Below are 62,309 nucleotides of genomic sequence, written 5' to 3'. Positions count from 1 at the left end.
CAAGATTCAGATTTAAAACCAATACCCAGGAGGCTCTTATCCAACACCTTGTCTTTGCTGATGACTCAGCAGTGATAACCCACACAGAAGTTCATTTTTAAAGCCTAATGGACAGTTTTTCCAAAGCCTGTCAAGACTTCAGGCTTACTACAATCCTAAAATGTTTATCATAATATGCCAAGGAGTTGAGGAAGCACCCTCCATCAAGATCAGCAATTATGAACTTGAAATGGTGAATGAGTTCTCATACGTTGGATCCACTATCACAGTCAACCTTTCACTTGAAACAGAACTCAACATCCACATTGGAAAAGCCACCACAACAATGTCTAGACTGAACAAGTGGGTATGGCAAAATAACAAACTGACAGAACACACAAATATCTGTGTGTATCATGTGTATGTTATCAGCACACTTTTGTATGGGAGTGAGATATGGATCTTATATTCTCAACAGGAAAAAGAGGCTCAACAGCTTTGATATGCATTACCTTCATTGAATCTTTGGAATCTCCTGGAGGAACAGAGTCACCAACACTGAAGTGCTCAATGGCCCAGCATACCCATCATGCAAACACTCCTCAAACAGCGATGCCTCCACTGGCTTGGGTATGTGTGCCAAATGAATGATGGGCACATCCCAAAGGACATGCTCTACAGTGAACTGGGATCTGGAAAAAGACTTAAAGGATGCCCAAAATTGCATTTCAAGAATGTGTGCAAGCGAGACCTCAAAGAAATAGACATGGATGTGGACAAATGGGAAGATCACTCTCAAGACCGCAGCCTTTGGAAACAAGAGCTAAACAAAGGTCTCTGGAGTTACAAGAGGAAGCAGTCCAGCTTAGCAGAGGAGAAAAGAGCTTGCAGAAGGCAGAACCTGAAGGGTCGAAACATCACCTTTAAATGTGATAGATGCAGCAGAGATTGTCTCTCTCGAGTGGGTCTTTTCAGCCACATTCGTGGCTGCCATAAAACCAACTGAGTAAATTCTTTACTCTCAGAAGTGCATACCCATGGTGTCTCAAGACTGAAGGATGCCTTCTACTACTAATCTTATAAATGATAGGTGAAATAAAGTCACATCTGTTTTTGTGCCATTACTATATAGATGATCTTCAACTCAGTAGTTCAACCTGAGAGTGTCTTGATTTATCGCAAACTGTTTATACACCCTTGAGATCTCTATGTATCACAGTTATATGATCCTGAATATAGTTAAGTTTGAAGGTTTATTCATGGGCTTCGATATACAGATAAAGGTTTGATTTCATCTATGGTGTTAGACACAAGATTCTCCATTGGGGTAATCCAGCAAGTGCCACTAATTTGCATCATCTGAAGACCTAACTGAGTCTAGGGAACAGTCCTTCTGTGCTAATAAAATATATATGAACCATATATATATAACCAAAAGTTAGCTATATAGTAGGGTGAAAGGTGGGCTAGATGGTATATATGAGTACTCTATTGAGAGCCTTATGTGAATAATGCATTGCTAATGTATATTGACCTGGGTTGTGTGCATTGAATGTATTTCCTCATCCTTTTACCAATAAAGAAAAAGCCATCAGAGTTCCTATATCAAGGGGGTCAGGTGTAGGGACGAGGAAAATAAAAGCACTTCATTTTCCTCCATTTGTCACAGACTTTAGGAGGAGGTAGAAAGACAACAACAGAGCTGTTTCAACAGATGCAATCAGGTATTGTAGCTGGCCAAAAATATTCACTAGTTCAAGTTCAAATTCTGGAACAGCCACATATGTGCCGTTTGTCATACCATCTGGCAATGAACTTTCTGCTGTACTTATAACATGAAAAAATGTCTTGTTATGTTTCCTTTGAATTTTTGTATTTTCCTAATTTTCTCTTTCTATATCTGTGCTACCAGTTTTTTGTCTATGATATGATGTATTTTTCCTTCCATTTTTTCCCCAGTTCATATTTCCCCATAGGTGAACACTTTGTTTTCAGAGGGGTTTCAGCTAATTTTTTTTCCTCAAGATAATTTTTCTCCCATTGTGCCTATGTCTTCCATTTGTTTCCACCATCACCTCTAGATTTGTCTTTCTAAGTAGCAACCTTTTTTTCCTCACTCTTCACTTTGGTTAAATCTCTTTCCTCCGCATCTTATTTTGCTTTCTCCTCCTCATCTTACCCTTTCCCCCTCCCTGAACCATTCCCTCCCTCCACTATTGTCTTCTTCCTCCATTTTCTTTACTCTGGCCTCTCCCCTGAATTTCCCCTCATTTTGGTCTTAGTTACCATTTACTTCAAGGTTTCTAGATCAGGTCCACTGTCTCTATATCCTCTAGATATTTATTTTACCTGTCCTCTATGATCTCTTTGCTTTGCTCTGCCATTGAAACATTAAAGGGCAGTAATGTGATGAAATATCTGCCAATACCTCTCTGGTCACTGGTAAGCTTCAACTCCTCTTTGCCTGCCTATTTAACCTAGAGAGAAGATGACTGAGTCAGACCTAATTGGAGTACTCAAATTATCTAGCTATTTAAAAAAATGAGCTTGAATTTCTGTTATAAAATGTTTGAGAGTCCAAAACTAGAGGGTATAAGTAAGTTTGATTATATATATATAACTATATTTCTTGTATATATTCAATGCTCCATTCAAAGTGTTCTACTCAGCATAAGAGTATTAAACCTTGCTATGAAAAGTCCTGTCTATCTTGCTATCAAGTAGAATCAGACCATCATGCTAAAGTAGTGACAGAAGAAGTTCCTGTAAGGATGTAAACTCACACTTTGTTCTTGTGAGTGCACAGGGATCTATGCCTGTCTCTCTTGTTATTGTTGAAGGAAATTGTGAGTATTTGACCCCAATTGTCAACATCACAAAGTAGCCTTAATTTATTTGCATATGTGCATCCCAGGGAAAAATTGGCACTAAAGAATATGCACATTTAACAACATTGGATGTGTTAAATATAGTTACAAATTTAAATTAATTCCTCAGGGATGTTGGAAGGAAAATATACTTTACCATATACGCCAAAATAGCCATGCTATCTAGAAATCATAGGAGTTTGCTGTCAAAACATATATAAACAGGCATTCATACTTCTATTGCGTTTATCCACCATGGGTATAATGTCAATTGCCATTCCTTTAAGGAGTTTGTTACATTTAAACAGATTTTCTTACAACACTGAACCATGAAAAAAAAACAGAACAAAACACTTAAACTGCTTTGAAAAGACTTTTTGCCCTTCTATGGCAATATTTTGCTGATATATTAATCAGCATATGTTGAAAGGGGAAATGCATAGCTCTGTTTAAATATTTAGATGTTGACCTTTAAGTTGACAGTGTATTCAAAGCATTCTTTGCCTCTGTAAGATAATACACAAAACCAAAAAATAGGATCCTTGAATTTTGTGTTAGTCAATATTTCTGAAATCATGGTATATTTTTGTTTTGTATTTGCTTTTTACTAGTGTCTATCAGCACTGCACAATGAAGTGGATTTAACTCTGTCAAGACTTCATTTAGACCAGTAATGTGAGTGTTTTCATGTTCATTAAATACAAAGGATCTAATTGTGATGGTACTTGCTAGGCAATGCAAGAATTCTCTCCCACTTACACAACTGAGCATGTTCCTCCTACAAGAGCAGTCCCTGTGCTCTGGACACTCCTCACTCCTGCTCTTTTCCTGGGGAGCAGTTTTCTTCAAAAGATAGGCAGGAAAAGGGTCGTAGCCTGTTTCTGTTACCTTGCTACTGTCCACAGCAGCCCCCAGAGCAGGGCCAGCGTGCTGAGTGAGGCAAATTGCACCAGCCCAGTGGCTTGTATAGAGTTCACACGCATGCACATGCACTGAGCAGCCCCAGAAGATACTGTGTCCTTATGAGGGGAAATCTCCTTTGTGCTTCTTCTAAGGCAGTGCATCACTGTACCATCCCTTATGCAGCAGCATAAATGTCATGATGAAGCCTAAATCATAAAATGGCACAGATCTCAGGTATTAAAGAGACAAGGTGGGTGAGGTAATATCTTTTATTGGACCAACTTCTGTTGATGAGAGAAACAAATATTTGAGCTTACATAGAACTGAAAAAAAGTTTCAGTACAAGATATTACCTCACCCACCTTGTCTTTCTAATATCCTGGGACCGACATGGCTATAAGAACACTGCATATATATCTGAGAATAAGCTGAGCAAATTCAATGCACACTCATGAAAAAAAATCACAGCGAATCAACAAAAAAATGCAGTGTAATCGGTTGCGCCGGGGCTCGACCCTCCTGTCGGCAGGAGGGGAGCCACACCGACTCGCTCCTTGTCTCCTCTAGCTGGCTGAGTGACAGGAAACAGTATTAGAACACTCAGGCCCTTCGGTACAGGGGCTGAGTGGCAGTGCAGAACAATAAGCTCAAGCCCTCTGAAGCAGGGGTGAGCAGCAAATAGTCAATGAGCTCCAGCCCTTTGAAGCAGGGGTGAGCAGCAATTAGTCAATGAGCTCCAGCCCTGTGAAGCAGGGGTGAGCAGCAAATAGTTACTAAGCTCAGGCCCTCTGAAGCAGGGGTGAGCAGCAATTAGTCAAGGGGCTCAGGCCCTGTGAAGCAGGGGTGAGCAGCAAATAGTCAATGAGCTCAGGCCCTGTGAAGTAGGGGTGAGCAGCAAATAGTCCAGTAGGCGTATAAGCCCAGGCCCTTACCTGGGTGAGGGGGAAAACTGCCTCCCGTGAGTGGGGTGGCAGGGGGGACACAGGCCTGCCCACTCCACTGTGTCCCAGCCCGGGGCCCTAGCAGCGGCTATCACTGCCGCTGGTCAGTGGGGTCCTGACCGCAACACACTGACATCGGGACCTCTGCTTCTGTAGCCTGACAGGGGTCGGCTACCCCCGGGCTACTGTCCATATCCCCCTCAGGGCCTACCTCGTCGGTCGCACCAGATCGAGGCCAGTCTAACTGCATAGGCTCCTCAGGACCAGGGCTTGGTGGCAGGTCCGGCAGCTCCTCCGGGAAGTCCGACCCGGCGCGGTCAGGTGGCTCCTCCGGGTAGCAGCAGGGACGGGGAAGCTTCGGCGGCTCCTCTTCGTACCGGTCACGGGGAAGCTCCGGGGGTTCCTCGTCGTACCGGGCGCGAGGGAGCTCCGGCCAGTCAGGGCAGCTGCCTCGGGCCCTGGAGGGTTCCCAGTCAGGAGCTCCCACCAGCACGTTTGCCCTCGGCGGTGGCTGGGCTCTGACTGAGCTCTGGCTGCCGGCTTTTCTACTTCCTGTCCCGCCCCTTAACTTCCGGGGGGCGGGGACAGGTGGTGGTAGCTCCGCCCACTTGGGTGTCTGGGAGGGAGCTCCCTCTGCTGGGCAGGAGGGGAGCCACACCGACTCACTACAGGCAGGGAGTGATCTTAACTTGAACTTAAATATCCAGTACAATTCTATTTCTCAAAAGGATTTCCACAATTACCTGAAATATTTGGAAAATTAGAATTTGGTATGAATTGGGGATCAATCCTGCCAGGTAGGGTAAGCACACTTCAGATAACTAGGGATTTCAGTTCTAAACAAATGTGCTTTTTTAATCTCTCCTTCAAAGAAATAAAAAACAAACAACAACTAAAATTGGGAGAACAGATAAATCCCTGTACAACACTGAAATCAGTGAAGTTATCCCACAAATACTTTTGAGTCATTATATCTGTTTGGGTCATGATAACCTGTAAATTTAATGGCAAGTGTGGATGTGCCTATATTATTCCCAGTAAAATTAATGGCATTTACTAAACCACTTCAACAATAGTCAGGGAATAGTCAAACCTCTAGGTGACTAGCATTACTGCTAGAACTGGATTTTTCTAATAATATCCAACAATCTTAGATAGTGTATCTCAGAATTTTTCTTATCTTCCTAACCTTACTGCTGATAGATACTAGAGACAGGCAAATTGGCATAGAAGAAAATAAGAACAAGCCGGATTGTCCACTCTTTCCCAGAATGTTTTCATGAGTTTCTTCATACCATCCATAAACTAATAGATGATAAAGCCATAAGAGACCATTGTAATCATCTACTCTAATACCCTGCATAACATAGGACTTCCCTGAGTTTTTGTTTGAACTAGAGCAAATATTCAATCTGGATTTTTAAAAAATGGGAATCCTCTAGGCTAAATTTTCTAGAAAGCTCTGAAACAGATTGTTAAGAGCTCAGCAACCAAAACAAGGACCAGATTTTCAAAAGTGCTCATCATTCAGCAGCTCCCACTGTAACACACAGACTCTTATTTTGGTGTCTAAATGGAAGTTGAGCTATTTTGAAATTCTATCCCCAGTTTTGGGTGTTGAGGACTTTTGAAAAATTTGTTCCTTACTGTGTATCTGTTCAACATCTGCCCACTTCCTCTCCATGCCCAGAGATGCAGTTCATCCCCTAATCCACTGGCAGTAGAGTTGCTGGGGAGTATTAGAAGGAAGCCGTGTCTCTCCTAGTGTTCTTTTATCGGAAACTAGGGCACAGATCCTCAAAGATATTTAAGTGCCCAAATTTGCCTAAATCAATGGGAATTAGGCACCTAAATCCCTTTGAGGGTCTGGGGTTAGTTCTCCAGCTATGGAGATAATGAGAGAGCCAAGCACTCACCTTCCATAGCACTGGAGACACTTCAGTTCCAGACCTAGCTGTGAGCCAGCAACAGGGATCCTTGACTCAGTAATACGCGCATTCCACAATTTCTTTATGGACAGTGCTCAACTACACTCAATCTCAACCCTCCAAAATAGCACTTTGTTTTGGAGTCACTGACTGAGCTCAACATTGCCTGACCCTTTACCCCCTCTGTGCAGGTTCTTCAATATATTTTATTACAGTCTCAGGATTGCAGCAGCCTCCTTGGTCCCTGTCCAGGGAGCATATAAAGGCTCTAAGGAAGGAGCAAGGAGCTCAGGCAAAGGAGCTTCTGGTGGGGCACTGCAGGGCTCTGCATGCCCTGCCTCAAATCACCATCCTTATTATCCTTGGAATCAGTCAGTCAGACATGGAGCGTTCTTGTGTGAGACCCAGGAATTGCCGTTGCTATGAAAGTAAAATGTTCTGAGGTGTATTGGTATGCCTGGAAAGGGACAAATTAGACTTAGTGCTTCAATACTATTGATGGTATCTGAAGTACACACAGACTTCTTGAAAGCTGCACTCTAACCTACACATCAGGTGATAGAGAGTGACTGTAAATTAGAATTGATACTGCAATTTAAACCACCTCTTAATTTTAAATTCTTTATACAAATGGGTTGGATTATCTGAAATACTTCAAACACCACATTATTTGCTCTTTTTCGTCCACACCATTGACATTGTAGTTATTTATTATTCACATCCATGTTTATAGTGATGCAAATTTGTAATGGGCATCTAATGCAAATGTAAGAACTCTTCTCTTGAATTTTTACCACTACTTTATTACATACTTTGCAATATGCACATATCAAAATATTAATTCATATGCAGTAACAGTTTAAACTCTTATACTTTCAAAGCCATATATCAACTAAATAACATTCATGACCTTCCTCCTGCAATTAATATAAACTAGTAGACAAATTATATAAATAACAGAAGCGTAGAGAAAAAAATGTAGGAGGTAGTGGTTACAATATTTATAAATCTTAAAGCTAGAGCTTATACTCACTGACAGGGTATTTTCCCCAATTCTCCACTAGTTTTTCAGAATGTATACCTATGTAATTCAGAACTGAAAAGGATGTTTGGACAGGAGAATGTGTGTATATTAAGAGAAAGCAAACAGCAACACACGCAAGGATCCATACTCGGTCAGTGCCTGATCCTGTAGGGTGATTGAGCCCTACTACCAGGAATTGGATATCCACAAGCAGACTTGGTTTTTGCTAGGTGAAGTATATTTGCTAAATCCTCAGATAGTGTAAATTGGCATTGCAACAGAGATGACACAGATTTACACCAGCTGAGCATCTGTTCCTAAAAGACTTTGGCTCTGCTGAGATCAATGGCAAAATTCCCACAGACTTCAGTCAGGCCAGGATTTCACCCTTTATTTTTAAAGGGTTTAAAGCTGAGTCCAAACTGAAAGCCCATATCTGAATACCCTAGAACACTGTGCAAATTGGGATTCAGATCTGAAATTACAGATCTGAAATTACAAAGAATTACAACTGGCTCATGTTATGAGTCAGGTGACCTGAATGGATTAGAAGCACAAGTAAAGACTTCAAGATTTGACCCAGTAGTAATATCAGCAAAGGGATGTGTGCATATCAGAATGGGCACAGGTGGATGAGTATCCAGTGCCAGGGAGGAAAAGGAAGTTTTAACTTTTGGGAGCAGGGACTATCATTTATTATTTGTTTGTACAGTGCCTAGCAGAATGGGGGCCCTAATGTGGTTGAGGCCTGTCAGCTCTACTGCAATACCAATGATAACTGTTAATAAGAATGTAAATGATGGGTGGCAGAGGATATGGTGTAACAAGGACAGCTTGAGATGTTACCCACACATTTTGAAATTTAAACTTTAGCATTTGATTGAGTTTGGGAAAGGACTGACACTCAGCTGATTCATATTTTTTCTGAAGCAGTCTGCAATGTAGTAGCCCAGAAGGAAGTATTTTATATTTTTTGAACTCTCTGAACTCAATTCTTGGGTTTTATATGTATTAGAAAGGACAAGTATGGATGCAGTATTACAGAGAAAATAAATAAATAAATGAAGCAGAACATCGTTCAGTTGACTCATCTCTTGAGAACTTATGTAACAATGATGAGAATTTCTGATCTCATAAAGACAATACATGATTCTTCAGCGCTGTGCTTTTGAATCTCAGTTCTGCTCCAGTGCTTTAAAATCTACAGCAGAGAAGAACTGGAGCAGACTGTAATTCAAATACTGAAATACATTAACTGTTCCTTTCAGTTTAATCAGGATGATTGTTCTGTTGACTTCAGTCCAGTGGTAGGAATTATCTTTAACAAATAAAATATTATGAAATAATAAACTGTTCTGTGTTTGTGACAGGAAGCCTGATAAATGCTGAAGGCTAGACTGTGCCCTTGTTTTAACCAGCTGAGCAAGGGAGTAAGAAAGCATAATTCCCCTTTCCCTCACACTGTACAGATCTTGGGTACAAACCTGCTGCAGAGTGCAGGCACTGGGTATTTCCCTTTGCAAACAAATGGGGCTGGATGAGTTGAAGAGGTGGCAGAGTTTGGGCAGTGCCCCCTATACTAACCCACTAGTGTAGCAGGCCATGCTCAAAGAGGGAAAGCAAACTGCACCCTTTCAAGAGTTTGAGTAATTTAGGGAGTGAACTATGGAAGTATTTAGGTGCCTAAGTCCTGTTTTTAGGCTCTAATGAGGTCCATAAAACTCCCACTTGGCTGCTACACAACCCTGTTTTGCATAAACTCACTCATTGCCTTTGTTTTTGCCTCTGGACAGGAACACTGCATCCTCACACTAGAAGACTGGGTGCCTATCTCCCCCCTGAGCATGCAAACTGCAGCCTCCTGATAGAAGTCCAGGTGCCTAAGTCCCAGTCTGATTCAAGAACTGGGAAAGATAGAGTTGGCCACATGTGGGGGCCCAAGCCAGTAGACATGCTCAGAGGCTGCCTACTGGATCTGGCCCCTCAGGCAAGTTCATAGAAAACAGCTGGGAAATGGGGCACAGGAGGACCTCCGTTATAACCTTTAGCCTAGTGGTTAGGGTACTCATCCAGGATGTGAGAGACCCCCCACTTCAAGTCCCTCCCTTCTTCAGGGAGAGAAGTGATTTGAACAAGAAGCTGCTACCTCTCAGATGAGTGCCCTAATCACTAGGCTGTGGAATAATCTGAAGTGGGTTTTGCTTAATTTCTCCTGTTCAAGGTGTTCCACTTTAAATAAATACTTAAATATTAATAGGGGCAGTGAAAAGGTTAGAATGACTATAGCCTAGTGCTTACCCTGGTGATCTGCGTGCCAGAGGTTGCCGACCCCTGGTCTAGTGGTTAGTATACTCATCTGAGAGGTAGCAGTTTCCTGTTCAAATGTCTTCTCTCCCTCAGGAGGAGCGAGACATAAGGTGGGGGCCTCCCACATCCTGAGTGAATACTCTAACCACTGGGCTAAAGGTTATAAGGTGTGGCAAGCTGCTTTCTTCCCCCTTGGACTGTTTTATTTTGGTCTCCGTACCGGAGTTAGATGGCCGAGCACCTATCTTCCCCAAGTTCATGGATTGCAAGCAGAGATAGATCCTGTGGCCTGAATTTAGGTACCTATCTCCAATAGAAGTAGGGATTAGCACATACCCTTCTGGTCAACATCTCCCCATAGCTATCTTAGATGGCCCTCCACCCTGCATGTTGGCTTTGTGAATTGCAGTCTAAGATGGCTTTCTCTCCTCATTCATTGTAGAGGGCCTAGGTGCCTAACGCAGGCTTTGAAGATCACAGTGTTGTCCCCATGGCTTTGGTAGGCATCTAAAATGTTGATGCTGCAATGTTCACCATCGTACGACCTAAGGCCCTTCATGGACCTGGGCACTTAGAATCTTCCTTTTCCTCTCCCGAGAGCAACAGTGTCAGAGGCCACTCCTGGGACAGTGCAGCCTATATCACTCTTTACATTTACCTTTAGTGACAGTGCTATCTAGTCTGTGATTATATCATTAAAGACTGTATCATAATGCATGTACACAAGGAGACAGAGTATAGATTGCAAGTGCAACAACAGTGCTATTTCCTGACTTCTGTGTGTTTATATAAAGACAATGTTAAGGTTGCATTGTCTAGCTTTTAATTGCATTTAGTACCATGTTGAATGCCAGCTTCTCTGGCACTGAAATAATATCTTTCAGTAAATATGGCATTTCATCCATTATATGGAGACACATTTTACTTTGTTTCAAAACTAAAGGTACAAACTATAAAAAGCAAAAAAATCAAACATCTCCACACTTCAACAAAGCTTTGTGCAGCAATGGTCTTCATGAATGCATCTGCATTGCTTTTGACATGATGAAACATTTGCTCCAAAAGCAGAAATGCATAATTCAGTAACATATGGCTGATGTCTGTACAAACAGATGTAGCAGGAGGAGGTAGACCCAGGCTGAGGTCTTTGTCCAACTAGAAGACTCATTCCCTAAAGGCCACCCACTAACTAAAGACATCAGACAAGTCATGGGAGATAAATGTGCCCCATTTACAGCATAACAGAACCTAGTGGCCACAGTCTTTACAGCTGTATGGCATCACAGATAAAAGCTTTAGCTTTCTCTTCTAATTTTCAAACTTTTAACATAGGCACAACTTACCTTGTCTCCCCATTATAAACTTTTACTCTTGATTACACTTATTTAATATTTTAAGATGTGCTACTGCAGTGGAAAACTCAAAGAAAAAATGTGCACTTTGAAAAAGTACTGTTCAAGGAATGTAACAGATTGACTCAAAAAAGTGCATTGCATGCTATAACTATGCCACAACAGTAAAGGCTAAAACTGGATTTACATGGACATACTTCTGGCAGACAGGGTTTTATTTCCTATTTGAAAACATTTGGCAATGTCATGTTTCCATTTTTATTACCTTTATGTGGAATAGACAGGCCTCTTCCCACACTGGGTATTATATTTTATGCATTTCACAAGCTATAGCTGTTGTGTTTATAATACATTTATTTTCCAATTTGTGTTTGTGTTGCTTTTTGTTGACAGATCTCCTGAAGCCTCACAGGCAGGCACAGCAACTGATTTTACAAGGCGCAGTATGTGGTGATGCATGCAGCATATCTGCAAGCAAAACAGAGTTTCTGTTGTGGTTTTTGCTCATGTTTTCGTGGGTTTGCCTCATGCCTCTCACAGAATTGTAGAAATCAGAGATAGGAAAGGCTAATTTGGCTATTTAGTCTGTCCTGCCTATGCATAATTGTTTTCTGTATGTGTTCTAGTGATATCCCAACATTTTCTTCTCTTCCAGCCTTACAGTAGGTACTTTCAGGCATCTTTTATTCCAGCCTTGAGATATGAGATTCATTCGCCTGTGCGATTAATAGATTTTTTATACAAGCTAAACTCTAAAAACAGTACAGGAAGAATTATCCTAATGTGACAAAGTTCACTGCCTCCCATGATGTCCCCGGGCTCTCTCCATTCTAGTGAAGAGGAGCAATGTCTTCTAAAAACAGCTCTCCCATACAGAAAGCAAAGTATTATCTCCATCCACTTCATTATGGGTTGATAGCAAGTGCTCTATGCCTGGAACCAAGGGTATGTCTACACTACAGGATTATTCCGATTTTACATAAACCGGTTTTGTAAAACAGATTGTATAAAGTCGAGTGCACGCGGCCTCACTAAGCACATTAATTCGGCGGTGTGCGTCCATGGTCCGAGGCTAGCGTCGATTTCTGGAGTGTTGCACTATGGGTAGCTATTCTGTAGCTATCCCATGGTTCCCGCAGTCCCCCCTCCTTGGAATTCTGGGTTGAGATCCCAGTGCCTGATGGGGCAAAAATCATTGTCGCAGGTGGTTCTGGGTAAATGTCATCAGTCATTCCTTCCTCCGGGAAAGCAACGGCAGACAATCATTTCGTGCCCTTTTCCCCTGGATTGCCCTGGCAGACGCCATAGCATGGCAACCATGGAGCCTGTTTTGCCTTTGTCACTGTCACCGTATGTGTACTGGATGTCGCTGACAGAGGCGATACAGCAGCGCTACACAGCAGCATTCATTTGCTTTTGCATGATAGCAGAGATGGTTATCAGTCATTCTGTACCGTCTGCTGCCATTGTAAATTGGCAATGAGATGACGATTATCTGTCATTCTGTACTGTCTGCTGCTGTCATGGGTGCCCCTGGCTGAGGTCAGCCGGGGTCGCAAAGACAAAAATGGGAATGACTCCCCAAGTCAATCCCTCCTTTATGGTATCTAAAAATAGAATCAGTCCTGCCTAGAATATGGGGCAAGTGTACTAGAGAACCAGTGTATCAGAGAACCAGAGAGCACAGCTGCTCCGTGTCAGACCCCGCAGAAATGATGAGCTGCATGCCATTCATGGGGGGTGCCCCTGCAACAACCCCATCCATTGCTTCCCTCCTCCCCCAGCCTTCCTGGCTACCGTGGCAGTGTCCCCCCATTTGTGTTATGAAGTAATAAAGAATGCAGGAATAAGAAACAGTGACTTGTTAGTGAGATAAAATGAGAGGAAGGCAGCCTCCAGCTGCTATGATAGTCCAGGCAGGACATTAAGCAGTGTGGGAGAGAGGATCCCAGCATCCCGCTGCTATGATAGTCCAGGCAGTACAGAAGCTTTTCTTTACACATGAAAGGGAGGGGGCTGATGAAGCTCAGCCCCCAGTTGCTATGATGAGGACGGTTATCAGCCGTTCTGTACCATCTACTGGGAATGACCAGGAATCATTCCTATTTTTACCCAGGTGCCCCTGGCCAGCCTCACCTGAGGCCGGCCAGGAGCACTCACAGGCTGATGATGAGACCTAAAGATGACCAACAGAACAAGCAGCTAAGTACTCATGTTAATGGGTCATTTTCAGTGCTGCATATAGTTACAGTATTTCATTAAGTTTGTTAGACATTGTTTATACTATAATGATGTGCACATTGCATATAAGCTTGGGAAAATAACAAAAGTCATGTTTAAAAGAAAAGGTTCTTGATAAATAGTCTTGTTTGTTCTAGGTTGTGATAATAGCTGACGTAAAGAATAGCACAGAGGGAACAATTTGGAGTACATAATTAGAAAGTGTTTTTGAGCCACCAAAGCCAGGAATTATACTACATGTTCTTAAAGACCATCTAATTGGCACATGTTCTATTATCAGCATATATCATCTCTCATAATTGTTACAGTAATACATGGACACCAATATGGCAGAAAGCTGCATGTGGGGGGCTGATCCCTCCTGGAGCCCCACTGAATTTTGTGTCTTACATATCTCATATTCATAGTACAAAGTATGTGTCCCTAGTAACATGGATTCCCTAGTAACATGGATACAGACATAAACTAGTTAATTTAAAGAATAACTCAATAGTTCACCAACAGTGCATCCTGGAGTAATATCCCTCATGATATGTTCTAGTCATTGGCATTGACAACCTTATTCTGTATGTATCAGAAAATATTATTTCCCATCCCTGACCCCTGTAGACTGTAACTCCAAACTCATTTCAGTTAGAGCTGTACGAATAGCTGGTTTTTGGGTCACTGGCATTTCTGAAAAATCTGAAAGTTGGGGAAAAGATGTTTCTGGTTGAATTAAACTCTTTGATAGAAAATGAAGAACTTCATTTTCAGATATTTTTAACCCCTCTTTTAATAGAAGCAAAGGAAATTTGGAAACAAAGGGCTAGCATCACAAGGGGACTTAGGTTCACATTCACAAAATTGAGAAGGTGGTGGTGACTCCTTAATAGCTAATAGCTCAATCGTGAGGGTGCTCACCTAGGATATGGGAGACTCAGATTTGCATTTCTTCTTTGGAGCAGGGACTGAAACCCACATCTCACCTTTTTAAGGTACATGCCCCTAGTCACTCGGCTATTGGTATTCTGGGATGGGGCTCTCTCAATTTCTCCTGCTGAAGCTGTTCCACTTTGTATAAATAAAGCCAGAATATGAGAAAGATTCTGTAGCCTTGTGGTTGGGGCACTCACGCAGGCAGGGGGACACTTGGGTGTCAGTCCCTATGCTAATAATTATTACCTATACAAAGGGGAACAGCTTCAAACAAGAAAGACAAAGAGATCTACACCAGTGGTTCTCAAAGCCGGTCCGCCACTTATTCAGGGAAAGTCCCTGGCGGGCCAGGACGGTTTGTTTACCTGCCGCGTCTGCAGATTCAGACGATCGCGGCTCCCACTGGCCGCGGTTCGCAGCTCCAGGTCAATGAGGGCTGTGGGAAGGGTGGCCAGCACATCCCTTGGCCCGCGCCGCTTCTCGCAGCTCCCACTGGCCTGGATTGGTACATGGGCAGGTGGGAGATAGGGGGAGGGGGATACTCTGACATCAGCTCTCCTCTCCATCCCTCCAGTCTTCACAGAAAGCAGGAGGGTCCTGGAAGCAGCTGGCCAGGGGCTTCATGGCAGAGGGCAGGAGCAAGGTGGCTGCAGAGCAGTGGGGGGAGGGGCTCTGCTAGTCAAGTGCATAGCAGTCGATTGACTCTTGGGTGGCCGCACAGCTTAGAGGGAAGACAGATGAGAACACAGATACACAGAGATGCTGACGTACAGATGCCTCACCTCCAATCACCATACAGCATGGGTTCAGTTGCCCAGAAACTGTCTCACTGTGTTCAGACCTTTAGTCAGTTTTTTTTCCAGTTGTATATGTCACACTATATCAGTAAGGAACTGAAGTATGGACAGATAGCTAATGACATGTAATGTTAAGAAGAACACACAAGGTATCACTGATGAGAAGAGGTGAGGTATGTGGGCAGCTGGTAGACCTCGAAGGGGACACACAATATGAAAAGCTTGGGAACCTTTGCCCGAGTCTATGGGGAGACCTGTGTTCAAGACACTTCTCCAGAGATTCAAACCTCGGTTTCCCACATCCCTAGAACCTTCCCTAACCAGTGGGTATAACGGGGGGAACACCAGCACATCTTCTTCCATTTTGTGACACTAGCACAAAAAGAAATTGAAATGGCTGGTTTCAGAAATGTCCACTGAAACAACTTTGACATTTCAAAAACATTTTTCCTTTCATCCAGAAGAGTTTACTGAAATCAGCATGAATTCCCCAAATGTTTTAGTCTACCTGAATGTCAATTTTTCTGGGAGGCGGTGGGAGGGAGACCAAAAAATTTCACTCCTCTCTGATTACAGTATTCATTACTCTTCAGTATACAAATGCTCAGAATAGTTCACTTGTATGTATCCCAAATCTTGTTAGTATCTGTAGCTTATTTCTCTTTTTATTGATAGATTTTTTTTCTTTGCAACTCACAGTATGTAGAGTTTCCTTGTTGTTTCCAGTTATCTTTACTGAGTAATGAATGATCTGTAGTCTTCCAGTTATACTAAATCTGGGACTTAATTTCATTGGTATTAATATGATACTTCTGTCAGATAACTACTTGTGGGATTATGGTAGATGTTGGGGGTTTGTTTGTTTGTTTGTTTGTTTTGGGGGGAGCTGGATAGCTTGTATCGGAAACAGCTGAGTCTGCTAATAAAATATGATCCTATACAGCAAGAGTTGCTCATTCTCCATTTAACTACTGCAACCTTGTGTTTACATTGACTATTTGTAAACCCTGTAACCTGAAGCTATGGAGGATAGGGAGCCCTGTGCTCCCAACTACTTGTGCACCGAGATTCAAATGGCCTTTTAGCTGCTTCATCTGCATAATCCCAGAACTCCAGGTGGACAGAAGCTCCTCAGGAGAAGAAGCTCTCTGACACATTCATTGGTGAACAGGGGAAGTATGGCTTCAGAGAAAGATTCATCTGCATAACCTTTCAGCCCTGAATTCCTCTTGTGATAATTTAGGAGTCACCAGAACTGTACACAAATCCAAAATTGCTTTCACAGTCAAACTGAGAGATAGGGAATTGATTCCTACCTTTTAGCAAGGTATGTGTCCCTAATAACATGGATTCTGTTTAATGGCCCTATGTATTACTGGTTCTCCACTACTGAGGGCCTGATAAGAAGTGGCTTCTTGACATATAATGCAGAAAAGGGTCTTTGTTGATTCTGGTCTGGCCTCTCCTATGTAGCTCCTTTATAAAGCTGAAATCATAGTGTTGGAGCCTCAGTTGAGGAGTAGGCAGCACTTTCCAGGAAGTGGAGACAGTTATCTGAATGCACCTCAGTGGGTTGATACTATCCATTGACACCAAACCATGAACGGGATTTAGCTAACGAGGAAGGGAGAAGTGGTATTTATGTATTAGATGCTCATACTGGAAGGTGGGGTAACAGATTTAATAAACTACTTCCAAAGTCATGAGCGAGAAGTATTTTATTTATCATTCATATAGATATACTGTTCCTGTGTTTTTCAAAGTTGATGTGTATTCCTTTTCCCCCATACACTTTTTTTTATTTCATACACAATCTCGTTGCTTGTGGTAGGGGAAGTACTGCTTATTAAAGACCTCCAGGAAAAGCATTTAGTGTTCCCAGAAATTCTGGGTAGGGGATCAAGCTGGTGCTGTTTGCTAGTTATAAGAGGGACTCTTAGCTATTTGAATGCAGCCCGTGTTGCTGCCAATATCACCTGGTAGAAGCATTATGCATGTATGATAACCAGAGATGTCATTAACATTAGCAAAACTATAGTCATTTCAATTGAGTGTAAAGGAGTGCAGGATTAAATGCCAAGTCTTGAACATTTTAGCAAACCAATTACTTGCTGTAATTCCTCCTTGCAATTTTTCAGCAACTTTATCTTCTCCATTTCCATTCATAGGAACTTATGCTCTTTTCACTTCTACTTAAAACTGATGCTGTGTTAATAGGAATACAATAACTAGTTGCGGCCTTTTCATTGTTTATTTGATGTGGATTTCTTAAAGAGGCTCAGAATACATTTCAAGCATCTCAAAGGAATTCAGCACAACATGTTTTATGCCTTTGTATTGTTGAAAATGCACTAGCTTTCTAATACCCTTGATGCTACAGTGTCTCATCTGACTGTATGCTATAAGTGTCATGGCAGAAGCTTGGAAGAAAAAAATCATTATTAAAAAAGTGGTCAAAGCATGAATGGAAAATAACAAAAGCCATAAGTGTTGTTGATGATAGAGGGCTCAGTTCTGCTACTCTTGTTCATGTTGAATCATACCGTACTTTGAATAGCTCCACTGATTTCAATAGGATTGCTGTCAGATACAGCTCAATGTGAGGAAGGGCAGCAGACTCAGACCTAGGATGAATAATACCATCATTGCCAGTTTTAGAAGCAATTAACGTTCAGAGAGCAGGTTCAGAGAAGAATCTTGTTGCCAAAAATATTCCATTATCAAATCATAGAGAATCTGTGATATAAATAAAGTATTGAACTTCCAAAAGCTGGTATTTGATTGGTCTCTGAGAACTGCTGACTGATCTTGACCACCCAAGAGAGTAAAACATCTCCAGAGTGAATCTCGGCAAATCTAGTATAGCAAAGCTTGTCAGGCAATTGAGGTATTTATCAAAGACATATAACGTTTTTTCCCATCCATTAATTTGCATTCTATTAGCCACAATTCTTCACATGTAGTTACTGACTGAAAAACACTTTATGATGATAATAATGACTGAAAAACGCTTTATGATGATAATAATCTGACTGCATCATTGCTCTTTTGGCTAGTGGCCATTACTTCCTTTGACTAAAATAGTTTTGTTATTTTCTTGATGAGTCTTTTTTATTTTTATCTCGAGATCAGGGGACCAGATTCTGTCCTGGCACCAGTTTTAGCCCAGTGTAATTCCTCATTGATTCCAGCGTAACTGAGAGCAGAAGCAGATCCTTATCAGGAATTGGTGGCCCACTGTACTAGGCACTTTACACAGAAATAACAGAAAGACAGCCCTGTCCTAAAGATCTTATAATCTAAATAGTAAGAACGTATCTCTATGAGTTTGATCCCACACATCACATAGTTAGATGCTGGGAAAATAAACACAATGTAAGAATTATGGAAGGGGGCCCAGAGTAACCAAATGCTGCACTAAAATGGGCTTGTCTATACTAGAGTATTTTACTGCTAGTTAGTTAATGGACAAGTGATTAACTCTATTTAGAGTCTAGTGTAGACAAACTCTTGTTAAGCAGGGTTCAGCCGAGGGTAAACCTCAAACATTTGTTGAATGTCCAGACTAGCATGTAAAAACATGTTAGCTAACCAGAGGTTAAACTGAAATTAGAATCTCTAGGGTAGATATACCCTAAGAGTGCTATTACACAAGTGCCAAGTTATAGTGCTCTTGCTTAGCTATGCTCCTGCTTCTAGAAGAAACATGTAGGCAAACACCTTTTGCTTTGCTGAGCATCACATCACACCTACGCACCTGGGTCACAAATCACATTAATTCTATGTGAATAGCCATCCCTTTTCATAACCTGCACTCCTATGAAGTAAAAAGAGAGTGGCTTTGCTTAGGACTTGAGAGTACACCTAGTTTTTAACCTCACTTGCATTCTCCACTCAGGCTTGATCTTGAGTTCAACAACTTTACATCCCCTTTTGTACATCAGATAAAGACTTATAGGATCAGGGTAGACATTGTTCTCCCCACTTGCATCAATTTAAGTCTTAAGCCTGTATGAACCTATTCCAGGATGTAAATGGGATGGGGTCTTTGCTGATAATGAACATGGTTAAATCAAACTGATTTAAGTGTGATCCTCATCATGCTAATGAAGCCCTTAGTTATGAACTCCTCTCTTTGGATTTAATTCTGCTAGTAGGCAGGCATAAGTTAGTTGCCTTTCTCTGAACCTTTTCTAATGCCAGTTTTCATTTTTATTTCTTATCTAAACATCAGTATATCCTGTAACACAGTCTCATAACTAGGTAGATTAGATATTAAATCAAAGGTTTGACTGCTGCCTTCTGGGTCATGAAAGGCTTTCTCCACCAGGTAGATTATCTGCAGCTAAAAACTGTTTGGCCCAATGCTGAGCAAATCCTGTGAAGTGCTGCAAACTCTCTGTTCGCATTGACTCAGCATCTCACAGGTTCATTGCCTTCTGGAGGGACATTCTGAACAAGATGACTTCTTAGCATGAACTTTTCAAACCTCCTACACTTGCTTTTTCAATTCCCTGGCCCTATAAGCATTGGTCCAGGTTTGGTCATGATAATAGCAGTGTGTCTTTCTTTCCTTTGGCTCTATTTCTAGATCATCTAAATTACAGGAAGTCTGATGTAATTTAGTTGTAGTCATTTCCCTCCCAGGATATTAGAGAGAAAAGGTGGGGTGAGGTAATAATTTTATTTGACCAATTTCTGTTGGTGAAAGAGACAAGCTTTTGAGCCACACAGGTCTTCTTCAGGTCAGGGGTAGGTACTATGAGCATCACCGCTAAATGTAAGGTGGAACAGATTGTTTAGCATAAGTTGTTAGCACATATTCTAAGGGACCATTCAAGATTATATGGTTTATTAAAACAATCTGTAACCCACTAAGCCATATGACCTTGAATGGTCCCTTAGATAATGGGATAACAACTTATGCTAAACAAGCTGTTCCACCTTACATTTAACTGTGACACTCGAAGTAACTTTGCCAGGCCTGAAAAAGACCTCTGTGTGGCTTGAAGGCTTGTCTCTCTTACCAAAAGTAGTTGGTCCAATAAAAGATATTACCTCATGTGCCTTGTCTTTCTAGGAAGCATGATGTTAGAGGTAGTGGGGTTAAGCCACTGGAAGGGCCAGAATTACTCTTTTCTTAATTACTTCTCGGTTTTTTTTCTTCTCCTTCATTGAGAAGGATTTTTAACTTTATGACAAATCACAAGAACTCAATCAGGATTATTTAACTCCAGTTCTTCAGTTGAACTACACAAAGCTGGAATCCACTGCTAAATGTAGTTCTTACCATAACTGTACATTATAATTTAAGCATATAATTTAAGGGATGAGCATCTTTGCAGGCAGGCTTGCTAACCTAGTGAGGAGGGCTTTAAACTAGGTTCACTGGGGGATGGTGACCTAAGCCCAGAGGTAAGTGGGGAGTGGGATACTGGGAGGAAACACAAGGAGGAGGGTACAAGACAGGAAGACTCCTAATTCATACTAAGAAAGTAGGGCAATTGGCTAGTTATCTTAGGCGCATGTACATGAATGCAAGAAGCCTGGGAAACAAGCAGGAGAATTGGAAGTCCTGGCACAATCAAAGAACTATGATGTGACTGGAATAACTGAAACTTGATGGGGCAGTTTACATGACTGGAGCGCTGTCATGGATGGGTATAAACTGTTCAGGAAGGACAGGTATGGGAGGAAAGCTGGACAAGTTGCATTGTATGTAAGAGAGCAGTATGATTGCTCAGAGCTCCAATTTCAAACTGAAGAAAAGCCTCTTGAGAGTCTTTGCATTAAGTTTAGAGGCAAGAGCAACAATGGTGATGTTCTGGTTCGCGTGTGCTATAGACCACCGGATCTGAAGAATGAGGCAGACGAGACTTTCTTTGGACAACTAACTGAAGTTTCCAGATCACAGGCCCTGGTTCTAATGGGGGACTTCAATCACTGTGGCATTTGCTGGGAGAGCAATAGAGCAATGCAGAGACAATCCAGGAAGTTTTTGGAGAGTGTTGGGGACAATTTCCTGGTACAAGTGCTGGAGGAACCGACTAGGGGGCCGTGCTCCTCTTGACCTGCTGCTTACAAACAGGGAAGAATTGGTAGGGGAAGTAGAAGTGGGTAGCAACCTAGGCAGCAGTGACCATGAGATGGTTGAGTTTAGGATCCTGACAAAAGGAAGAAAGAGTAGTAAAATATGGACCCTGGACTTCAGAAAAGCAGACTTTGACTCCCTTGGTGAACTCATGGGCAGGATCCCCTGGGAAGCTAATATGAGGGGGCAAGGGGTCCAGGAGAGCTGGCCGTATTTTAAAGAAGCCTTATTGAGGGTGTATAGTGAGGTGGTGGGATACCCCACAGTCCCACTGAGGGATGAGCCTCCCCTAGCACCAATGTGGGCAGAGCCAGTGGATCCTGCGCCTGCCCCCAGAGGTCACGGCGCAGGACAGGAAGTAGAAAAGCCCCGCTGCAAAGCTGAGTGGAGAGCCAGCCACTGGAGAGGCCAGATGCCTGTGGCCTAGCTCTGGGTTGGGGGATGCCGGCAGGCCGCGGCCGACCTGACGACTGGCCAGGCCAGCCGAGCCTACCCCTCCCAGCTATCCCGAGGAGGAGCTGAGCCTACCCCTCGCCAGCTGCCCTGAGGAACCGAGGACGCAGGCCAAACCCAGGTACCTTACGAGGGGGAGTCCGGAAGTAGCCCGGGGGCAGCCGACCCTGGTCTGCCCGCAGAAGGGCCAGAACCAATGTCCGTGTGTTGTGGTCAGGATCTCCACTGATGCAGCAGCAAGTCTTCTGCCGCTGCTGGAGCCCTGGGCTGGGACGCAGTGGAGTGGGTGGGCCTGCATCCCCCACTGCCACCCCTCTCACGGGTGGCAGTCTCCCCATCGCACCAGACACTCAGAGGCCTGAGCTCCTGACTGTGTGTTTGTTGCCCCGCCCTGACCTAGGGCCTGGGCTTGTACTGAACTCTTGGCTCAGCCCTGATTACGGGCCTGAGCTCCTGACTGTGTGTTTGCTGCTCCGCCCTGACCTAGGGCCAGGGATCCTATTGGACTATTGGCTCAGCCCCCACCTAAGGGCCCTGAGCCTCTGACTGTTTGTTTACCAGCCAGCCCTGACCCAGGCTTTTTTTGTGTTGGTCTTCACAGAGAAGGTCAATTCATAGACTGCTGCACTGGACAACACAGTATGGGGAGGAGGTGAGAAGCTCTCAGAGGAGAAAGAACAGGTTAACGACTATTTAGAAAAGCTGGATGTGAACGAGTCTGTGGGTCCAGACCTAACACATCCAAGGGTGCTGAGGAAATTGGCTGATGTGATTGCAGAGTCATTGGCCATTATCTTTGAAAATTTGTGGAGATCCAGGGAGGTCCCGGATGATTGGAAAAAGGAGTGCCCATATTTAAAAAAGGAAAGAAAGAGAACCCAGGGAAGTACAGACCGGTCAGCTTCACTTCAGTCTCCAGCAAAATAATGGAGCAGGTCCTCAAGGAATCCATTCTGAAGCACCTGAAGGAGAGGAAGGTGATCAGGAACAGTCAACATGGATTCACCAAGGGCAAATCATTCCTTACCAACCTGACTGCCTTCTATGATGAGATAACTGGCTCTGTGGATACGGGGAAAGTGGTGGATGTGATATATCTTGACTTTAGCAAAGCTTTTGATATGGTCTCCCACAGTATTCTTGCCAGGAAATTAAAAAAGTGTGGATTGGATGAAGGGACTATAAAATGGATAGAAAGCTGTCTAGATTGTTGGGCTCAATGGGTAGTGATCAATGGCTTGATGTCTAGTTGGCAGACCGTATTAAGTGGAGTGCCCCAAGGGTTGGTCCTGGGCCTGGCTTTGTTAAACATCTTTATTAATTATCTGGATGATGGGATTAATTGCACTCTAAGCAAGTTCACAGATGACTCTTAACTGCGGGGAGAGGTAGTTATGCTGAAGGGTAGGGATAGGGTCCAGAGTGACCTAGACAAATTGGAGGATTGAGCCAAAAGAAATCTGATGGAGTTCAACAAGGACAAGTGCAGAATCATGCACTTAGGAAGGAAGAATCCCATGCACTGTACAGGCTGGGGACTGACTGGCTAAGCAGCAGTTCTGCAGAAAAGGACCTGTGGATTACAGTGGACGAGAAGCTGGATCTGAGTCAGCAGTGTGCCCTTGTTGCCAAGAAGGCCAATGGCATATTGGGCTGTATTAGAAGGAGCATTGCCAGCAGATTGAGGGAAGTGATTATTCCCCTCTATTCGGCACTGGTGAGGCCACACCTGGAGTACTGCATTCAGTTTTGGTTCCTCCACTACAGAAGGGATGTGGAGAAATTGGAGAGATTCCAGCCAAGGGCAACAAAAATGATTAGGGGGCTGGGGCACATAACTTATGAGGAGAGGCTGAGGGAACTGGGGTTATTTAGTCTGCAGAAGAGAAGAGTGATGTGGGATTTGATAGCAGCCTTCAACTACCTGAAGAGGGGTTCCAAAGAGGATGGAGCTCGGCTGTTCTCAGTGGCAGCAGATGACAGAACAAGGAGTAATGGTCTCAAGTTGCAGTGGGGGAGGTCTAGGTTGGATATTAGGAAACACTATTTCACTAGGAGGGTGGTGAAGCACTGGAGTAGGTTACCCAGGGAGGTGGTGGAATCTCCATCCTTAGAGGTTTTTAAGGCCTGGCTTGACAAAGCCTTGGCTGGGATGATTTAATTGGTGTTGGTCCTGCTTTGAGCAGGGGATTGGACTAGATGACTCCTGAGGTCTCTTCCAATCCTCATATTCTATGATTCTATGAGACTTGACGTAGTCCCTCATTGCTCTGGGGTTTTCACTGTGGTAGACAAGCAAGGGGTTCAACTTGTAATCACCTTCTGCATTTCCCCCAAGCAGAAGGGTTAAGTGGTCTTTTGAGGCTTTGAATCTAGGAGCAGTCTTCTCGTCACAAGAAATACAAGTCCCTGCTGGCATCTTCTTCCAGGAAAGGCACACCTCATCTTTGTTAAAAATTTGTTTTGGAGAGTAGCAACCTTCCGAAACAATTTTCTTTAGCTGCGCAGGAAACATTTCAGCCACTTCTTCATCCGCACTAGCCACTTCTCCTGTGAGTTTTACATTATGTAGAATGGCACGCTCCTGGAATCTGTGGAATCACCAACAACTAGCATTTAAGGTCTCTTTTTCTGCTGTTGATCTCTCTCCTTCTCTTTCCTTTAAATTGTTATACAGGCTTTTGGCCTTCTCCTGAATCAAGCTTTAACTCACAGGCATTATCTTTTGATGGAGGTCATCAGTCCAATCAGCCGCCAAACGTTCCATCTTCTCCATTGTACTTCTTCTTTGCTTTGTTATCTTCATCTATGACAATTTCATAGCATTTCTAGCGCTTTCATAAATTCAATCGGCACTCTTAAAAATTGTGCGTATTATCGTGGCAGACAAATCGAGTACACGAGCAATGTCAGCTGCACACACACACCTCTTTCAATATGCTTTATAACATTTAATTTCACTTCTAATGTTACACTTTTACGTTGCCTCTTGGACACAAACCCACTCAACACTTTGAACATGTTTTCCACTCATGATGGGTAATACTGTACTGAACAGTACTGTACTCATGGTCCGTCCAGCCTCTTCCCACCACCCCCCACCACCTCCACCCCACCTCTTCCCACCCAGTTCTGCCCTTTCTTCCGAGCACGCCCCATCCCTGCTCCTCCCCCTCCCTCCCAGCGCCTCCTGCATGCCGCTTAACAGCTGATCGAAGCAGGCAGAAGGTGCTGGGAGGGAGGGGGAGGAGTTGATCAGCGGCCATATGGGCCACCAGTGGATGGAAGGCACTGTGGGTGGGGGCTGGCTGCCGTTGGGTGCTAAGCACCCACAGAAAAGTGACGCGAAAGGTGAAGTAAGTAAGTTGCAAACACTGGATATGTGGCTCGGGACCAACGTGAATCGGAACATGTTTCCCTATTGATGAGCAATGGATATGCAAAACAATGGATAAGGGGGAGATTATACCAGGGATTCCTTGTATCAGAATATTTCCCCCACACTGACTAGTGTCTTAGGATGGGAATCAAACTCAAATTTTCATCCATTGTGTACTCCTCCTCACCTACTCTCCCCCAATATCTTGCACAGGTCGGGTAAGTAGCACTCCCCCCCTACACAATATGGAGGGGAATAAGAGGAGCATATTGAGCCCCCTTACTCCTCTGTACAGGCTCATAGACATGTTCCTGTCCTTAATGCTCACTGCATTTCCTATATAGTATATTTACTAAAACTAGACATTCTGAACACAAAGTTTAGAATTGTGCATTACAATAGAAGGTTACACTGAAACACAGATCATATTTCCGCTTTGCCTATGGTACCCTCAGGATATGAATATATATGTAAAAGTAACAGAATTAATTACACAGCAAAATATTATAATATTTTGATTCAGGTTACACATTTGCCATCACTAGACATATTAACATTCATCTTCAATATATAAAAAATCTGGTGTTATTGTACCCTCAGAGCAGAATATGACTCATTTTAAAATTTATATTAATGTAACATGATTGGCTTCCAAATCTTACCTCTAGAAAAACAAAAATAGGAACACAGATAGTGAAAGCAGTTGACATTGTGTGTTCACAAATTACATGTAAGGTTTTTTTACTCCCTTCTTTTGCCATCTTACAAAGCATGAGATCTGTATAAATCAGTTAATAATGATTTTGTCCAAGTGAAGGAAGGCCTAACACTCCATCTGGATATTAAATGTAATCAGTAGGCTTCATTCACTAAGGATGAAAATCCCCCTTGTGTGAGGAGCCACTTAAATTGTGCTTTCCAGCTGCATAACAGCATTACCAGAAGAGGACCCATGTAGCAATGATCTTACGCTACCATGCATTGGTGATCTTTAAGTGGTTTTCTGTGCCAGCACTGCTTTGGCTAGTGAGAATGGTAGAAATGGGGTAGACCACTGCAGGCACTGTGACAAATCCCAATTTGGTTTTGTGAACCTCATTTTTTTTCAGTGTTTCTACTCTGTACGTCAGTGTTGCCAACTTCAGCAGATCAAAAATCATGAGTCAGACCTCCCCCCTCCAAAAAAAAACCCATGAGATTTAAAAAAAAAGATTATATTGTGTTTTTAGTCAGTTTCTTGAGTTTGAACTCCCTCTGCCAATCCACAGGATATGTAACAATTAGTGTTGCCCACTCTCCCACATGTACTGGATAAAGTGATTTTGGCCCTTGTGCAGGATCTCTCACCCCCCACCTGCCCATCAATTAATCCTGTCTGCCAGTCCCTCATTAGTTCTGTCCCCACCCAACCCCCCTCAATTCAGCTCCCCCTTAGTTCAGTCCTACAGCCCCCATCATCACCACCCCATCAGTTCAGCCTGCCTAACCCCATTGACCCCACCACCCTCAGTTCATCCTCCCAGGACTCACCCCTTCTGTTCAGAACCCATCATTAATACAAGCCCTCTACTCCATTAGCACTCACCCTCCTCAGTTCAGACCATGCAGCTCCCAGGCCATAATTCAGCCCTCTCAGCTTCATTTCTGCTCCTTGTAGGGTTATTCACCCTCCCCAGACCTGAGGGGTGTGGTGGGATCTCGTATCCCACTTCCCAGGCTGACAGCAAGGGCCCTGGGATTGGGGCTCACAGAATGAGCCTCTCCTCGCAGCAGCTGGGGTTCCTGCCCTCAATCCATCCCGGGTGGCTCTGGCCAAAGATGCTGGAACAATTTTTACAGTGGGGGTGCTGAAAGCCATTGAACAAAACTGTAAACCCTGTATATAATGGAAACCCCTTCAAACCAGGGAGTTCTGCTACATGTACAGCTGTGGCTCCCACTGTCAGCCCCAGGGCTGACGGACAGTAGACGCCCCAACAGCCTGGAGGAGACTGAGAGTGGGAGACCCAACCACTACAGCGATTTCTAAGTAAAATTAGTCCTGACTCATGATCTGGGGATAGAACTCTGAATGTCAGAATTTTTTTTCAGATGCAGCTTAATTTTACTTAGAAATTGCATCTCTCATGATTAATTTGGGAGAGTTGGCATATCTGATACTGCAACCTTCAGTTTGGAGTTTAGCCTAATATGTTGTGTTGCAAACTTCTTTGTTGATTAGAGAAAGCATTTTGACATCTACTGGAAAAATATGCCTGAGGGGTTATGGGTGAGCCATCAAGGGCCATCAGCATTGAATGTCTCCTAATGGGACAAAGGACTTTTTATTGATAGCACGTTGATTTTGAATGACTCTCTATGTAGAAGCTGGGACAGACCAACACAACGTGAAGACGACCAGACCAAGAAGGCCAGATGGACTGCCTGGCCTGAGGATGCTGACCAGATTTCATCCTTACAGAAGGGGTGAAACCAGACTAGAGAGGCTGCATTTAGGATTTTGTTAAGAAGTTCCGTAACTATAGTGTGCTTTAAAGTTAAAATGTCTGTGGTTAAGCCTGCGTTCCTTCCTTTTCTGCCACATTGTCTCTAGAAACCAAATCTTCCACAGCTTGGTGTGAATGTGATAAATTACTGGGGACGCCAAAGGCCTGTGGCACTACTTCTGGGGTCTAAGGCAGACACACTGTGGCTTTCCATGGCCAAAAAAAGGTGTCAGACACTGGGAGTGCACCATGGAGTGTGCTTAGTGGCCCAGATTTGGGAACAGTGATCAGCCACTACCCAGATCCTGGGGCTCTTAGAATCACATTGGATCTACTCACATCAGACTGGTGACCATTCACAGAAGAGTACTGGGTCAGGTTGTGGCAGACCCCAGGGGAAATGGATTTACATAGGACATCCTTACCAAACATGTGCAAGATGCTGCAGTTACAATAGCAGCTGCTCACTGGTTGAATGGGTAAATGTGACCACTCCAGAACACTCTACATTTCATGAGCATATACTACAATAACTGAGGTGTTACTTAGGTGAAGTGAATTTCATCTTAACTGAATTGTGTGGTACGTACTGCAGACCAGGCAGCAGTTTAAAGAAGATGTTCAGTGGCAGAACAGGGTAATGATAAATCACAATGTAAAGAGTATTGGGGAGGGGGTAGAGGGAGGGTTGGATACCTTGAGGTGAAACAGGATATCCATAGGGTTTCATGGGAATTTGTATTTGGACTGGTTTTATTTTATCATTCTTAATTTTCTAAAAGAAAGGGTAAAAACAGCACATTAATTTAGCATCAACTGAAAATACAATTAAGAGTTCCAAACCCACATCACTATCAGTTTTTATGAGTGACATTCCATTTGTTATAGAGCTATAATGAGGCACATCCCCCCCCACAGTTTTCTTGTGTTCAAAAGTGAAATACAATCTACTGAGTTCAAGAAAAATGTTGACAAGATTATAAATGTCCTTCATACAGAAGCAATTTTGAACTACATACAAGAAAGGCAGGAATACAAGTGTATTCTATTAGCATATTTATATTAAAAATAAATAATTCTTCAGGTTAAAAAGCCTGCCCCACTTTAACAAGGGTATGATTTTCAAAAGCGACAAAGGGAGCTTCACGCCCAAATTTTATTGAAAGTCAGTGGTAGGTGATAGCCTTACTTTTTCCTTAGATAATTTTGAAAACCCGTCACAATATTAGTACTTACTGTCAAGCAATGGACTAACTAGGAAACTGACAGCTATTATAGTGAAAGTCCACTTCATTCAAAATATTTTCAACTGGATTCCTGCATTCCTCTTACATATTAGGCATAAATTATGTGTTCAGATACGTGCAGAGTCCCTACTGATGTAGCATATGAAGCCAAGGGCAGAATTTGATTCAGTAATTAAATCAATATTTATTATTTTTATTAATTATTATAAATAATTATTTCCTTGATGACATCAATTGTGATTCATAATTATTCTGTAACAAACAAAATGTATTTGTTTTAAAATGATCTGTATCTAACAAATAAGTATAAATCTCTAGTTTGATTCCCATTTGCAAAATTTCATCTTAAAACACCTAATATTGCTTGAGATCATACAATAATTAACTTAATCCATAAGTTTCCAAGAATGTTTTTAATTGTTTTAGAGCTGTGACGTTGCAGTCTATATGATTTTATTAAAAAATTAATAATAAGTGAATATGATGTAACTGAAATATGCTTTATGCAAAAGGTCTTTTGTAAACTATCATTACAAAGCTTATAATCTACTGAGTGTGATAATCCTATTTGTATAAATGTACGACTCTTGTATCTAAAACTAGAAATATGAAATATAACTGAGGGATTATTGTAATTATGCAAAGTGTGGGCCATTAATGGTGGTTTGCAATCTTGATAACTCTCGTTAACCAGGACAATTGTCTGCAGATGGGTGTGTTTTACCCTTAAATCTTCCTGTATACGTATGTGCTGGCAAGTGGGCGTGGGGTCTTACAGTGACATGTAATCATGTCACATGAACTGAAATTCGTTTTTAACCTGGTGCTTTTCCAATGAGGGGGGGTGGAAACCCAGAGAGAGACAAAGGATTCCCGCCTAATGCAAAAGATATATATGGGATAAAACAGAACAAAGAGGAGAGGAGCCATCATGAAGAATCCCCTAGCTACTACCTAAGCTGGAATAAGAGCTGTACCAGGGAAAGAATTGTGTCCAGACCTGGAAGGTGTCCAGTCTGAGGAAAAAACTTACTAAAGCATTTCTGAAGGTGAGATTATCTGTATTCAGTTTAATTAGACATAGATTTGTGCATTTTATTTTATTTTGCTTGGTAACTTACCTTGTTCTGTCTGTTACTACTTGGAACCACTTAAATCCTACTTTCTGTATTTTATAAGATCACTTTTTACTTAATTAACTCAGGGTATGTATTAATACCTGGGGGGAGCAAACAACTGTGCATATTTCTCTATCAGTGTTATAGAGGGCGAACAATTTATGAGTTTACCCTGCATAAGCTTTATACAGAGTAAAATGGATTTATCTGGGTTTAGACCCCACTGGGAGTTGGGCATCTAAGTGTTAAAAACAGGAACACTTCTGTTAGCTGCTTTCAGGTAAACCTGCAGCTTTGGGGTAAGTAATTCAGACACTGGGTCTTTGTTGGAGCAGATGGGAGTGTCTGGCTCAGCAAGACAGGGTGCTGACGTCCCAAGCTGGCAGAAAAAGCAGGGGGCAGAAGTAGTCTTAGCACATCAAGTGGCAGGTCCCAATGGGTTTCTGTGATCCAACCCATCACAAGAGCAACTCCATCTTATAGCAGCTAATACCATATTCACATCTATGCCTGTCTTAATTGCATTGGCTACAGAAGTGCCTCTAAAAAACCAAGCATCACATTTTTCAATGTCAATATCAACCTCACTCTCCATGAATTTAATTGATGGTATAATTCTATTAACCTTGGCTTGTTTTACTAGTCCAGCAGAACATATACAACTTTTTCTCCTGTCTTTAGATCTCTGTGTATACATAGCGAAATTTGATGGGAAATAAAAAAATCTTTCACATTAACATATGCAATTTAATAAAGCCAGAGACTCAATAGTCTGAGATTTTACAAACAGGCATCCAGAAAAAAACTTAATGTCCCTCTATGTTTCCCTTTACTCTGAATCTGAAGATCTAATCTTACTTAAATGTATATACTACTGAACATGATAAAGCCAATAAGTACAGCAGACTATTTTTACAGACCCCTTAATGTAATTATTTATTTTATTTTTTTCCCCAAATGATAAAAAATCATATTTGCAAATTCAATATTTTTAGGTTTTACTTGGATCAATGTTCAAAGTGTAATAATTTCTTTATAATTATTGACAATAGGAAACACAGATGTCAGAGCTAATGTTCATGATTTGATAATACAAGTACCATCAAATGATTTGATACCAGGAGTACAGTTTTAAACTTATTTTCACTAAAAATTCAATAAACAACAATTAAATTTAATCAAAAATACTTTTACTTCTGGATTCTGCTCAAGAGACAATCTCTACAATGTGTTCAATGGGACTGGTAAACAACTTTTTAGAAAAACATTATATTAATATTTCTCCAAATATTAGTGATAAAAATGAGACGAAAAAGTTGTGAAAATTATTACTTCAATACAGCTACAGAAGCATGTGATCTTTACTCACCTTCTTTCACCAAGCACTTTCTTCTTTCATTATCTCCTGGCTATGTTATTCAACAAAGGACATTTGGACCAGCTCAGTAGACTGTTTTATCTAGAGTAACTATTACCACACTCACTTGAAAGATGAACAGTTCCTAATAAAGCAGTAATGTCACTTTCCTTGCTGCTCAGAATTAGCTTAATTTTTGTCTTTCTTGATCAGTCAAATGAAAACAAATGAGTACAGTTTTAGCTGGGTAAGGTCTTCACCTCAGTCCAGTAAGTTAGAGTTGCTGCGCTAGCAAATCTCATAAAGGTTTATATCCTAACATAAGCACAGAAAGCAAGACTTACCAACCGAGTACCAAATCAGAGAGACTGGGCCTTGTCACTAGTTCAGCAAACTACAGGTCTTCAGACTGTAACCTCACAGAAGTAGAGGTTGGGAGCCACTGATGAGCTGTGACAAATAAATCATCATAAGACAACCAGCAATCCCTGACTAAAACTAGTACAACTGTTTTACTAGCCTACCAAGATATAGGTGCTAAAGCTGTAAAGTCTCAGAGGCCTGGAAGCTAAATGTGCTGAACAGGGAACCCTCAGAGACCTTTGCCTTGACATCTTCTCATCAAACTATGAATACTGAGCCAGTAAACCAGGGGTCGGCAACCTCTGGCTCGCCATGGTAAGCACCCTGGCCGGGCCAGTTTGTTTACCTGCCACGTCAGCAGGTTCGGCTGATCGCGGCTCCCACTGGCCGCAGTTCGCCGTCCCAGGCCAATGGGGGTGGCAGGAAGCCGCTGCCAGCACATCCCTCAGCCTGTACCGCTTCCCACCACCACCCCCATTGGCCTGGGACAGTGAACCACGGCCTGTGGGAGCCACGGTTGGCGGAACATGTCGACATGGCAGGTAAACAAACTGGCCTGGCCTGCCAGGGTGCTTTCCCTGGCGAGCTGCGTGCCAGAGGTTGCTGACCCCTGCAGAAAACTCAGAGAGGCCTAAGTATCAACAGCCCCTGCAGCTTAGCATTTCACTGATTATTTTTTTGTTTTCTCTATCTCTCTGATTCCATTATATTTTTGTCTATATAACACAATTCCAGGAATATCAGTGTGAAACCTGGAATGTCTGAGCTTGTGTGAAGTGACTGTTGAGAGCTCTTATGGTCAGAATACCAACAAGTTCAATTGTTACCAGGATTCATGGTCTGTTATCATCCAATTTTTAAGTTCTCAGACATTTTGACTTTACAAATTACACCCATGTGACAGCAAAGCCTGCATCTATGCCATGCCAGTCCAAATTAAACCATTGTGATATCAGAGGTAACTCAACCAATCACCAACTGTGCTCTACAGGTAATTTCTATACAACAATTTCAATGATTGTATCAGGGAGACTACGCTCATGGCGGATTACTTAGCCCAACTGCCAAGCAACAATATACATCCCTCAGAGCATCACACCCATCATTCACCACCCGTACAAATCAGCACAACACAACTCACAAAACACAGTAACCCAAACATCACTCTGAAGCCTGACATCTCTGATTTAGTGTGAAGTGATGGAATCAGATACAAGAAGGGCTTGAGAGCTCTTTATGCTTAGAATATCACCAGGTTAAATAATCCCTGAGATACATGGTCTGTTACTGTCCCATTTTGGCTTATTTTTTTCTAAATACACACGACTTTAGGAACTACATATTTGCAAGAGCACAGGATTACAGATACTAATTAAGAATAAGAACTGTGGCTATCACCTACAGGATATAGCTGCCTGAACCAATTATTCCAAGGGGGAAAGGGATGAAGTCCATCTACATTAACCCCCACAATCTCTCCCCACTCCAAAATAAAATTATAAAAGTTAGCTTTTTAAATGGATAAACCTATAATAAAAAGTCTCTTTCCAAAGAAAAATATTATAATGGAATCAAAACAGCTCTCTAACTCTGAGTGGAAAAGAGAACTTGGCACACAAGTCTCTCAAGGCAGACAAAGGAAAGAAGAATCAATCAGCAGCAAAGGCAGATATCAAAGAGTTATTGGCAGAGGAGAAAGCCCATGGGAGCTGATATTAACTCTAAGATATTGGCTCTAAATACAGAACAAAGCAACATTTCCTCTACCATGGAGAAAAGAATGAGAGAACACTCTGAAGTAGGAGCTAATCTACAAAAAAATGAAAGCAGTGGGGAAAAAAGAAATGCAACTAAAATAGGATGATATTGAAAAAAGGAGGGGAGGAATAATATATTAATTAAAAGGCTGACCAGGGAATTCTGAGAATGATAATCCCATTGGGTTTATTCAGCACGTACTAGAAGAGCTGCTTGATCAACAAAGTGCAGAAGAAACTAATTGACAGAGCACTCTATATTCGCTGTAGTGCTGGCAACAGACCAAGTTATTTCATAGTGAGGTTCCATTATTATCACCAAGAGGAGGCTATCATGAGAAAAAAAATAGAAAAAAATAGGGAACTGAGTGAGAAAAGTTTTCAAGGTCATACAACAGAAAGTGATTAAGATTTTTCTGCCTTGATCCTAAGACTGGGTAGGGCATTAAATGAAATAACAGAGGAAGTGAAAGGAACAGAAATCCAGTGGGGATTTTCCTTCAGCATTTTTTCACATAGTGTGGACAATCATAAAAGATTTACACGAAGGGAGAAAACTCCTGAAATTGCTGGGATTAATATGTAGAAACAAAAATGCAGTCAAAGGATCAGTGGAAAGACTCAGAAGAAAATTCACTAGCAATAGCAAAGGTCTGTCAGCTGTTAAAACTTAATAATCTAATCTAAAAAATCATGTTGACGAAGAAAGCTCAGAGGCATAGTGTGTTGGAATGATTGTTGAAGTTCTTATTTGAAATTAACAAATAAATACAAAGAACATGGGATTTGCCATAATGAATCAGAACACTGGTTATCCTGTCTCTGGCAGTGACCAGCTCTGGATGCTTCTGAGGTAGGTGCAAGAAACCCTACAGGGTATGTGCAACAATCTACCTCTCAGTGAAGTCACCTCCTAATCTCAATTAGTTAGAGATTTGTTTATACCTTGAAACAGGAGGCTTTATAACCTGTGACAGAGTAGAAGTAACCTAAGGCTGACTCACCACTCCAGGCACTCCATAAACTTCCCCACAGAGGCCAAACTGAGAAGCTAATTGATTAAGGACAGGGTGATAAACCAGTTAACAAGGGAATTTAGCACCCCAGCTAGGTACGGTTAAAAGGGAGAGGAGTGGGCTGGAAGGAGGAAAAAAAAGCCAAGGAGCTCAGAGAGGTGACCTCTTCCACTCCCCCCCCCCTTGCTCTGTGCTTAGGGAGTAGGTGATGATGATGTTCGTCCATCGTTGTCGATGAAGACCTCAACAACTCATTCGTTCGATTACCGGACTCTGTGCGTCCGAAGATGACTGATCAGTCCGATTCGGGCATGGAACGTCCTGTCACACATTGGGCAGACATGTGATGGCACTGTCGATGATGTGCGGGCAGCTCTGGACTTGCGCAGCTCACGCTTTCTTTCAGCCTCAGCAGTACGCCTCGCCTCAGAGGTATTACTGCCTGTGTGAATGAGGCTGCACCATGCTGGACGGTTCAGTGCGAGGGTTTCCCATGTGGCGGTTAATCTCAAGGGACTTCAGAGAGGTCTTCAGCGTGTCCTTGAACCGCTTCTTTTGTCCTCCATGGGAGCGCTTTCCCTGGGCGAGTTCTCCGTAGAAGAGCTGTTTAGGAATGTGCTCGGCTGACATTCTCACAACATGTCCGGCCCATCTGGTCTGGGATCTCATCAGCAGTGTGTGAACTGACGGCAGACTGGCTCTGATAAGGACTTCAGTATCCGGCACTTTATCCTGCCATTTGATTTTTAGAAGCTTTCGCAGACAGGAAATGTGGAAGTGATTGAGCCTTCGTGCATGACTCTGATAGACAGTCCAGTCTCGCAGGCGTACAGCAGAGTTGGAAGCACCACTGCTCGGTAGACCTTCAGCCTCGTTGGTAGGCTGATCCCTCGACGTTCCCAGACGTTGGAGCGCAATCGGCCAAATGCAGAGCTGGCTTTAGCAATTCTGCACTTTACTTCATCACTGATTGACACTGCTTGAGAAAGGGTACTGCCCAGGTACGTGAAGTGGTCCACTGCCTGAAGTCTCTGTCCATTTACAGTGATGGACGGTTCTGAGTACAGAGTGTGGGGAGCTGGCTGGTGCATGACCTCAGTCTTCTTGATGTTAATGGTGAGGCTGAAGTTGTTGCATGCAGATGAAAACTTGTCCATACTGGCTTGCATTTCTGGCTCTGTACTAGCATTCAGAGCACAATCATCGGCAAAGAGAAAGTCTCGAAGTACAGTTTCCTTCACCTTGGTGATGGCACGCAGTCGCCTCAGATTGAATAGTTTCCCATCTGTTCTGTACTTCAGGCCTACTCCTTCAGTGCAGTGTTGAAAGGCATCAGTCAGAGTGGCAGAGAATATTATGCTAAACAAAGTGGGTGCTAAACCACACCCTTGCTTGATGCCGTTGGTGACTGGGAAGGCCTCAGATGTTTCACCGTTATCCAGGATACGAGCCATCATACCGTGATGAAATTGACGTACCATTCGTATGAATCGGTCTGGACAGCCGAATTTCGACATGATCCTCCACAGGCCCTAGCGACTGACAGAGTCAAATGCTTTCATGAGGTCCACAAAAGTTGTGTAGAGTTCACGGTTCTGCTCTTGACATTTTTCCTGTAGCTGACGCGCAGCGAAGATCATGTCAATAGTCCCACGCCCCTTGCGGAAGCCGCACTGTGATTCTGGCAGTAAGCCCTATCTAGGTGAGTGATCAGTCGGTTCAACAAAACCCGTGCAAGAACTTTCCCCGCTGTAGAGAGCAGCGAGATTCCACCATGATTGTCGCATACCTGGCGATTGCCCTTCCTCTTATAGAGGTGCACGATGGACGCGTCTCTAAATTCCTGTGGAATGGATCCCTGCTTCCAGAAGGACTGAAACAGCTCAGTGAGTTTCCGTAGCAGCACGGGTCCTCCGACTTTGTACACCTCTGCTGGTATGGCATCTGACCCTGGGGATTTGCCACTTGACTGCTGGTTGATGGCTTTCTTCACTTCGTCCTCTTCTGGTGAAGCATCCATGGAGTCATTGACTGCAACCTGGGGCATCTTGTCAATGGCCTCATCATTGATGACTGAGGGGCAGTTGAGAACTACTTCAAAATGTTCAGCCCATCTCTGGAGAATCTGCGTCTTCTCTGTAAGGAACACAGTGCCATCAGAGTTCAGGAGAGGAAAGCTCCCAGAAGACTGTGGACCACAGAGCGTGTTGAGGGCTTCATAGAACTGCTTATAGTCGTTCCTGTGCGCGTACGCCTGTATTTCATCTGTGTTGGCGCTCAGCCACAAGTCCAGCATTTTGTGCAGTCGGTTCTGTACTGTTCTGTGAGCGTTGATAAAGGTGGTCTTCTTTGCCGCTGAGGATGGATCATTCTGATATGCGTGATGCAGGCGGTGCTTCTCAGCAAGTAAGGCCTGGATTTCTGCATCATTTTCGTCAAACCAGTCTTGCCGCCTGCATGTGGAGGGCCCCAATACCTTCGATGCAGCAGTATGGACAGTGATGCGGAATTGCTCCCAGTCTCTCTCAGCGTCATCCTCAATACGAAGATCAGCAAGCTCATTTTCTAGGTCTTCTGCTAGATTTTCAGTGATGCGGCTGTTCTTCAGCTTCGACACGTTGATCCTTTTGAGAGCCTTACAGCCTTGTGGTCGTCTCTTCGGCATGATACGGAGCTTCATTTTAGATACTATGAGCTGTGATCCGTCCGACAGTCAGCGCCGCAAATAGCTTTTGTAACCCTGACATCTTGTCTGTTCCTTCTCCTGATGATGACATAGTCGATCAGATGCCAGTGCTTGGAACGGGGATGCATCCACGAAGTCCTGTTACGGGTAGGGAGGCGGAAGACCGTATTGGTGATCAGAAGGTCATGTGCTGCACAAGTTTTCAGCAGTAACAGACCATGGCTATTACACTTTCCCACTCCATTTTTCCCGATGACTCCTTCCCAGGCTGCGGCATTGCATCCGACTCTTGCATTAAAATCGCCAAGCAGGATCAGCTTGTCTGTGCGGTGAACTGATGATAGCAGAGCATATAGTTCTTCGTAGAATTTATCCTTCACATCCTCTAGGTTGGTCATTGTGGGAGCGTATGCGCTGATCAAAGTAGCTTGTTTTCCTTTTTGAAGCGGAAGCTGCATTGTCATGAGACGATCATTCACACCCTTGGGGGGACTGGCAAGTTTCCAAACAAGATGATTCTTGATGGCAAAGCCAACTCCAGATTCGCGACGCTCATCACTGCTGTGGCCACTCCAGAAGAATGTATAGCCTCCGCCTGACTTGGACAGCTGTCCTTCATTAGCAAGGCAAGTTTCGCTAAGGGCTGCAATGTCAATGTTGTAGCGTGCGAGCTCTCTGGCGACAAGTGCTGTTCTTCTCTCCGGTCTGTCTGCCGTGATGTTGTTCAGTAGTGTGCGCACATTCCATGTGCCAATGGTGATCGGTGTCACTCTAAGTTTTGTTTTTGTTCGACCGCTTTTATGGGATCCCCGCCAGCCACGGTATGCTGGCCAGGGTAAGGTGAAGCAGGCAATGTTTAGGGCACCTTTTCTAGCCCCCTCCTCGTTCTACGGAGGTGAGCAGTGCAATCCTGAATAGGGATGCTCAGTCGCTCAAGAAGATGCCGAGCTCCACCGCTGCTTCGGTCAGTGAGGAACGACCATTATACCTGAGCCGCCTGTGTGCAGATCTGCGGCTACAGCTCCCAGTGTATCCACACCTGCTGCTTCGTCGCTCGCCCATCGCCACAGGACTTGATATGATGTAATATGATATGATGTCGAGACTTGCGCGTGAATTGGATTAAAGTGAGGGAGAGTTGCGCGACGTCAACCTCACTCTCTCTTCCCAGTTCCTATCTGTATCCAGTGGCAGGACAAGAGTCGAGACTGCTGGAGATAGGGCAGGGCGCAGTGGATGACCAGGACGCCTATGTGTCTTGTCGTGCTCTTGAGCGTTCCACAACGCTTGCTGTCACCGCCTTCCTGACCATTGAACCAGGTTTCCTCAGTCAGCCGGATCCAGCCTTCGCATGCAATGGTAGACAGGCCCTAATTCACCGAGGGTCTTAGACTCATCGGCTACCCTCACCTGGTTTAGCCCGCCAGTCGAGACAGTTTCCAGGGTATGGCCGCTGTCGCATGCTGACAATTACTTGGAGCCACAGGTGAGAGCTGGGTGTCAAGTGGGGACCAAAGTGGATGAGCTACTCAAGTGGGGTGTATGGGGTTGTCAGGGCAGGGTAGTACCTCTGATAGGGAAGCAGTCGTACTCATAGGGAGTAGGTACAAGCTTAGGGGAAGCCTTATGTTGTTGGGGCAAACCTGTATTGGACATTGTAATAAAATAAAACCCCCAAAGTTGAACCTTTAGTTCTTACCCACTCCCAATTGGCAAAGTGAAACACATAAGAAGGGAGAGCTCACCCTGTGAAAAGTGGGGATTTGTCCAGGATTTCTCCCTCCAGTGTGGAAGAAAAGCCAGAGAGGGATATCAATAAGAAGGCACAGCAGACTGGGTAGCATGGACAAACTTGTGCACTGGGTAGTTGAACAGCAAAATGAGTTATAGGAAATCATATGAGAGAGAAAGCTGCTTGTGTTTTGTCAATGGCCTTGACAAAGTTCTTCATCAGACCCAGCTTGATGTGTAAGGGTGGTAACAAACTCTTCCTTGATTCAACAAGTGGTGGATACTGAACACTTTTCCTCCCAGGCTCCAATGACTGTCGGAGTGGCCAATCTTTCTTGTTGTAGTGGGAATCTCTTGCACGACTATCCCATTCGCAGAGAAAACAGCAGTACTTTGTGTATCCACTCTGCAGACCAAGCAAGAGAGCAACAACCTTCAAATAGCTACAAAGCTGCCACTGATGCTGGTCATAGTTTATGCACCTCAAAAGTTGTTTCATGTTGTCATAGGTTTCCTTCATATGGACTGCATGACCAACTGGAATTGATGGCAAAACATTGCCATTATGCAGTAAAACAGCTTTAAGACTCGTCTTCGATGAATCAATGAACAGTCTCCACTCATCTGGATCGTGAACGACGTTGAGGGCTGCCATCACACCATTGATGTTGTTGCAGGCTACAAGATCACCTTCCATGAAGAAGAATGGGACAAGATCCTTTTGACGGTCACGGAACATGGAAACCCTAACATCACCTGCCAGGAGATTCCACTGCTGTAGTCTGGAGCCCAACAGCTCTGCCTTACTCTTGGGTAGTTCCAAATCCCTGACAAGGTCATTCAGTTCACCTTGTGTTATGAGGTGTGGTTCAGAGGAGGAGAATGGGAGAAAATGTGGGTCCTGTGACATTGATGGTTCAGGACCAGAAGTTTCATCCTCTTCCTCTTCCTCGTCTGACTCAAGTGAGAATGATTCTGGTGCATCAGGAACCGTCAGTCCTTCTCCATGGGGTACTGGGCGTATAGCTGATGGAATGTTTGGATAATGCACAGCCCACTTTTTCTTCTTTGACACACCTTTCCCAACTGGAGGCACCATGCAGAAGTAACAATTGCTGATATGATCTGTTGGCTCTCTCCAAATCATTGGCACTGCAAAAGGCATAGATTTCCTTTTCCTGTTCAACCACTGGTGAAGATTTGTTGCACAAGTGTTGCAGCATATGTGTGGGGCCCACCTCTTGTCCTGATCTCCAATTTTGCAGCCAAAATAAAGGTGATAGGCTTTCTTAATCATAGTGCTTATACTGCGCTTTTGTGATGCAAAAGTCACTTCACCACAAACATAGCAGAAGTTATCTGCACTGTTCACACAAGTACGAGGCATCTCTGCTCACTTCGGCTAAACAGAAATGTGTCCCTTTGCAAAATCAAACACTGACAAATAAGAGAGCACGACACTGTATGATTTCTAGAGCTGATATAGGGCAATTTGTTCAGCAGAATTATGGAAGCTTCATTATGATTGCATCATCCATGACTTCTAGGAATAACATGATGCAATTCGTATCATGTATGACGCAATACCAGCTTCAGATTGCATCATTCATTGTTTTGCCTAAAAAGCAAGTACTGTCCAAACCCAGTCATAGATTTATTCATAGATCCAGTCAAAGATGTATTTTAGTCATTTCTGGTTTAAATTGAGATCCCTTCCCTTTGTAACTCACTTATCCTCCGCTATTCCCAAGTCAAGGGTCGTATATACTGATCCAATAGCATAACTTGAAAACTAGAGCCAATCAACAATTTTAAGCATCATTTTCGTTCTCAGTGACCCAGAATTAGTAACGTTTGACTACATTTATTTCAGAAGCATTTTGGCTGTAGAGCAGTGATCTTTCCTGTTGATCAAGAAGAAAGGAGTGATCTCCTGAAGACTGGAGATGTGGAAACAGCCAGCATCTCCTGAAGCTACATAAGAGTACCCAGTGAGCCCCTCCCAAAAGACACCCAAGGTAAGAGGGGGAGCCAGACTGTGGGGTTTAGGATTGAGGGTCAGAGGCACATGAAGAGGGATCAGGGATGTATGAGGGAGGTTGTAGGGGTTAGAGGCATTGATGCATAATTATGCGAGTTAGAATCTACTGGGGATGGGGCAGGAGTTGCAAATATTGGCAGGTATGGATCCTGTGCCAGTGAGTTCCAGAGCCTGACTGCACTGAGTTAAAAAAAGTTTTGAATTTGTCATCTGTTTCACTGAATGTACCCTTGTTCTTTTAGTAGTGCAAATGGACATAAGTGTTGTGGCTGTCCCCTAACATTCCCTGATGGCCAATCATGGCACTGAAGGCACACTCTGCCTTCAGTTTCCTTCGCTGGAGTAGATTTGCCTGGCTTTCCAGACACTGATCTATTCTGGGGACATGGCTTAGACCTGCAGCCAGATTAGAAACAATCTTAACCTTTTTTGGAGTTGCAAGAGTCCAAATTAGAACTTCTTCCACCAAAACAGTTATTCTGCCCTTCCAGGGTTTCTCTTCAAGCTGGATCCTGATCCCAGCCCCTTTCTGAGCTTTCTGGCCCTAGGATACAGCACTGGCCTCCAGGCTGCTTCCCCTGGAACACAGGGAAATCTTATAAAATAAATGCCATTTTTGTGGCACTTTCAGTATGGCAAACAGTAGCCATAAATGTTTGTCACTTATTTTTTAATATTGTAAAATTCTCCACCATTATATGTGAGTCGGGTACTGCTTAGTGAAAACAATATTCCCACAAATACTCCCATTTTCTTGCCACATCACTCTTTTTTGTCCACACTGAAAATAGAAACCTGGATGTTAGCAGCTTTCTGATCTAGCTAAGCCTAAAAATCATAGACCTCACATTCAGATTTTATAAATGCTTCTATCTTTCCCAAATCTTTATCTATTTTTTTCACTAATAAATTTCTTGAATAATAAAGCTAGACTATATATCTTTAAGCAATGGTTTGAGAGTTAGGGTGGCTAGTGGATTTGTTATAAGCAAAATTATGTTACTCAGTAGAAGAAAAAAAACACTTTATTTTACTGCAATGCCCTGATTTATCAGTGATCTTGAATACATAGCAATATCTATTTTAATGAACTAGATTGCAGAGTCCAGATATGAAAAACATGAGGTAGAATCTAATATAATCCTTCTATCTTAATATTTATTCACATCTGAGTGCAGCAAAAAAATTGACAAATACAGAAAATGATCACTGAAATACAATTAATGTTTCTATTAAAAATAATAACCTAGAGCTAAAATAATCTACAATAATCTATTTTTAAATTGGCTGAAATGCCCTTAAAATAGGCAGCCAGCACATCGCTCGGCCTGCACCACTTCCCGCAGCCCCATTGGCTAGGAGCAGCGAACCACAGCCAGTGGGAGCTGTGATTGGCTGAACCTGCCGACGTGGCAGGTAAACAAACTGGCCCGGCCTGCCAGGGTGCTTACTTTGGTGAGCTGCGTGCCAGAGGTTGCCAACCCCTGTTCTAAGCTTTGATCTTGTTAAGCCTTTTCTTCTAGAACAAAGAGATCTCTGTTCTATCTCTTCCCCATATAGGTCCATCAAGTCACATCTTAACTCATTTTGGGCTACGGTAATTAGATGGAGCTTCTTAAGCCTCTCACTATAAGGTGTGTTTTCCAGACCTTAGATTGTTCCTATTGCTTTTTTCTGAACCCTTTCTATCTTTTCTACATCCTTTTTGAAGTGTTAAGCCCAGAATTGAACATAATATTTCAGTAATGGTCCAACTAATGTCATATATAGAGGTAATACTCCCCACTCCCATTCCAGCTTGGTATTCCTCTGATTTCACATCTGAGGATTGTGTCACCTTCTTTTTCCATTTACAGTAAACTGGCTGAAAAGTGAAAATGCTTCAATTTCTCATTAAGAGGCCTGATTCTGAGAGTTCTCAACTCCCGCTGACTGCAATGGAAGCTGAGGATGCTCAACATTACTTGTGAGGTACTCGGTTTATAATCCACTGCTCCAATCAGATAGTACTCCTGTATAATTCCCTTGGGCCTTTTATGACTCAGAACTCTACAAAAGTAACTCAAAATGAAATGAGGCTTTCATTAAACTCTTTTCTTTTTAGGTATGAAAATAGAAGCCAAACAGATTTTTATACAATCTAAGTGAGCAAATGGAAGCTAAATACTCTTCCCATGTAGCTCAGCATTTCCAGTTGTCACCCTAAGTGTTTCCATGACATATACAATATTGAATTGTTAAAATTAAAACAAAAGCTATATTCACATTTGAAGTTGAACTTCATTCTTACTGTTGTATTCAAAGATCTGTGTTATTCAAGTCCTCATTTATATATTTTTTTGTATTATTTTGCGCTACCAAAATATGCTATTGTGACTGAATGCTGTATGCCTACACATTAACTAAAAAACTTATTAGAAAATGTCCCAAGGCTTAGAGAACTCACTTATTCCTTTCTCATACAGGTAACATGGAACAAAACAGGCTGTCACTAAATCAGTACCTTAGAGTTCCTACCCTATTTTTTTCTTGTTCCTAATAGGCAGTGACCAGCAGGACTAATTAGTTCACTCTCTTGCACTGGGCTGATATTGCAGAAGACAGATGGTTCTCACAAATTGTCAGTCTCACATATTAGATTTTCTTTTTCTCCTTGAGGCTGAGAAGGATTTACCAGACACTGTGAGAGAGAGAGTTAAATACCATCCTGATAACAGAATGACTAGAGAGATGGCAGGTACCTCACAGCATATAGTTGCTGCCTACTGCACTCAGAACAGAAAGGGTGTTCCTATCTGTCATGGGCAATGCTGCTTAGAGGTGTAGAGGGGTCTTACCACCCCAGATTTTCTTTGTGATATTAGTGATGCAGGATATAAGAAACCATGCAGAAAGAAGAGTGACAGACTGCTTCCTGACAGTGCTCTGGCACTGCCTTCACTTTTATCTCCTCCTAAAGCTCTGAAGAAGCCCCCTTGACCAATCTGCTGCCTCAGTTGTGTCCACTGCTTTAAATAGCAGTACAGTGCCAGGGGGCAGAGAGATCATAGGAGCTGTCATAGAAAAAGAGGAGAGATCACCAAAAAAACCCCAAACAAACAGAGAGAGAGACACCACAGACTAGTTGAGAAATGCAAAATGGGGAGAGAGAAAAACTGAATATAAAGGATATAGGATACAAGGGATGAAGGTAAAGGAAATGCTATGACTATATGTGGGGAAAAATGTAATTTCAGTTCAAAGGAAGATAAAAGATACAAAGGGACTGATTCCTCACAGTTTTGCAGATTCTGCAGTCATTTACACCTATGCAAAAAAGGTGTAAAATACTATAGATCAGAATACATCAGTCCAGAAAAAGGAAAAAAAAAAAGAAAGAAAAAAAATGTGTGGGAACTAATTCTTCATCAAAGAAAGGAGAAAATAAGATTGGAAGAGGAGTTCTGGGGCAGGTAGGAGTGAGGAAATGGTGACTTACAAAAAGAAAAAATGAAAACTAGAAGAGACATTTGGTTTTAGATAAACATATTTAAAAAAATAAAGGAACATTGTAATATTTAAATGCTCCTAAATATCTTTCTTAAAGTAATGAAATTCCTATCTGGCACCCTGTACAGTAGCACCCTGTAGAATGCATATGTTTGTGTTTTTTGGTTTTTTTTTAAATAGTTATGTATCATTTGGCTTTGTTACAATGACTGACTGCTGAGGACTCAAATTTTATATATATAAATACAATGAACTACTAACTGGCATTCTCCTGTAATTACAGGAAAGGTGTTCCGTAGGATGCAGGTTGGTATTTAATTGTCATGAAAGCGTGTATTTTGAACCTAAATAGGCTGACAGTGTTGTACAGTGCACTCACCACCAGAGCCCCCTCCCTTCCCCCGGCATCATTGCAAGGGTCTTCATCTACAGACCCCTGTAGGCCATCTGCTACTGTGCACACCTCAACCTCGCAGTTGAGTAGCATCTAATTCAGATCCCTTTGGGGGCAACAAACACTCAAACTAATGGCTACAGTCTCTTATTAAATCAGCTTTTCCCCTGGGATCTGTCTTCAGTCTCCTTTCATAATCAGTCTGGAGTTGTTTTCTCAGCTCTGGAGTGAGCACTGCCCCCCCTCAGGCTGAATTTCTGAGATGTTTGTTCTTCTGTAATTGCTAGCTCAATCCCTTCACAAAACATTTTTTTTCTTTATGTGCTCCTCCCTTCAGACGGAACTCTGTCCCTTTTGTAAGGCTCAGGAATTTATTAAGTTATCACATAATGTCTCCTAGTACAGCCCCTCTGGATGAGATGTAATTAATTAATTATGGCACAGGTACAGCAGATGCAATTTATTGGCTCATAGCCCTTTCTAGCCCATGATAGGGTTTCACCCATCACAAATTCTCTTCCATGTTTCTGTATTTTATTTTATTTTCTGGCAAATGGCCAATTTCAAACACAAGCAGAGTAAGGGGCTGTTTGGGAGGAGTCATCTGATTGTTTGGGGTCTTCAAAAAGACTCTATAGTTCAGGGCTAATCTGATTTCCCTTTCTTTGACTTTGCTGAAGTTACACAAGACACTGATTTGGTTGTGTATGATTGTTACAACTCCAAAGTGTAACTGATTACTCCGTTCTTCTGTATGTAATTCGGCTGCACCCCAGTTTGAGGGTATGTCAGCACCTTTTCCAGATATCAAGGTTCTGTAAATACACTTGTATAACAAATTATATATGTGATGTGTGTTTTATGCTTCAAAGTTAAAATCTGTTTTTAGCTAAACCTACTGAAGTCACTGGGATTGAATGGGTGTAATTGAGGATGGAATTGAGGACTTGTCTACATGGTGCAGCAATGCACACCAGAGGGATATGAATTCTAATTCACACCAATCCGTTGCACCCTAAGTGGCCTTTGTAGACCCTGACACTAGGAAACTTTTAGTCTGTGCCAGCAGAGTCTACGTTGGGCAGTTAGTATGCGACATGTTGGTGCACATTAGAATTCATGCCCCTTTAGTGCAGGTTGCAGCACTGTTTAGATAAGCCTTGAGCTCACTGCTTCAAAATCAATGTGTGTATATTGTGCATAGAAATGTTTTTATGTTACTGTAATAAAATCCTTGATCCTCTCAATATCAAATTTTCTATTTTGTATTGCCAAGTTACTGAATTCATATCAGCCTGTTAAACTTGTACTAAAAAGTAGATTAGGCAATTAACAAGACAAAGTAGAACTTCTACAAAGCAACCAAAAACATATTAGAAAATATCCCAAGGATTTCAAAACTCATTTTACATCTTAAAAAAGAGCTAGCTATTTCAAAAGTCTGGTAAAACAAGACAAAATTTGGGCTACTTTGCCCCCCTTATCTACTGTTTGTATTTCAGAGCTCCCATGTATGGTTTATGAACCCAGATTATCCTTCATTGCTTCCTTTGTAACTACGCCATTTCTGCTGAACATACCAGATCCTGTCTTAGGTATCTAATTAATGTGTTAATATTCTAGCAAAGACATTTCAGAAAATGCTCTAGAACAAAGACATTGCACAGTCTGGGCAAGCTCCATCAGTTTAATGTGGCCAATTCCATGCTTTATCCTTTCCTAGTCTTGCACGTATCACAGCATAACATGGCTGAGCTGCTTTTTTTCTAACTTTCTTCATTTTCACAGTCAAATGTATTGCATCAGTTCCCGAGTAACACTGACATACATCATCAGTGACTGAGCACGTTAAAGACAAAGCAAGAGAAAAAGTAACATTTAGGCCTGAGGACCATCTGAATATTTTATGAACTATTGAGAATCCAGTATCAGAGCTTGTGATTAAAATATGGAAACCCTTCATGTGTCTTTTTTGTGGGTTTTTTCACTGTGGTACTTTGATAAACCATATACATAACTATCTTTTAAAATGCATCTTTTCAGTCTCCTTGAAAAAAAACCGTATTTAATGATTTTAAATTTAACACACACCAATAATTCCCTGAGACATTCCAAACAAGAAACGAGCTTCACCAGCCCCCTTAAGTACTATGAATAAGGAGCAATTTCAAAGGCATCCATTGACTAGAAAGTTGTGGGTGATTTTTGGTGATTTTGGTAAAACAAGTTTATTACTTAGTTCCTAGTCATTTGATAAAGAATCCTCTTTTGTACCGAGTGACTCAGGGGGGAAAATCTGCTCTAGGTTAGCATATGTGGGAAGCTGAAATATTAATCCTGATCATGGACCTTCTATAATAGGCGACAGGAGAAAAGTGGGCCTGTTTTTTTACTTCCTTGCATTTGGTGGTAGAACTTGTATCTGTGCAAAGTGGATGCAAAAATTACAAAATCAAAATGGTGGCATTTTTCATTTATGTTGTGAAAGAGAATCAAGCCTGTTGTGTTTATACAAGAAAAGTATCAAACACCAGGCCTACCTGGCATACTCAGACTCTACAGAATCTAGTCCTTCATTGTTTTGTGACATGAACCTTCAAAATGTGAAGTGAAATACACTGTTGTCTTCCTTAGTCTGCAGGTAGTACTAAAACAATGACTCTGGGATACATGAACTCACAAGCTCCTATTAATCTAATTGGCAGGGTTGACCCTGAAGACTAGTGGTAGCCTTTTATGTGCCACAATTTAGTTATTTCATTGGTGATGATTTTATCAGATGGGATGTGTTAGCGGGAAGGAAGTGGAATTGGAAGTTGATGTACCAAGGGAAATGCAGAGGAAAGAGGAGGGATAGAAACATAGACATGTGGAAGAAACAGAGAAGAAAGAGGGGGAAGGAGAAGAAGAGAAAAAACACCAGGCAGAAACAGTGGTGATCCTGAAGGTGAGAATATATTACCCCCTCCCCCAAGTAATGCTAAGTGCAGCTTTACATGCAGACCATGGTCTTTGTGCAAATTTCCTGCTGCCAGCTGCAGGTCCTTCATTTATGTCCTGGCTCATGAACCATAATTAAAAATAGAATTGTGTTGGACCATTGGCTCATTTCCTGAAAGGCCAGATTGCCATGTGAGGTTTTTCTGTGGTGCTCAGAGCAGTACTAATGCTCTTCAGATGAAAAAGGGCTGACACACTGAAGGATGTTGTGAATGGAGGGGAACGAAAAGAGAAAGATAAAAATCTTGGACAGAACCTGAAAAAAAGTATTTTCAGTCCCTATTAAATTGAATTTAGAAATATGTATATGGGCTGTTCATTGGAAATGAAGTCCCTAAAATACTTTAATAGCCACTAAACTGACATCTATTGCACTCAGTGTAATTTAATGTTTAAAACGTTGTTTTAGGGAGGTAAGTCCATTGGCCAATCAAAAAGAAACATTTGAAAGAAAAATTTCCTACATACTTCAGGTAATAATCATATGGACTATCACCCAGCATAATTCCATCCTGAATCAATGCATGACTGATTTCTCTATATCTGTTTAATATTATTTCCTGTGAATTAGTATTAGAAATGAAAGAAATTAGTGTGTTAAATTGTGGGTATTACCAGCTTGCTTCTGGAGACTTAGCAAAGGTCTGAGTATCTGATTTAATGTCAAGTAGCAGAACCATCAGTATAAACAAAGTTATACAAATTTGGGAGTCATTTCCAAAAAAAAAGAGAGAAAGTAGATGCCATATATGGAATAAATCAATCCACTATAGGCAGATGTGCAAATAATTTTTTAATCTGTTCTCAAGAGTTTCAAGGAAAGGATTATTTCCTAACTAGGGCTGGTGGGGAAAAAAAATCCTTCTTATAAAGAAATTAGAGCTTTAAAATTTGGTTTTTCTCCATATCTGTGTGAAATCAAGTTGATCTTTTCAAATTTTCACAAAAATGCACAATAGCGTCCAAGCCACAACTCCATTCCAGAGTCACCAAAAACCCAATGGTTAGGACACTCATGTGGGATACCTAAGTTCAAGTCTCTGTTCTTCTTAATTTATACTAGGGACTTGAGCAGGTCTCTCACTTCCCAGGTGAGTCTCTTTCTCTCTCCAGAAATTCTATTCCAGACATGTGGGAGTTTTGTTGAACCCAGTATGTCTCCACAAAGAAAAAAAATGGTTTGGACAAATTGGACAATGGGAAAAAATGTTTCTTTGACAAATTCCCACCCAGTCTACTCTTAGCCCATAAAGAAATGAGTCATTTGTATGATTGGCCTCAATTTCTTTTTTCCTACTTCATATGAATCTCATATTAATCAATAGCAAACTGAGAGACAAAACTGTTGTAACATCTTCCCAAGGCCCTTTTGTTAAATTTTTAAGCACCAAAGAGATAATTATTGTCTCATATTTATTTAAACAATAGTTCTGGTAGATTAAATTAATGCTTCATTATGCTAACCTACTGCAATATTAATGTGACACTAATGTTAAACATGTTACTGCTATCCAAAACTTTCATAGTTAAATACAGATAATTAAATCGCTGATGTAGAAATATCTGTCCTATTGTGTTGCTTGGAGTCAATTATAAGAGTCTGTTTTTGACTTATTTCAGTCCTGCGTGTACCTGTCTGTTTTTCTCAGAACATCGATGCTGACATGATTCATTCCAGGCTAATTATGTTGTAGCTTCAACCAAGTGCTATTTGAACTTAACTTTGATGATGCTGGTGTGTGTGTGTGCATGTGTGTGTGTATAGTAATTCATACAGATGCTCACATCTATTGACTGTGGAATTTATTTTTTTCACTATTTCTCTTCTGCATCAACAGGTCTGCTATATCCCAGATAAGCATCTTAACCAGTGGACTAAAATTTATGTACCCCCTTCATCTCTGTTTTGTGAATGAAACCTTTCATTTCCTTTGCTCTTATTAAAAATACCAGAAATTCAACATTTGGTTTTGAATCAAACCAAATGTTTCATTCAGCTGCTGGAGAACCATGTAATTAGTTATTGATCCAGCTCTACATCCCAGTTTCCCACTGTAAGACAGTCTATCTTTGGCCCAAGTGCCAGGAGCCCCATGTATTTTTTCCCTTCCACTCTTTAAGTGCTTTCTAGTGGTGGATGCTCCTGACATTTAACCGGTATTATCAACTGTGAAGATGTCCCTATTATTAACAACACCGATCATTCTAACAGCTTATTGTACCTTATCTTTGACCTGGTTCTTCATTCTTTTTTAAAGGTTTATCCATGGTGAAAGTTCTAGAATATACTGAGTGGTATTGCTCTATTGCAGTGTATACAATAACATGAATTAGTTCCTGGGATAAACTTTACTGAATTATTTCAATACAGCTGAAGCTGTTAGAATGATTATGTAATCATTAACATGGTCACATAATCCAGTGCAGCTGTGTTACATAAATTGGAGATGCCACATGATTTAGCTCTAACATGGCACATAGCAGAAGCATTCTTGATGGTAACTGTTACCTGGGGTTCTTTCAACCCAAAGATCTTGGTAACTTTTATTCTGTGCGAGGTGGTGTCAGGAAATAAATCAGGGGAGACACGGCCGTCCAACCGATAGATGGCTGGCACAAACAGGACAACACAAGAGTGCTTTCACTTAAAGCTAAACTTTACTAGTCTCAAGCACTTACACACGTCCACAACAGATTAGTAAAACACCCCCAACCTCTGATAATTACCAGAGCTATGTGTGGCTCTCAAGTGACACAGCAGCAAGCTTCTGGTGGCCAAATCTTCCATCTGCTGGTGGGGACTGTGAGATGTAGCCAGAGGGAGAGTCCAAAAAGAGTCCAAAAGAGTCCAACTACCTCAAACTTTTCCCCCTTATTTATACATTAGTAATAGAATGACATATCCCTTAAAGAAAACTTGTTAAGCAAGCAGTTTCAATGGACAAGCAAGAGGTTCCTTCTGATTATTGATTAACCAGGTGTGGGTTTTTCCAGAGTTTGCAGCCTTGAGACCCCAATATGCATTCCTGGGGCACATCCTGCTCTTTTAAAATGCATGTATCAGCAACTTCAACACAATTCTCATCAGGAAGGATGTGGGGTCCAGCTGCCCTTTCTGTGGCACCCAATCCCCCCTCCCCTCCTGCCTTGGTCAAACTGAGACTGCTTAATACGTTGCTTTTAACAATAAGCCATAGTGGTTTCAGGCACTTTATTGGTTTGCCTAAATCTCCCCACATAGTAACTAGTATATCTCATCACTCCCCCTGCTTCCCTAGTCTCAGCTCTCAGTTTTTGATTATCTAGAGAACAGTTAAATGCAGATAAAGATGATTTAATCCACTGTATATTAACTTTGACTCCTCCTCAACAAAAATTGTTTATGTGATTGCTTTTTTTCTTCCTCTTCTTTCAAAGCAAACAGAAGAAATGGAAGAGGAACAGATACAATTTTTGTAGGTTTCTTATCTGTTGTCTTTCTTCTTGTGACATGTTTCTGCCCTACAACACTTTAGAGATAAATACTCTCCACTGAAATGAAGTTATGAACACCCTGCCATGAGAAGTCAGCTGTAGGCTCCTGTCCTTTGCTGTTTTGCTTAACAGACAAAGTCTTTTGCCTTCTTTAGCTTCAAAAAAGGTAACTGACTGGTCTTAGTATGGCTATTTCCTTCTTCCCCCATTCCCCTGAAAAACAAACAAAGAAACAAACAAAAAGTACATTGGTGGGTAATAAACATGATCTGTGAAGCTCCAAGGTATTTTTTTGTACATATAAATCAGGCTATAATAAATCATTCTTTTGGTGGAGGGTATAGATATGTACCATATCATTTATTAATAAATCATATGATTTGCTCTCACAATGCCTGTGGGATTCTGGCTTGAGTGTCCACCACAAGTATATACTTTAGATGACATATGTCAAAATGCATTGCTGTTAGAAACTAGAATGGAAATCTACCCTACAAAAGAAATAATAGTAATAATAATTAGGGCTCCATGTCTGTTGCAGAAGTCACAGATTCCGTGATTTCCACAACCTCTGTGACTTCTGCAGTGGCCAGTGTGGCTGACCCCAGAGCTGCCCAGGCAGTTGGCTCTGGCGCCAGCTACTCAGGTGGTCCCAGGGACAGCTACACAAGCCACTGGTGGAGCAGCCCTGGGGACGGCCACACCAGCCGCAGTTTGTGGCCCTGGGCAGCAGTCCCAGGGTGGCCAGAGAAGCCATGGTCCGCAGCCCTAGGCAGCTGTTGCCACTGGCCCCAGTCGCTCCTCCCAGCAGCATCCCCCCCAGTCATCCCCAGCAGAACACCCATGCCCCTCCAGTGCCACCTTCCTCTGCCCCCCAAGATTTAATCACAAGTATTTTTAGTATAAGTCATGGACAGGTCATGGGCCGTGAATTTTTGTTTATTGCCCGTGACCTGTCAGTGACTTTTCCTAAATATACCTGTGACTAAATTGTAGCCTTAATAATAATAACAGTTTAATCAGTTTGCCAGCCTATATTGTATATTTTTTAAGACTGATGAGCTGCTGCTCATCAAATTTCCTTATTTCATCATCACTGAAAAGCCCTAACACTTATGGTTGTCAGTAGTTCATTCAGCAGTTATCTGTTGGCTGCCAAAAGTTCTGGACATTGAACAGAATAAATATTGTCCTAGATAAACACTTCTATTTTTTCTGACCTGCATTTAGAAAAGATGGTTAAACCTTCAGTGAGCAACTTATTTTCCAGTTGGCTTCCCAACAATTTTCTCTATAGCCTTTGGTTGGATGGTGTTTAAATGAACAATGCATTTTTGCTTATCTAAATTGAAAAACATAACTGCATGGAATAAAATTGGACCACATTCTCCATTATTAATGTAGCTCACCAGAACCATCTCAAAGGCATGAACAAAAGTGACATATTATGTATAATGGTGCCAGTGAATGGGAAAAAAAAATCCTAGATTGCTTATTACTACAACTTACATAAAGTGCTGAGGCCCATTACTACAATATAGCTCCTTGCTGCATTATCAGTAATTTATCTTATATCTATCTGATGCTCTAGATAACTTAGGGACAAACTCTGCTCTTCAAAAGTTCTGTTCACTTCAGTGGGAGTCTAACATCTCACTGGAATTGTCATGGTGCATGCATTGCAAAACAAGCTATCTTCCCCATTGAAAGAGGCCATGTCTGCTTGAGTCACATGGTGATGTATCTAGCTGAGGTTGTAAATGACTAGGAGCAGGGCCCTTAGCTTTAATTTGAATGCAAGGTACACCAATGGTGCTCTCTGTAAATATTAAAGTAGGCAATATCTGAATGGAGTTTGGTCCCTAGTATTACTTTTGCTTTGGGAAAAATCTTTGACCTGGTCTATACTACAAAGTTAAGTCAACATAAGCCACTTTGTATCGACCTAGTTGTGAGTGTGTCTGCACTTAAATTTCTCCCCCACCGATGTAAGAGCCCCATTACAGCGAAGCAGTCACCATCACCTCCCTGGGCAACATTGAGCCATGCTCCATGTACTGGGGTTGAAGCATTGTGAGGGTAGAAACTGTTATGTCAACTCTAACCGTTTTTGACCAGCTGTCCCACAATGCCTGACACTGGCCACTCTGGTCACAATTGTGAACTCCACAGCCCCAGGGTCACAGAGACCAGAAAGCTCCCCATCCCCTTTAAACCCCTGCAAATTTTTGAAATTCCTCTTCCTGGTTACCCAGCTTGGCGAGCACACTTAGCAGCTCTCCACCGTTGTGTGCACCTGCCCAGCTGACCATGTCAGTTACATGCTCCAGATGTACTCAGGCTTGGAATAGACAGGAGATATTGGATCTCCTGGTCCCCTGGGGAGAAGAGGATGTGCCTGCACAGCTACAGACCTGCCAGAGAAATGTGGACATCTATGAGCAGATTGCATTGGGGATATAGGAGAAGGGCTACCATTGGGACCAGAGGTAGTGCTGCATGCAAGTGAAAAAACTGTGTTAGGCATATTAGGAGACTAGGGAGGCCAACAGTCAGTCCAGTGCCAAGTCACTGGCCTGCCACTTTTACAAAGAGCTGCAGACATACTTGGTGGAGCTCCCACTACCGCCCTGCAGACTACAATGGATACCTCAGAGAAGCTCAAGTTGCAGGCTACTGACACGAACAGTGAGGATGAGAAGGAGGCAAAGGAAGAAGAGGGGGAAGACAGGGGACATGCGACTCAGGAGTGCAGCTATGCCACCAGCGTGGACATCTTTGAGACTTCGCCACAATCCAGTCAGCGCCAACAGATGAGTACAGGTGAACCCGATGCAGGGGAAGGAACCTTATTCGACAAGTGTGTGATTGTATTTCCCATTACAATCACATACTGATTGTAGCCCCAACTTAGCAGGACACAGCTATCAACTTTTCATTAATTTACTTGTACCAGAACAGATAGTGATACAAGAGAAGTAGCATTATTATCTGCTTTTCATTCCCTTGTAGAGTTAGGCAAGGCAGATCATACAGATAAGTTTGTTTATGTACACAGAGACATTCCCTGAATCCTCCTGAGAGATCTCTATGAGCTTTCAGGGAGGTACTCTGCAATCCTCTCACAAAGACTTCTAGGGATGGCAGCCTTATTTCTTCCTCCACAGGAGGACACTTTCCCATGTCACTCAGTGATCACTTAGGCAGGCACCATTGCAGTACACAGGCTAGTAATGTATGGTCCTGGGCTTCTCTGGGATCTGAGTAGCAGCTATACTCTCTGTACCTTATTTACCTCAGGAGTGAGATAGCAGCTAAAATCTCCTGCGCCTATGGAAAATGGTGTCAGTATTCAATGCTATTTCCCTATACACTTAGTTTCATGCAACTTAGCAATTCCCTCCTCATTTCCCTCACTCCTGGTGTGCCATATTCAACATAGTTAGTGCTGTGAGTGGTGCCCTGCACAAGTACTCCAAAGAGGAAGTGTCAATAAGCATGTGTTATGTAAAACTTTAGGGGAGTAAGGGAAGGGAGTTCTGAATCTTCACTTTCACTTTCACTTTCCTTTGTCCATACAAGGGGTCAGCAACCTTCAGCATGCGGCCCATCAGAGTAATCTGGACCTAATGGTTCAACAATCAGTGCCTTGCCTCCTTTTGCCTCCAGGGAGAACTCCTTGACAGCACCTCCCTACACTCCGCCCCCCGCAATGTTCCACAGCCCTAACACAACCACTCCACACCAGGGGACATCAAGGACAACCACAGCTTCATATATAGTGACCTGTGAAAACCACGGTTGCTGGATGTGTAGGTAAAATAGACATGAATGTTCTTTTCCCATGTTAAGGTATGTTCCATTAATTTATTAAGATAGTAATGTATTTGCTTTTAAATTGCACAGATGTTTCTTTGCACTGCTTTTCTTACAGAATAAAATTCTATTTGGAAAATATTTCATCTTAATTAGTTCACAACATATGAAGTGGAATGTCTAGTTCTGAAAGCACCAAGTTGCTTGTTAAAATACAGTGTAAAACAACTCACAGGTTCAGTGACAAACACTGTAATAACCATAGATGCACACCACACACCACACAATTCCTAAAAGGACCCAAAACAGCAGAGCCAACTAGAAAACAGTACACGACAATTCATTACTATGACTCCCTGTTAAAATGCTCTTTCAAAGTCTCCCTGAGCTGTATAGCTCTGTAGCAGGGTGCTGGTGCAAAAGCACCTAATTATCCCCTGCCCAGTCAGCTCTAATCAGGGGAAACAGATTGGGGCTGATGTAAAAGGTCTGATGCCAGCCTGAGGATTGGCAACACCTGCTGGCCTGACAAGACAAGGGCAATAAAGGCTGGGAGGGAGCCAGAAGGCAGGGAGGGCAGCTAGGGAGAAGTCAGTCAGGGAGGGAACTGGAGGCCTCTTAGCTGAAGGCTGATTCTGCCAGTAAAGAAGGTGACTAATCCTGTAAAGCTTGTATATAGATAGACAGTGGTGATGGGATAACCTTAAGTAAATAAAGACATGGGTGTTGCACAACTCTGAATCCTCTCTGAGCCTTATTGGGGACGGCAAGTGGGCCCCAGGAAGAGGGGTGGATCATGAATCCTGTTACAAGCTCCACATTGAGTTCTTCTAATAATCCTTTTGTCTGGCTGTTAAAATTTAGCAGACACCATTCCACCTCTGTCCTGCACCCCAGAGGCAACTTTTTCCTCTTTGCTTCACAGATGTCATGCATGACACAGCAGGCAGCTGCAATCAAGTGGATGTTTTTTTTTTCCACTGAGTTTCAGTCTTGTGAGTGAAGACCAGCATCCTTTCAGTCTACCAAAAGTATATTCAACTGTCTTTCTACACCTGCTGAGCCAATGGTCGAATCTTTCCTTGGTGTTGTCGAGGTTTGCAAAGTACAGCTTCCTGAGTCAGGGGAACACGGGATAGACTGGGTCCTCCGGTGTCACTTTGGGCATTTCAGCATCACCAACGGTAATCCTCCGGTCAGGAAAGAAAGTTCCTGCTTGTAGCTTTCTGAACAGTGCAACATTCTTAAAGATGCATGCAAGTGTCATGCATCTTCCCAGACCAGTCAACACTGATTGGTGCAGTATGCCCTGTGAGCCACCAATGCTTGCATAATCATAGAAGATAGCCCTTTTCTGTTGTTGTACTCATGTACTTGATGTACGCAAGGTGGTTTGGTGCCAAAATAGGAATATGTGTGCTGTCTATCGCTCCACCACAGTTTGGGAACCCCACTGCTGCAAATGCATCCTCTATGTCCTGCACATTGCTGAGTTACAGACCTGTGTAGCAGGAGACTATTAATAGCCCTACACACTTGCATGACAACATGCAACAAACCTCCATGCCAACTCTGTCCACACATCTACACCAGCAACACCATCACAGGACCTAACCAGATCAGCTACAACATCACCGGTTCATTCACCTGCACGTCCACCAATGTTATATACACCATCATGTGCCAGCAATGCTCCTCTGCTATGTACATCAGCCAGACTGGACAGTCCCTACGTAAAAGGATAAATGGACACAAGTCAGATATTATGAATGGCAATATACAAAAACCTGTAGGAGAACACTTCAACCTTCCTGGCCACACAATAGCAGATTTTAAGGTGGCCATCCTACAGCAAAAAAGCTTCAGGACCATACTTCAAAGAGAAACTGCTGAGCTTCAGTTCATATGCAAATCTGAAACCACCAGCTCAGGATTAAGACTGTGAATGGCTAGCCAACTACAAAAGCAGTTTCTCATCCCTTAGTGTTCATGCCTTAACTGCTAGAAGAGGGCCTCATCCTCTCTGATTGAACTAACCTCGTTATCTCCAGACTGATTCTGGCCTGCATATTTATACTTGCCTCTGGAAATGTCCATTACATGTGTCTGACGAAGTGGGTATTTTAGGGCTGCCCAGAGGATTCAGGAGGCCTGGGGCAAAGCAATTTTGGGGGCCCCTTCCATAAAAAAATTGCAATACTATACAATACTATATTCTCGTGGGGGCCCCTGCGGGGCCCGGTGCAAATTGCCCCACTTGCTCCCCCCCCCCCACAGGCGGCCCTGGGAAAAGTAAACCTTCTGCATCTCAGCACAAACTCAGTTTTGAGAAAACTTCTTTACAAGGTATCACTGGTTCTCTGCATCAGCTAGTGCTAAAAGGCACTAAAGCTCATTAAAACAGTTGGACAAATATTTTCTGTCAAAACTTTTTCTGGATCGAAAACTAGGGGTTTTTAAAAAGAAAAAAAAATCATGGACAACGTCTGCTTTCCTTCAAAATTTGTTGTGGTTTTTTTAATTGAAAAACTGACATTAGTCTGCCAAAACCTGAATATGGTTTGGGGTTTCAGAAGTGTGTGACCAAATATTTGCTGTTTGCTGTGTTTGATTGTTTAAAGAAACAATAAAAAATTCTGATTAAAAAAAATCCAAAACTTTTGAACCACCTCAGCTTGTGACCAAACGCCTAAGCCCATCCAGTCAGAGATTTTTCCAGGTTTCTGATACTCTGCTGGCTTCCTTGACTCATATCTGTCTCCATAATTTTGGGTTCATTTAGGTTAGAACATAAGAACAGCCATACTGGGTCAAACCAAAGGTTCATCCAGCCCAGTATCCTATCTACCGACAATGGCCAATGCCAAGTGCCCCAGAGGGAGTAAACCTAACATTTAATGATCAAGTGATTTCTCTCCTGCCATCCATCTCCACCCTCTGACAAACAGAGGCTAGGAACACCATTCCTTACCCATCCTGGCTAATGGACTTAACCTCCATGCATTTATCTGTTTCCTAGAGACTGGCTCCATGGGGTCCCTCACAAACTGGAGATGGTTACTGTGGGTTTGTCTTTAGTATAGCTTATGTACATACTCCACAAACTGAGCATTTGAGCTTGTTCCAGAATCTGGGATGAGCCTATGTTGTGAAAACTGAAATGCTCAAAATAGCACATGCACGTGAATGGACACAGGGTGCTAAAATTAAATTAACCCAGGGGTTCTCAAACCGGGGGTCAGGACCCCTCAGGGGGTCACGAGGTTATTACTTGGGGTCGCAAGCTGTCAGCCTCCACCTCAAACCCCACTTTGCCTCCAGCATTTATAATAATGTTAAATATATAAAAAAGTGTTTTAATTTATAAGGGGGGGGTCGCACTCAGAGGTTTGCTATGTAAAAGGGGTCACCAGTATAAAAGTTTGAGAACCACTGAATTAACCCCTCTGGATCTTCAGGGAATGTAGGTGAGAGGGGAGTCTCCCTTTGTAGGGTTGGGAAGGATATTGCTCTTCTCATGTGATCCCTCCCCCAGTGGCTAATTTTAAATGAAGCTACCCTCCCCTGACATGAATCTCCCTATGGCACTGAAATTACATATAGACTATAATTTGGCATTTGAGAAGTGAAAGGGATGGTAGCCCTAATGGAAAAGCTAACAGCTTGGCTCTTCTGCAAGCATCAAACTGCTGAATGAGCTTTAGGGTAGGGAAGGCTGTGCCTCTCAAACAGCCTGGCCCTGCCCCCATCCAACCCTCACCCACTTCCTGCCCCCCGACTGCCCGTCCCCCTCAGAATCCCTGACCCGTCCTGCTCCTTGTCCCCTCACTGTCCCCCAGAGACACCACCACCACCACCACCCTCGAACTCCACCCCTGCTCCCTGTCCCCTGACTGCCCCGACCCCTATCCAACCCCCTGCTGAGTCCTGACAGACCCCCGGAACGCTCACGATCCAACAACCCCATTCCCTGTCCCCGACCGCCCCCCCCAACCTCTGCCCCCTCCTTGAGCCCTGACTGTCCCTGGGGCTCCCTGCCCCTTATCCAAACCCCCCCAGCTCCCCTCTCACCCGGAGCCTCAGCCCATCCAGGACAGTCCCTGAACAGCTGCAGCATGGCTCTGGCGGAGCCTGAGCTCCTCCCCGCTCAGAGCCACGTGGTAAGGGGAGGAGCCGCTCGGCCCGGAGCTCGCAGCCCTGCCCCCTTACCATGCAACTCTGAGCGGGACAGAGCTCAGGGGCCCTGCTGGAGCCACGCTGCAGCTGTTCAGGGACTCTGCTGGATGCGCTGAGGCTCCGGGAGAGGGGCAGAGATGAGGTCTGGTCGGGTGGGGCCGGGGAGGGAGCCCGGGGCTTGGGGCAAATTGCCCCACTTGCCCCCCCCGGGCGGCCCTGGGGTATTTACCCACGAAAGCTTATGCAGCAATAGATATGTTAGTTTTCACTGTGTCCCACAGCAATTCGTCCTCCAAGAAATAGTCATGTTCTCTTCTGATTCAATTCTTCTTATATCTCTGCAAATACTGTCTGCTCATGCATCTTGTGCTTCCTATACTCATGACGATAGTGAAGAGCTATGCAGGCTCCATGCTTCTGTCAGAGGTGGTGGACAGTGAGGAGGGTCACATGGGTTCAGTGTGATGGACTGTTGCAGATTGTACACTGATATACCTACTCACTGTGCATCTCACTGTTCATTTACACAAGCACTCCTGGTGAGTACACACAGCACTGACTCAAGGAGCCAAGTATGCACACGCACATGTACTCTACTAACTGTGGCAGCTTTATGCCAACATAATTTGCATCAACCACAGTTTGTAGTGTAGACATGGCCTTTGTTGGATGTTGGCAAACTTGAACCCTCTACTTGGCCTTAGGCATTGGGGCAGGTGTGTTTCTACACTTTCATTATGTTTTTTTATCCCTTGTTATGAGATATGATGTGACATAACATGATGTGACACTGAAATCAAAGGAGCCAAGGTTTTATTATTCATCAGATACACTCTAGCTCTTATTGCCTAGCCTTTTTTTGTGAATATTTGATGGACCAGGAATGCATTTAACCCCAAACGCAAGCATTTGAAGATACTCTTATTTCAGCATGCATATCTACAATGGTTACTTTGATTTTATTCTCTAATCTCTGTATTTGGAAATAAATAAACAGAGATGGGAGCATGCTGCAAAAAGATTACAAAATTCTATGAATATTTGCATAAACACATTCACTTCAACTGTGTCTGTAACATTTTTTGTTTCTGTGACCATTTGTGTCAGTTAGTTTTACCAGCACAAATATTAATGAAAGTCCAATTTTTAACGTTGCATTTTAAAGTGCTGAAGGAATGCAACATGTAAATTAATTGTATTTACACCAGAAATATTATTCTTAGAATTAGAGTTATTCAGTCAGGGAACAGAAACAATGCAATGATTTACGTGACCAAGTACAGCTAAGTCATACAGTTCACATTTTGGTTTGAAAATTCCAAAGAGCATGCCATACAATAAAGGATATTCACTAATAATAATAGGTTTTAGAACGTGTCAATTTGTTCACAGTAATTATTGGCACAGATTATCAGGAGGTATTTAGGTGCCTAACTCCCACTGCATTCTGTGACATCCCCCTCTGGCGTTATCTGACCTGCTAGGTCACTCTAATCTTTGACTCTGGGAGCAAGCTTTACCCTGCTCTGCTTGTGAGAACCCCCACTCCTGGGCTATTCACACACAGCCTCTGGCATGTAAGCTGCTCCCGGCTACTTGCACCCAAATGACACTAGCCAGTATCTCCGGTCCCAGAAACAATCCTAGCAAGCGCCGTCTTGCAATGTCCAGTTATGCCTGCTGGATGCTGCAAGCTTATATAACTTCGTCAATTTAACAAAGAAATTGATATGTACCAGGCTTGTTATCCTAAGGGGAGTCTCTGTCATGCTTCACACCAAACATACTGCTTCAGGTAGAATAAACGCATTAGAGATGAAAAGAAGGAGCAGGAGGACCCAGAGGCGGATTGAGTAAACAGACTTCTTTATTACAGTACTGGTTCCCCTCAACCCAATTGTCGAGTAAGCCCCAACTTAGTCACATCACACTCTTTTTATCTAAGTTAATATGTAAATACCCACATTTACTACAACACCTTATTTAGTCATATGAATGCCCATATGATGAATATTAATAGCTATATACTGAATATAATTATACATAAGAACATAAGAACATAAGAAAGGCCGTACCGGGTCAGACCAAAGGTCCATCTAGCCCAGTATCTGTTTACCGACAGTGGCCAATGCCAGGTGCCCCTGAGGGAGTGAACCTAACAGGCAATGATCAAGTGATCTCTCTCCTGCCATCCATCTCCATCCTCTGACGAACAGAGGCTAGGGACACCATTCTTACCCATCCTGGCTAATAGCCATTTATGGACTTAGCCACCATGAATTTATCCAGTCCCCTTTTAAACATTGTTATAGTCCTAGCCTTCACAACCTCCTCAGGTAAGGAGTTCCACAAGTTGACTGTGCGCTGCGTGAAGAAGAACTTCCTTTTATTTGTTTTAAACCTGCTGCCTATTAATTTCATTTGGTGACCCCTAGTTCTTGTATTATGGGAATAAGTAAATAACTTTTCCTTATCCACTTTCTCAACATCACTCATGATTTTATATACCTCTATCATGTCCCCCCTTAGTCTTCTCTTTTCCAAACTGAAGAGTCCTAGCCTCTTTAATCTTTCCTCATATGGGACCTTCTCTAAACCCCTAATCATTTTAGTTGCTCTTTTCTGAACCTTTTCTAGTGCTAGAATATCTTTTTTGAGGTGAGGAGACCACATCTATACACAGTATTCGAGATGTGGGCGTACCATGGATTTATATAAGGGCAATAATATATTCTCAGTCTTATTCTCTATCCCCTTTTTAATGATTCCTAACATCCTGTTTGCTTTTTTGACCGCCTCTGCACACTGCGTGGACATCTTCAGAGAACTATCCACGATAACGCCAAGATCTTTTTCCTGACTCGTTGTAGCTAAATTAGCCCCCATCATATTGTATGTATAGTTGGGGTTATTTTTTCCAATGTGCATTACTTTACATTTATCCACATTAAATTTCATTTGCCATTTTGTTGCCCAAT

The 62,309-nt window shown here is 42.7% G+C and overlaps 1 long non-coding RNA gene across 1 annotated transcript; it reads left to right on the top strand.

Annotated features, from left to right (window-relative positions):
• The first annotated feature begins 3,455 nt into the window (after positions 1-3,455).
• On the top strand, positions 3,456-46,754 carry LOC123347180. Its single transcript, XR_006573069.1, has 5 exons — positions 3,456-3,521; positions 40,815-40,959; positions 42,839-42,953; positions 44,755-44,777; positions 46,654-46,754. It is a non-coding gene; the product is annotated as an uncharacterized LOC123347180 (long non-coding RNA).
• The last annotated feature ends 15,555 nt before the right edge of the window (positions 46,755-62,309 follow it).

The sequence above is a fragment of the Mauremys mutica genome, chromosome 1, assembly GCF_020497125.1.
Source record: "Mauremys mutica isolate MM-2020 ecotype Southern chromosome 1, ASM2049712v1, whole genome shotgun sequence".
Classification (NCBI taxonomy): Eukaryota; Metazoa; Chordata; order Testudines; family Geoemydidae; genus Mauremys; species Mauremys mutica.
This window is presented reverse-complemented; position numbering and strand designations above follow the sequence as displayed.